Source organism: Vicia villosa, unplaced genomic scaffold (genome assembly GCF_029867415.1).
Source record: "Vicia villosa cultivar HV-30 ecotype Madison, WI unplaced genomic scaffold, Vvil1.0 ctg.001519F_1_1, whole genome shotgun sequence".
NCBI lineage: Eukaryota > Viridiplantae > Streptophyta > Magnoliopsida > Fabales > Fabaceae > Vicia > Vicia villosa.
In genome coordinates this window covers 353134-408155 of record NW_026705649.1, presented here as the reverse complement: position 1 = coordinate 408155, position 55022 = coordinate 353134, and the positions used below count along the sequence as shown (strand labels likewise).

At 34.2% G+C, this 55022-nt stretch overlaps 5 protein-coding genes across 6 annotated transcripts; 3 read left to right on the top strand and 2 right to left on the bottom strand.

Moving 5' to 3' along the window:
* The first annotated feature begins 12955 nt into the window (after nt 1–12955).
* Nucleotides 12956–19564, top strand: LOC131635622 (probable ion channel SYM8). 2 transcript variants are annotated; one of them, XM_058906260.1, is made up of 12 exons: nt 12957–13655; nt 13741–13809; nt 14629–15267; nt 15508–15690; nt 15793–15852; nt 15955–16158; nt 16322–16570; nt 16791–16889; nt 17535–17729; nt 18193–18285; nt 18417–18683; nt 18896–19564. In XM_058906260.1, exons 1-12 carry the CDS (start codon nt 13257–13259, stop codon nt 19112–19114), a joined length of 2676 nt encoding a protein of 891 aa, XP_058762243.1. In that variant the 5' UTR covers nt 12957–13256; the 3' UTR covers nt 19115–19564. The 2 variants fall into 2 exon arrangements, with proteins under 2 accessions (XP_058762244.1, XP_058762243.1); XM_058906261.1 differs by lacking the exon at nt 18896–19564 and having other exon boundaries at nt 12956–13655; nt 18209–18285; nt 18417–18554.
* Nucleotides 19565–27617: 8053 nt separating this feature from the next.
* LOC131635619 (glyoxylase I 4-like) lies at nt 27618–28520 on the top strand. The gene is made up of 2 exons (XM_058906254.1): nt 27618–27967; nt 28051–28520. The coding sequence occupies exons 1-2, from the start codon at nt 27627–27629 to the stop codon at nt 28454–28456; spliced, it is 747 nt and encodes a 248-aa protein (XP_058762237.1). The 5' UTR covers nt 27618–27626; the 3' UTR covers nt 28457–28520.
* Nucleotides 28521–31275: 2755 nt separating this feature from the next.
* LOC131635636 (glyoxylase I 4-like) lies at nt 31276–32475 on the top strand. The gene is made up of 3 exons (XM_058906270.1): nt 31276–31555; nt 31638–31942; nt 32155–32475. Exons 1-3 carry the CDS (start codon nt 31419–31421, stop codon nt 32238–32240), a joined length of 528 nt encoding a protein of 175 aa, XP_058762253.1. The 5' UTR covers nt 31276–31418; the 3' UTR covers nt 32241–32475.
* Nucleotides 32476–32837: 362 nt separating this feature from the next.
* LOC131635635 (uncharacterized protein At5g49945-like) lies at nt 32838–35739 on the bottom strand. Its single transcript, XM_058906269.1, has 3 exons — nt 34684–35739; nt 33407–33610; nt 32838–33298 (listed from the first exon to the last, which is right to left on the bottom strand). The coding sequence occupies exons 1-3, from the start codon at nt 35644–35646 to the stop codon at nt 33068–33070; spliced, it is 1398 nt and encodes a 465-aa protein (XP_058762252.1). The 5' UTR covers nt 35647–35739; the 3' UTR covers nt 32838–33067.
* Nucleotides 35740–44004: 8265 nt separating this feature from the next.
* On the bottom strand, nt 44005–46170 carry LOC131635611 (F-box/FBD/LRR-repeat protein At4g00160-like). The gene is made up of 4 exons (XM_058906245.1): nt 45268–46170; nt 45061–45183; nt 44698–44976; nt 44005–44377 (listed from the first exon to the last, which is right to left on the bottom strand). Exons 1-3 carry the CDS (start codon nt 46102–46104, stop codon nt 44701–44703), a joined length of 1236 nt encoding a protein of 411 aa, XP_058762228.1. The 5' UTR covers nt 46105–46170; the 3' UTR covers nt 44005–44377; nt 44698–44700.
* Nucleotides 46171–55022: the final 8852 nt, after the last annotated feature.

The following is a 55022-nucleotide window of genomic DNA, read 5'->3' as shown; positions in this document are numbered from 1 at the left end:
TGGAATCTGTGCTGGCAGGGCCGTATCTTGGATGATGTTGGATCGGTCATGGGTTATTCCCATATGATAATGTTGGTACCACATGCATAGTGTCAGTTCATACATATGCATAATTTATAACATGATTGGATGTATTCCAGTGTTGTAAATGTTGATGATGTGTTGATTGTTGTTTGACTTGTTTGATTGTCTGTTTATGAAACAATTGGGTGAATGATGCAACTGTGATGTGTTATTGCTTTATAACCTTATAACATTTGTTAATTATGATGAGACTCACCCTTACATGTTGTCATTTTCAGATTGAGGATAACGGCTGTTCGACTCGGTGAGGATTAGCTCATGAGTCAGTGTTTTAGTAGCGTCAGGTGTCATGCTCTGATAGTTGTAACACTGGGGATGCGATTGTTTAGAGTTTATGATTATGACTCTAGTTATGTTTTGATGTTTTGAAGGATAAGTTTTAAAGATGTTAAACTTAGTCCGTTTTTGATAAATTTCCGCTGTGTTAACATGAAGCGTTTTAATTTATGATGATTACCTCGGTGAATGCATGACCTGACTGAATGATGTTTATTTATTATGAATTGTGGCACCCTTATTTCATGTACTCTGAATAATTGTTTTAAATTGCTGCGGGGTTAGTAAGGGGTGTTACACATCCGTCCAGCATTTTTCTCGTGACACCTCCAGAGATAATCTTTCAAGCTTTCATTTGCCCTTGGATTTCCAAAGTTTCCTTTTTCTCTTTCTTTCACCAGAAACTTCTCTAGCTCCTCGATTTCAGATAAAGGTTGCCCAAAATTCACCATATTGACTCCTGCTGGGGGAACTTCAGAAATCCTTATCTGTTGGAGCTTCACCCTGAGGTCTTCAGTGGCCTCACTAGTTTTCTCCCTAAGACCCTCAGTGGCCTTTGACTCGAATGCCTCTTCAACATCAATATTGAAGATTACATTGTTGCTTAGGCCCTCAGTAGCCTGCGATGTCAACTTCAGACATATCCACCATGTTGGTGTCGACTAGTTCAGCGTAGTTGGTGTCAGCGACATTGAGGGGATCAGCATCGACCTTCATGTTGTTCTTTCCTTTGTCAGCGAACTTTAAACGACCATCCTTGATAGCATTTTGAATTAGATCCCTGAAAAGAAAGCATTGTGAGGTTTTATGGCCTAAAAATCCATGATATTTACAAAAACCTCGTTTCTTCCGTTGTTCCAACGGAGGAACTTTGGAATTGGGAGGCACTATCATCTGGCCATCTTTTACTAATAAATAAAAAATTTCATCAAATTTAGTGATGTCAAAAGTGTATGTTTTGTTTGGGAATTTGTCGTTCTTGTCATTTTCGACATGATTTTTCCCATTAGTGGGGATGAGTAGTTTACAAGAGTATGGAGGTGCTTCTTTTAATTCAGCCAAGTCTATTTCGACCTCTTCGAAATTATATGAATCCTCGAAGGTTTCACCTTCAGCATCTTCAGCCTCAATATATGATACTCTCTCCTTTTTATAATTCTTATTCGATATGGCCTTCTCAGCTTTCAATCGTTCGACTTGTCGATCTCTATCTGCCAACTGGGCCATATCTCTCAAATAGTGAGTATCCAATTTCTTTCTAATTGAATAGTCTAACCCGCTTGCAGCCATTTCGATTAATTCATGTTCCGGAACAACTGTGAAGCATCTTGATTTCAGTAAACGGAACCTATTAAAGTAGTCATCTATAGGCTCTGTGAATTTCCTCTTAATGCTAGCCAACTCTTTCAGACTAATCTTGGTTTGTCCCATGTAGAATTGTTCATGGAACGTCCTTTCTAAGTGTGCCCAAGTGTCTATAGAATTTGGAGGTAAGGTGGTGAACCACGTGAAAGCATTTTTTGTTAGTGACCTAGGGAAATATTTAATTCTCAAATTCTCGTTCCCCGCTAAATCACCAGCCTCTGTCAAATATCAGGCTATGTGTTCCACAGTCGATTCACTAGTATCCCCTGAAAATTTTGTAAATTTGGGTACTTTGGTACCCCTTGGTAGTTCAGTCTGCAGAATATATTCCGCTATAGGGGAAGTGTAATTTGAACGTCAAAGTCCAGTATTAAGGCCATTATTGGCCATAATTCTTTCTATCAGGGTGGTTAGGTTATTTTCTGTCGCCATATTGTCTCTCCTAACCCTGTGTAGTACTTCATCTGGATGTTGGTCCCTATTAACTACGACTAACCTAGGTTGTTCTTCGAGAACTTCCTGTTGACCAGTATTGGTCCTTCGGTTCTGATTTTCTAAATCTATCACTTGATTTCTTTCACCGGGTCTTTGCCTTGGTGGTTGAACTAAATCTTGAACAGGAGTCAAGATTGGTTCGTCTTCTCGAATGGTAGCCTGATTATTCCCTCGTCTAGTAAACGTTTGAGGGGCTCCAAAAAAATCTGCCATATGTCCTATTTGTGAAGATATCTTTTGGTATGTTTCTACATTATCCTGGTTAGTCCTGGCAACGTTTGTTATTAAGGGAGAAAAAATCGAACCCATTTCTCGAGCAAGGACACCCACCATATCGTGATTGCTTGCATCCATCTCATGCCTAAATGCTGCTTGATTATTTGTAGTTAAGGTAGGCATTTGGCCTGAAGGTCCTGGGTTTTGCACACTTCGACCTACTGAACCGGCGTTAGGCAAAAATGTCACCGTACCAGGTTGAGTGTAGGTAGGTCCTCCACCTTGTAATTCTGCCATATATGATGGCAGCATTTGTAACACCCCTCTAAATAACCCGCAGCAATTAAACGAATCAATAAATCAGAGTAACATGTAGAGAGGTATCACAATTCAAAAATAACAAAATACACGTCACATAAGTCATGCCTCATTGGAACACCTGAAATTCATAACTCATTATCCAAACCATGTTCTACGCAGCGGAAAAATACCACATCAAGTCTACATTATTACTAAATGTATCAGACTTCAACCAAAACAGATAAATATAGAGTTACAATCAAAACCACAAACAAACGTTCCCAGTGTTACAACTACCAGAGCATGACACCTGACGCTAACTAAAAACACTGACTCATGTGCTAATCCTCACCGAGTCGAACAGCTGCTATCTTCAGTCTGAAAATGACAACATGTAAGGGTGAGTCTCGTCATAATTAACAAATGTTATAAGGTTATAAAGCAATAACACGTCACAGTTGCATCATTCACCCAATTGTTTCATAAACAGACAATCAAAACAAAACAAATAACAACCAACACATCATCAGCATTTACAATACTGGAATACCTTCAATCATGTCGTAAATCATGCATATGAATGAACTGACACTATGCATGTGGTACCAACGTCATCCAATGGGTATAACCCATGACCGATCTATCATCATCCAGATACGGCCCTGCCAGCACAGATTCCACACAATGGGAATCATGCCCTTCACTGATCCAACACATCCCTTATGGATACAGTATCAACAATGCACATGAATGAATGCAACATATATAACATACTTACATCATCATCAACATCATCCTCAATAATCATCATCATCATTCAAGTATGTTCATATATATTAACATCATTCAACCACAATTCTATCATCATCATGTCGAAAACATGCACATATTTGCTACAATCATCATTATCATCAAGAAATAACAACATATATTATCATCATTCTAAAACCAGTCAAATCATCATCACATAGATCGTTTAATAAAGTTCATTTAGCCCAAAACGGCGCATCAATTGAACCAACGGTTAGAAAGTTATGCCTCTTTGAACTTTCTTAAAAATATCACAAAACATCAACAGCACGCGGCGCCATCACGCATTCGCGGCGCGGAACGAATCGAAACAACGCCTTCGCGGCGCGTACACATGTTCGCGGCGCGGAACGATTTGGAACAACGCCTTCGCGGCGCGGTCACCTGTTCGCGGCGCGTACTGAACTCAACAAGTCTTCCTGGCCTTACGCCTTCAGGTTCGCGGCGCATCCCCTATGTACGCGGCGCGAACCGCGATTCTAAAAACCCCAATCTGCAGAGAAGACAGCATTCCATGTATCCCAAACATCCCAACACATACCAGTTCGAACATAGAGAATTAGAATGCACAAACAACACCAATTACGTCTCATAATACACCAAATATTCATCAATTGAGATTATAACAACACATACATCATAGATTCAAAACACAGGGGTCAAATATAATACAATTGACACAATCCCTAAACCTATCATATGACTCAATTGATCCGAATTCTACATCTATTCAGCATTATCAACCCCTAACCCGATAATAGATGATAATCAAGACAAGTCCCCCCTTACCTTAGATAATTCTGGATTCTTGGTCTCTCCCTCTATCGTTCTCCTTCGCGTTCTTCGTTCCTCGGACTTCTTTCTTTCACGCTCTTTCTTTGTTCCCAAATCCAATGTTTATGAAATAATAAAATTAGAAAAAGGTTTTACAGGATCACCCCTCCTTCTTCCTCTATTTCCACATATGGCCCAAAGCCAAAACCCCATTTATTTATTAATTCCACAATTTCTTTAATAATTCTAATTATTAATTCAATAATAAAATTAAATTAATATTAAAATTATACGGGCGTTACAACTCTCCCCCACTAAAAGAGTTTTCGTCCTCGAAAACATACCTCAAGCAAAGAGCTCCGGATAGGAATCTTTCATCTGGCTCTCTAGCTCCCAGGTAACATTCCCTTCAGCTGGTCCTCCCCAAGCTACTCTGACTAAAGCTATTTCCTTGCCACGCAATTGCTTCAGTCTTCTATCTTCAATCCTCACAGGCAATGTTTCAACCGTTAAGTTGTCTTTTACCTGTACATCGTCTACTTGGATCACATGGGACGGATCTGAAATGTACTTCCTCAATTGAGACACGTGAAACACGTCGTGCAAGTTTGCAAGCATCGGCGGCAAAGCGACACGATATGCCAAATCTCCCACCTTTTCAGAGATTTGGAACGGTCCAATAAAACGCGGAGTCAACTTCCTTGACTTCAATGCCCGACCAATTCCTGTCATAGGAGTAACTCTCATAAACACATGATCTCCCTCTTGAAACTCAAGTGGCTTCCTTCTTTTATCATAGTAACTCTTCTGACGACTCTGAGAAGCTCTCATCTTCTCCTGAATCATCTTAATCTTCTCCGTAGTCTGTTGTACAATTTCTGGCCCAATCACAGCACTCTCACCAGATTCATACCAACACAACGGCGTCCTACATCTCCTACCATACAAAGCCTCAAACGGAGCCATACCAATACTCGAATGATAACTATTGTTGTAGGTAAACTCAATCAAAGGCAGATAACTATCCCAAGTACCTCCTTTTTCCAGCACACAAGCACGTAACAAATCTTCTAACGACTGTATTGTCCTCTCCGTCTGTCCATCCGTCTGCGGATGATAAGCAGAACTCAACCTCAGTTTAGTACCTAAAGCCTTCTGCAAACCTTCCCAGAACTTAGACGTAAACCTCGGATCTCTGTCTGACACGATACTTGAAGGAATACCGTGAAGACTAACTATCTTCTCGATATACAACTGGGCTAGCTTCTCCATCGGATAATCCATCCTCACCGGTATAAAATGTGCAGACTTAGTCAACCTGTCTACCACAACCCAGATAGCTTCACAATTTCTGACAGTTCTCGGCAAACCCGAAACAAAATCCATTGATATGCTATCCCACTTCCATTCAGGAATAAACATCGGTTGCATAAACCCAGACGGTTTCTGATGCTCAATCTTTGACTTCTGGCAAGTCAAACAAGAATACACAAATTCAACAATTTCCTTCTTCATTCCCGGCCACCAAAACAACTTTTTCAAATCGTGATACATCTTAGTAGCACCAGGATGAATACTCAATCCACTACGGTGTCCTTCTTCCAAAATACGCTTTCGGAGTTCATCAACATCAGGAACACAAACTCTATCACCAAACCTTAGTATACCATTCTCGTCAACTCTGAATTCACCAGTCTTGCCTTGATTTACCAGAGTCAACTTATCAATTAATCCAACATCAGCTTTCTGACCTTCTCTGATTTCTTCAAGAATACCACTAGTCAGCTTCAGCATGCCCAATTTAACACTAGTAGAAGTACTTTCACACACTAAACTCAAGTCTCTGAATTGTTCAATCAAATCCAATTCCTTCACCATTAACTTAGACATATGCAAAGTCTTCCTACTCAATGCATCAGCCACAACGTTTGCCTTACCCGGATGGTAATTCAAACCAAAATCATAATCCTTCAGAAATTCTAACCACCTTCTCTGTCTCATATTCAGCTCCTTCTGATCAAAGAGGTACTTCAAGCTCTTGTGATCACTGAACACCTCAAATCTCGAACCATACAAATAGTGTCGCCACAACTTCAAAACAAACACCACAGCTGCCAACTCCAAATCATGAGTCGGATAATTCCTTTCATGCACTTTGAGTTGTCTCGACGCATAAGCGACCACTTGTTGATTTTGCATTAACACACCACCTAAACCCATTAGTGATGCGTCACAATAAACCACAAATGATTCTGTCGGACTTGGCAAAATCAGGATAGGAGCACTAGTCAACCTTCTCTTCAGCTCTTGGAATCCTTCTTCACACTTTGCATCCCAAATAAAAGCTTGTCCTTTCCTGGTCAGTTTAGTTAACGGCAATGCTAACTTTGCAAATCCTTCAATAAACTTCCTGTAATAACCTGCAAGGCCAAGAAAACTACGAATTTCTGATACTGACTTCGGAGCTTCCCACTGAGACACGGCTTCTATCTTTGTAGGATCAACAGCAATACCATTCTTAGAAATCACATGCCCAAGAAAACTAACTTCTTCTAACCAGAATTCACACTTCGACAGTTTGGCAAAAAGTTGCTTCTCCTTCAACAGTTCTAACACAGTTCTGAGGTGTTCGGCATGTTCTTCCTCATTCTTAGAATATATCAGAATATCGTCGATAAATACCACCACAAACTTGTCGAGATAAGGATGAAATATTCTGTTCATATACTCCATAAAAACACCAGGTGCATTAGTAACTCCAAACGGCATTACAGAATACTCATAATGTCCATACCTCGTTCTAAAAGCAGTCTTCTGAATGTCATCATCTTTCACACGTATCTGGTGATACCCAGACCTCAAATCAATTTTACTAAATACCCGCGCTCCAACCAACTGATCCATCAAATCATCAATCCTCGGCAATGGATACCGATTCTTGATAGTAACCTTGTTCAATTGTCTGTAATCTACGCACAGCCTCATCGAACCCTCTTTCTTCTTTACTAGTAACACAGGCGCACCCCACGGAGAAACACTAGGACGAATAAATTTCTTCTCCAGCAATTCTTCTAACTGCTTCTTCAGTTCGGCTAGCTCAGACGGCGACATACGGTACGGTGCCATCGACACTGGACTGGTTCCCGGAATCAAATCAATAGAAAACTCCACTTCTCTTTCCGGTGGTAATTCATTTACATCTTCAGGAAAAACTTCTGGAAATTCACACACCACAGGTAAATCGCTACTAGCCACCTTTTCTTTCACATTCATCATTGCGAACAACATAAATACTGTTGCACCATCTCCGATAGCTTCATTCACCTGCCTAGCTGTCATTTCCAGATTATCAGCACAACTCTCTTCAGGAAAAGTTACCGTCTTCTCAAAACAGTTGATATGAACACGGTTGAACTCCAACCAGTTCATTCCCAGGATTACATCAAGTTCTTTCAACGGAAGGCACACTAAGTCCATTCCGAATTCTCTACCAAAAATATCAATCGGACAATTCAAGCATGCAGACGAAGTAGTTACTGAACCCGACGCAGGAGTGTCAATAATCATACTTCCATTGATGTCAGATATCTCAAGATTTAACCTCGTAGCACAGTCCAAAGAAATAAAAGAATGAGTTGCTCCAGTATCAATAATCGCAACTAAAGGTGTGCCATGAATAAAACACGTACCTTTAATCAATCTGTCCTCTGGAGTAGTCTCTGACCCGGTCAAAGCAAAAACTTTTCCTCCCGATTGGTTCTTCTTTGGCTTAGGACAATTGGGACTGATGTGACCCTCTTCACCACAGTTGTAACAAGTCACAACCCTCTTCCTACAATCAGCCGCGACATGACCCACTTCCTCACACTTGAAGCACTTCTTCTGGTTCAGCTTACACTCATTCCTACGATGTCCCACCTCACCACAATTGAAGCATCTGATACGAGCACTGGAATCTCCCCCACTGGGTTTCTTCCAATCAACAGGTTTACCTCTACCATATGGTTTACTTCTGTCCATAGGCTTCTTTCCCTTTCTGTCAACCAACTCGCGAGAGTGAGATGACTTCAGCTTGACGCTATCTTCCTCAAAAATTCTGCTACAATCCACCAGATCAACAAATCTCCGGATCCTCTGGTACCTGATACCCTGTTTGATCTCATCACGAAGGCCATTCTCAAACTTGACACATTTCGAGAATTCACTGGCCTCGTCGTTGTTGTAGTGCACATAGTACTTTGCCAGTTCCACAAACTTGGCAGCATACTCTGGTACAGTCATGTTACCTTGAACCAACTCCAAAAATTCTACTTCTTTTCTGCCCCTGACATCCTCAGGAAAATACCTCCTCAAAAACTCCCTTTTGAATATAGCCCAAGTAACCGCTGTACCGCCGGCATCCAGTTCAGCTTTTGTTGTCAACCACCAGTCATCAGCCTCTTCAGACAACATGTGAGTACCAAACCTCACCTTGAGATTCTCAGCACAATCTATGACTCGGAAAATCCTCTCGATCTCTTTGAGCCATTTCTGAGCACCCTCAGGATCGTGCGTGCCTTTGAACAATGGAGGATTGTTCCTCTGAAAATTCCCCAGTTGCCTATCAGCACCAATCCCTGTTCCTACAGTCCCTCCTCCAAGCACACCAGCAATCATGCCCAGAGCCTCAGCAAGAGCATCATCGTTTCTTCCTCCTCTTCCAGCCATTTGTTCTGCTTAAATACAACAATCCAGTCAGAACAAGTATCGACAATAACTCGTATTAGTCGTATACACAGGAAAACTGACACTGACACTAAGACTCTGGTCACAACGACCGACTATGCTCTGATACCACTATTGTAACACCCCTCTAAATAACCCGCAGCAATTAAACGAATCAATAAATCAGAGTAACATGTAGAGAGGTATCACAATTCAAAAATAACAAAATACACGTCACATAAGTCATGCCTCATTGGAACACCTGAAATTCATAACTCATTATCCAAACCATGTTCTACGCAGCGGAAAAATACCACATCAAGTCTACATTATTACTAAATGTATCAGACTTCAACCAAAACAGATAAATATAGAGTTACAATCAAAACCACAAACAAACGTTCCCAGTGTTACAACTACCAGAGCATGACACCTGACGCTAACTAAAAACACTGACTCATGTGCTAATCCTCACCGAGTCGAACAGCTGCTATCTTCAGTCTGAAAATGACAACATGTAAGGGTGAGTCTCGTCATAATTAACAAATGTTATAAGGTTATAAAGCAATAACACGTCACAGTTGCATCATTCACCCAATTGTTTCATAAACAGACAATCAAAACAAAACAAATAACAACCAACACATCATCAGCATTTACAATACTGGAATACCTTCAATCATGTCGTAAATCATGCATATGAATGAACTGACACTATGCATGTGGTACCAACGTCATCCAATGGGTATAACCCATGACCGATCTATCATCATCCAGATACGGCCCTGCCAGCACAGATTCCACACAATGGGAATCATGCCCTTCACTGATCCAACACATCCCTTATGGATACAGTATCAACAATGCACATGAATGAATGCAACATATATAACATACTTACATCATCATCAACATCATCCTCAATAATCATCATCATCATTCAAGTATGTTCATATATATTAACATCATTCAACCACAATTCTATCATCATCATGTCGAAAACATGCACATATTTGCTACAATCATCATTATCATCAAGAAATAACAACATATATTATCATCATTCTAAAACCAGTCAAATCATCATCACATAGATCGTTTAATAAAGTTCATTTAGCCCAAAACGGCGCATCAATTGAACCAACGGTTAGAAAGTTATGCCTCTTTGAACTTTCTTAAAAATATCACAAAACATCAACAGCACGCGGCGCCATCACGCATTCGCGGCGCGGAACGAATCGAAACAACGCCTTCGCGGCGCGTACACATGTTCGCGGCGCGGAACGATTTGGAACAACGCCTTCGCGGCGCGGTCACCTGTTCGCGGCGCGTACTGAACTCAACAAGTCTTCCTGGCCTTACGCCTTCAGGTTCGCGGCGCATCCCCTATGTACGCGGCGCGAACCGCGATTCTAAAAACCCCAATCTGCAGAGAAGACAGCATTCCATGTATCCCAAACATCCCAACACATACCAGTTCGAACATAGAGAATTAGAATGCACAAACAACACCAATTACGTCTCATAATACACCAAATATTCATCAATTGAGATTATAACAACACATACATCATAGATTCAAAACACAGGGGTCAAATATAATACAATTGACACAATCCCTAAACCTATCATATGACTCAATTGATCCGAATTCTACATCTATTCAGCATTATCAACCCCTAACCCGATAATAGATGATAATCAAGACAAGTCCCCCCTTACCTTAGATAATTCTGGATTCTTGGTCTCTCCCTCTATCGTTCTCCTTCGCGTTCTTCGTTCCTCGGACTTCTTTCTTTCACGCTCTTTCTTTGTTCCCAAATCCAATGTTTATGAAATAATAAAATTAGAAAAAGGTTTTACAGGATCACCCCTCCTTCTTCCTCTATTTCCACATATGGCCCAAAGCCAAAACCCCATTTATTTATTAATTCCACAATTTCTTTAATAATTCTAATTATTAATTCAATAATAAAATTAAATTAATATTAAAATTATACGGGCGTTACAGCATTCCATAAGGGTACCAAGGTCTCCAACTGTCGAATGCTGTTGATGGCCTTGGGGTATGTAATTGACTTGCAGAATTTGTCGAAAAATGTGGTATTTCTGTTGTGCCTGTAAAGGGAGGCACGGTAGTCGAACTAGATACCGGCATTGTCCCTGTTGGCCCTGATGTATTTTCGGGCATGGTCTGAGAACTACTCACGGCCGCAGAGCCTGTCGATGTGGGTATCTCCTGTGCTTCTGGCATAGAAGTCGAAACATTTGTAGTACTTGATGCTACTGTTCTTGACCCTTGTGGGGGATCTTGGTTTCCCCTTACACTGGTCGAATTGACCATTTTCTTGTTGTATCTTCGTTTAGGAATCGGTTGCGCACGGTTGGTTAATTTACCGCTCCTAAGGTTTATACAAGGTCTTGATATATTCTAAACAAAAACAAAAAACAAATTAATGACAAACTGTTTGACAGTGTCCCACTGGGCGTGCCAATTTGTTTACGGTGATTTCCGGTAAACAACCGCTAGTCCTCCAAACTATAAATATACTTTGGTTACTCGCAGGATCGACTAGATTGATTCTAGGACATAGTCAAAGAGTTGTCTTTCAAGATAATTTGGTGCATATTCTTTGGTCTTTTGTTTCGCTTCAAAAATTTGATTATGGTATGAACGTATAAATAACTTGCGAAATAAACTAACAAAGTACACAACTGAAAATAAACTTGTTATAAACGTAAATAGAACTTTAACGAAGATTTAAAAGAATGTAAATTTCAGAAATGTAAAGTGCAAAAATGTAACAACTCGACGAAAGAAATAAAGACACTTGAATCAACAGAAAGACTAGGCGAAAAAGTAAAGGAAATTAAAAGACATTTCGATTCTGAAATAGAAATACAAATACATTTAAAATGTTGGTGTCATACGTACATTTCTCAGCGAACTCTTTCTCTTAGCACTTGATACTTGAGTGATTTGTACAAAATGAACACACTGGATCCTGATACTAAGACCCTTATTTATACTAATTCGACCCTAACGGTCCTACGCTAACGAAATGCCACGTTGCCCACATGCATGTGTTTTGAATCCCTGGGGCGCCATCTGTCCTCGTTGGTTTAATCAGATTATTCGAAATTCAAAACCTCCCGCCTGAATCCTATTTCGATACGTGGCCACGTGAGAATACAGCGAAATACTTCAAGTTTCAGTACTCTTGTATTTCAGAAAACTATTTAAGTCTTGAAGACAGCCTATCTCGATTCAGCTTCGATTTTAGGAATCTTCATCATAAATAACATTTTTGCAAATGGTCATCGAAAGCCATTTTCTTTTCGAACCTTACGTCTTCGAAAAGGCATATTGAACAATCAAAATCTCTAGTTAACAGGTGTACGGTTGCAATATCTTGAGCAAGCATGCTTTGCTTGTAGTGACTTCCTCGATTACGTGAAAAACATTTGATTGATCCCACATAGGCAAAGATTTGTAGGGGCATGGATTGATCGTGTGCTTCATTTTGGTAACACCACGACTAATCGGTATGTCATAATTCTTAGTTTTTTTTAGTACGTATTAATTTTTAAAGTGTTGTTTTTTAAACTTAATTTTTTTTTAGAATTGAGTCTGCACATTAGAAGTTAAAGCAGATGATAGAAAACGGTCTTTATGACATGGTCAAAATTTAGGAAGCTATGAATTCTAACATAAAATCGGTTTGATTTGTGAAATATATATTTTTAAAATTAGTTAAATGGAAGCTCAAAACAATACCAAAGAACAACTAAAAAAACAAATAAAAAATTACTAACTTAAAAGACAATTAGAGGATTCGATGATGCAAATCCACATCATACACATAATAGTAACTATATTATTACATCATAGTAACAACTAAGATAAAAGTAGAAACAACCGTAAAGTAAACCAAAATTGAAAGAAAGTTGAATTTATTCACAACAAAGTACTACACAACACAACAGCATAGAAAAAGCTCAGCATATGAAAAGAAAAGAGATCCATATCAAGATGAAAAAGTCCCCACAGAAAAGTGAATAAAATACTCACAAAAGGATGAGAGAGAAACAAACAAACAATTCCATTTTCATTTCAACAAAATCACGACCCAGCAAGCAGTACAAAAAAAGAATCAATCTCTCAACTGCGTGCAAACTCGCTCACTCACTCGCTCGCTCACTCACTCGTTCACTAACTCACTAACTCGTGAATGGCGAAGAGCAATGAAGAACCACCAAATTCGAATCTGAGCATCAACAAACCACCGTTGAAGAAGACGAAAACACTCTCCTCTCTCAATCTCAGAGTCTCCGTCGCCGCCGATAATGGAATCGGAAATTCATCTTCTTCATCTTCAACCAAAACCGATTTCGAACAACAGCAATGGAACTATCCTTCCTTTCTCGGCATTGGCTCCACCTCCAGAAAAAGACGACCGCCTCCTCCTCCCAAACCTTCCAACCTAAAACCTCCCGCCTCCGCCTCCGACTTCCAAACCAAACCTCACTCCGAACCTAAAACCTCTTCCTCTTCCTCTTCGCCATCTTCTATCGCCGTCACCAAACAACAACAACAACAACACTCTATCTCTTCTCCAGTCTTCTATCTGGTTAGTTACTTTTCCTCTTTCACCTTCTATTTATACAATTGCATGATTCATTTTAATTTTTTATTTTTCTTTACTATTTTTGCAGTTCATTATCACATGTGTTATTTTTGTGCCATATTCAGCTTATCTACAATACAAGCTTGCCAAACTCAAGGTATTGCATGATTTTTGAGCTTATAGCTTATAAATTCATAAGTCTAAAAGTACATGTTTGGTTACAACCTTTTAGCTTATTTTGATAAGCTAATAATTCAAGTAGCTTATAGCTTAAAACATAAGCTAATAGTTCAAGCAACTTATAGCTTAAAACTTATAGTAACTAATTGAATTTTCTCTCAATTTTGTCCGTGTAATCTTAATTAAAAAAAATTAAATAAATAAATTCTATTTATATGTCATTTCAAATTTATAAATAAGTTAGTTGATCAACTAAGGGTCTGATTGGATAAACGGCTTATTTGCAACTTATATTATCGAAATAAGTGTTTATGAATAAGTCTGCATAAGCTATTTTTAGAACAAAAGATAAACTTAATTTAAATTGTTTTTATATCTATATGTTATAAGTTGTTTCCCGAAGTTATATTGGAGAACTTATAAAAATACACTCAAAATATCTTATTTTGATAAGCTAATTGAAGTAACTTGTAGTTTAGAGCTTATAACAATTAAATTTTCTCTCAATTTTACCCGTGTAATCTTGATTTTAAAAATTAATAATTGAATAAAGATGTTCTATTTATGTCATTTCAAATTTATAAGCTAGTTCAACAATTGCTAATTTTATCGGACACTACAAATTCAATCAGCTAGATTATCCACTATCAACTAGCTTATAAGCTCATCTGCTGTAAGATAGCTTATCAACCATCATCCACTTTTTATCAAATGGAATTTTAATTGACTTCTTATTTATGTTGGATTGGATCCATTATTTATTTACTTATTTATGAAGTCAATTTATTGGTTTCAGGATATGAAACTTCAACTTTGTTGTCAAATTGATTTTTGTTCTGGGAATGGAAAAACATCTTTACAAAAAGATGTTGTTGATGATGTTGATGATGGTTCCTTTTCTTATAACATTCTGAATGCAGATAGTAGAACAATTTCTTTGTATATTGTGCTTTTCACCCTTGTTTTGCCTTTTGTATTGTACAAATATATTGATTATCTTCCTCAAATGATTAATTTCTTGAGGAGAACCAATGGTAATAAGGAGGATGTACCATTAAAGAAGAGAGTTGCTTATAATGTAGATGTGTTTTTCTCCATATATCCTTATGCAAAGCTGCTTGCACTTCTTTTTGCAACTCTCTTTCTTATAGCATTTGGTGGTTTAGCGTTGTATGCGGTTACTGGCGGTAGCATGGCTGAAGCACTCTGGCATTCATGGACTTATGTAGCTGACGCAGGAAATCATGCTGAAACGGAAGGAATGGGCCAGAGAATCGTCTCTGTCTCAGTTAGCGCAGGTGGCATGCTTATATTTGCCATGATGCTTGGGCTTGTTTCGGATGCTATATCTGAGAAGGTCGATTCACTTAGAAAAGGGAAGAGTGAAGTGATTGAAAGAAACCATGTACTCATCCTTGGGTGGAGTGACAAACTGGTAATCATTTAATTGGTTTTCCTGGAAAAATGCTTGAGTTTTTGAATTAGAATTAGAATTTGATGTTTAGGAATTCATTTTATCCGATGGTTATGGACCCCTAGGAAAATTGGGATTCCTTGCATACACATACGTTATGAAGTTTTTTCCCTCTGTATGAGTGTTATGCATCTGAGTGCATTAGTTACTTTTCTTGATAAATATGACAAATGAAGGTTGATAAGTTATATTTTATCGTAGGGCTCACTCTTGAAGCAGCTAGCAATAGCAAATAAGAGTGTTGGTGGTGGTGTTATTGTGGTCCTTGCTGAAAAGGAAAAGGAGGAAATGGAAATGGATATAGCCAAGCTAGAATTTGATTTCATGGGGACGTCTGTAATATGTAGAAGCGGCAGTCCACTTATACTGGCTGACTTAAAGAAGGTATTACCATCGTATTTTGTTCTTCGTTAATGGAAAATAGGGTAACTTGAGTCTTAGCATAGTCTCTGTGATCATTTTTTATTCTTTATTATGTATTTGTAGGTTTCAGTTTCAAAGGCACGTGCAATCATTGTTTTAGCTTCAGACGAAAATGCAGATCAGGTCATTTACCTTACTTGCTAATAGTTATTGTTGTTTTGCTGGCGATTAACTTTTGCATTGGAACTTCTTAGTCAATCTTTTTTTGCAAATTTATGTCTCCAGAGTGATGCACGTGCTTTAAGAGTTGTTCTTAGCTTAACTGGTGTAAAGGAGGGCTTAAGGGGGCATGTTGTTGTGGAGATGAGTGACCTTGACAATGAACCCCTAGTGAAACTTGTTGGTGGGGAACTCATTGAAACAGTTGTTGCACATGATGTAATTGGACGTTTGATGATTCAATGTGCTCTGCAGCCTGGCCTTGCACAGGTCATTATTCAAATTACTCAATCCCTCTATTAAGCATTGCTGGAATTTGTAGTGGCTAAAATGTTATGGACTTGATGACATTTCTGGTGCATTTGGTTTCCAATTACTTAAACTTGGTGTCATTTTGTGTTTGTTTGTTCATTTGTTTTCTTCCCTTGGCCAGATATGGGAGGACATTCTGGGATTTGAGAATGCTGAATTTTACATAAAAAGATGGCTTGAATTGGATGGTCTTGTTTTCAAAGACATACTAATTTCATTTCCGGATGCAATACCCTGTGGGGTTAAGGTTGCTGCAGATGGAGGGAAAATTGTCATAAATCCAGATGATAATTATGTTTTGAGAGACGGTGATGAGGTCCTTGTCATAGCTGAGGATGACGACACCTATGCTCCAGGCTCTCTGCCAGAGGTAATCTTTATGTTCTAGCTGGCCTTTCAGCATTGGATCCATTTAGTATGTCCGCCTTATTGGAAAATATGCCAATTAGGTATTAAAATGTAGTATATCTTGCACATTTTCTTGGATTCATTAAGTCAATGATCATAGGTGACTTAGACAATACATTTTTGTAGTCAGAGACCAACATTACATATTACATGTTTGTTTTAATACTTTCTAATTTGTATAGGTACGCAAGGGCTATTTCCCCAGGTTACGGGACCCCCCTAAGTATCCAGAAAAAATATTATTTTGTGGCTGGCGCCGTGACATTGATGATATGATCATGGTAATCCCCTAAATTTTGTTAATTCCATATTACTGCAAATATACTTATATTTAAAGACAAGCTACATGGCTGTTGTGCACTATTATATTAATGTGTAAGAATGAATTATTTACCGTTTGAGGAAACATAAAATAGGTCAAATCAAGCTACATTTAAAAGATCTTGATTACTATGGAATTACTAAACAAAATTGAATTTTGACCCTGTCAAAGGTTGTATATGAAAATACAGTATTAGCCAAATAACCATCTGGTGATTTAATATTTAGCCAAATAACCATCTGGTGATTTAATATTTAGCCAAATAACCATCCTACAGACCAAAAATATAATATTAAGCATTTTGTATGGGATATCTCTTGGTATGAGATCTGCAAAAAGGTTCAACACCCTAGTTTAATTAATTAAGGTTCAATGTCTCGACTTGTAATAGTTTATTTAAGCATCAGAGCAATACTTGTATGACAATCCTACGGAAATTAAGATATTATTCAGTAAGAAACTGCACTGTGTATACAGTATACTGTGGTAATGGCAAGTAGTCACATGACTGTAATTATTAACAGATCCATCTACAATATGAAAAAAAAATCCGAACTTAGCTTCATAATCTTCTAACTTATCTTTCATCATTTTTGTTTTGCAGGTTTTAGAAGCATTCTTGGCCCCTGGTTCAGAACTCTGGATGTTCAACGAGGTTCCTGAAAAGGAAAGAGAGAGGAAACTTGCTGCTGGTGAACTTGACGTTTTTGGGCTAGAGAACATAAAGCTTGTCCACAGAGAGGGAAATGCTGTCATTAGGCGGCACCTGGAGAGTCTTCCATTGGAGACTTTTGATTCTGTATGTTTCAAATCTTTTTCTCTTCATATTTATAGCTTGCTTGAGATGCGTTAAGTGACAAGTGTGCACTGAGGAAGGAATCAATTTGCATTTACGCAATATGTTCATGTGAATGTTTAGAGTTTGATGTCACGGTGAATAACCAAAATGTATAGCTGGACATACATAGATGATCATATTTTATGCTAACAGTAATTAATTCTGGAAAATTGATTGAGAATCCTTCTAGCATTTACAATTATTAGTAATATCCTACTTTCTTTTAAAAAGTGACATGATTAGAATGATTGCCTCCACGTAACTGGTGGAAGTGATAAAACAAAAATTATGTGAGCATATATTTAGGAGAAAAAGGGCCTGTCGAAGTAGGAATTCAAGTATCATAGAATATCCTCAGATTTAGGACAGTCTAGCAAAGTAATGGAAACTATTCTTCAACTGTATACTAACTCTAAGAAGACAGATCCTTATTCTTGCAGATGAGTCAGTGGAGGATTCTGTCGCTCATTCCGACTCAAGATCCCTAGCTACCCTTCTGCTCATTCGTGATATACAGGTATCCACTACTAGGGTTATGATGTTCATATAATACTACTGCCGCTTTTAAAAATACAATACTACTGTCGAACTGTTTCGTGAACTTATTTGAAATGAAAACCATCCCCATCCCCTGCCTTTTTTTTGTAGTCGAGACGTCTACCATACAGAGACACAAAGTCAACTTCTTTGAGGTTATCCGGGTTCTCTCACAACTCATGGATCCGTGAAATGCAGCATGCTTCAGATAAATCAATTATAATTAGTGAAATTTTGGATTCTAGGACTAGAAATCTAGTTTCTGTGTCCAGAATCAGTGATTATGTATTATCTAATGAGCTGGTTAGCATGGCACTAGCTATGGTGGCTGAAGACAAGCAAATCAACCGTGTTCTTGAGGAATTATTTGCAGAGGAGGTAACTTTCAATTGAACTGATTTGTGCTTTTTCACGCCTAGTTGATGGATTTTAGCTGAATTTCGATGTGTCTTTGGTCACAATCCTTTCTCTAAATGTGAAATTGAAACTTCCAGTTTAGGATTTTTTTAGGTTTTTGTTTATTTTGTATGGTTTTGGATTCCAATTTCAAAATGACATATAATGTTGGAATTGTGGTGTACTTATGACAGGGGAACGAGATGTGTATTAAACCTGCAGAGTTCTATTTATTTGATCAGGAGGAGCTATGTTTTTATGATATAATGATTAGAGGTCGTACCAGGAAGGAAATCGTTATAGGATATCGCCTGGCCAGCCAAGAGCGTGCTATCATCAACCCTTCAGAAAAGTCAGTGACAAGAAAATGGTCACTTGATGATGTTTTTGTTGTTATTGCCTCAGGAGAATGACAGAATGAAAGGAATAGTATCATTCTTGTTCGTTATGTATGTTCCGTCTTCATCAGATTCATGCATGCATATGACATTATGACCCTTCCTTTGTCTCCCCATTTAACTTGCCAAAATGTACTGACAGTGGCAGCTAGTTAACTGTTGATAGCAGTTGGGAATTTGAAGACTCCTTAAACTTAGAAGGAACTAGGGTTTTACCGGTTCGAAAATTCCTCAAGATAATGGTTTATTCTGTAACTTAATGTGGATTATTGTATCTGTAACATTACTGTAACTTGTAAAATAAGCTTTCAGAAGTAGATGTAGGTGACTAGGCAGGTCTAGGACAAGTTCAAGTTGCGGAGGATAAAACATGTTTAGAAACTTTGAACTCAATGAGAGTGAGAAAGATGTTGTAGTTGTACTGATTCAAAGAGGTCTATATATATATGATTCACTTTCAAACAATTTTTTTTTTTTTTTTTTTTTTTTTTTTTATATTAAGTCAGTAGTAGCTTGAGAAAAAAAGTTAAGTTTGATGCTTTTTTTTGAAATGGAAGTGAATTTCCATGTTAGTTCAAAAACATGCTTAAGCTTAATTAAGTGCTTACAAAGTGTTTGTAATTTTAATTATATGAACTATTTTTATAGTAAAAAAAAATCAAATAAAGGCAAACTACTTTATACAAACTGGACTTAATTAAATATTTAGTCCTTTAACTTAATTTATAATTTTAATTTGATATTTTGTTAAATAAACGTTATTTTTTAAATCCTTTAAAAATATTTCTGTTAATCAACTTGGTCTCTTATGTTAAATTTTAATCAAAAATATTAATTTATGTTTATATGACAATTCAATTGGTCTTATTCTAATTTCAATGACTTTATGTTATTTTAACTTATGATTATGATTATGGAGTAAAATATTGATTTATCTCTCTATACACAAAATTCTTAACCATAATTCATAAACGTTGACGAACTCTAAATTTTCAGAAGAAGATTTGTTTGCTGTGATAAATTGAGCAAAACTACAACACAAACTTAATCTTTTTTGTCATTATTTTTCACCTTCTCCTTTTATGTATTTAGAGTGAAGACCCATTTTGGTCTCTCACAAATATTACACGAGTTAAATTAGTCCCTCACAAAAAATTTGACTCAACTTAATCCCTTACAAAATTTAACCGGATCATATTAGTCCTTCTGCTAATATTTTTCTCAAATCGTTTTTTTTCTAGTTTTAACCCGTGACTGGACTGCCACGTTGGATTTTATTTATTTTTCATTTTTTAAATACTAAATTGATTTTTATTTTTAATTTTATTTTTAGACAATTATAAATTAATAATATAAAAAAGTCAAAATTGTTTCTTATAAGGAGTTGAACTCAGGCCCACGTGGTTAATCTTAAACAATTCTAAATTTAAAATACAAAAATACAAAATTTGTATCAATATGGTCTCGAACCTAAGTCTCTTCAGATTAAATGACAGTCAATTTAATACAATAGAAATTGATTTGTCTATTTGTAAATGATAGTCACTTTACTAACAATAGAAATTGATTTGTCTAGTTGTTATTGATAGTCACTTTACTAACCGTAGAAATTGATTTGTCTAGTTGTAAATGATAATCACTTTATTAACAATAGAAATTGATTTATCTAGTTGTAAATGATAATCACTTTACTAACAATAGAAATTGATTTGTCTTGTTGTAAATAATTGCTTTACTAACAATAGAAATTGATTTTTCTAGTTGTAAATGATAGTCACTTTATTAACGATAGAAATTGATTTGTCTAGTTGTAAAGTGAAAATCATTTAACTTGAAGGGACTTGGATTTGAGACCTCATAGGTAAAAATTTATGTATAGAATTTGTTGATATTAGTAGAAATCATGGAAATTACTTGTTTAAAAATTACTTTATAAGAAATAATTTTGGCTTTTTTGATACTCCCTCCGTCCCACAATGAGTGACACAGTCCACTATTTCACACATATTAAGAAAAGTGTAGAAAAGTAAGAAAGAGAATAATATTTTTACCATAGCACCCCTAAGCATGTATTGAAAATTGTGAAAGTTTAATTAGTTAGAGGGTAGAATAGGAAAAAATTTATTGAAAATTGAAATGAGTCATTCATTTTGGGACACTAAACTATTCCAAATGCGTCACTCATTATGGGACGGAGGGAGTATTCTTCATTGATAACTGTTTAAAAATAAAATTAAAATTAAAAATTAATTTAGTATTTAAAAAAAATCTAACGTGTCAGTCCAATCACGGTTTAGAAGTATAAAAATAACCGGTTTAGAAGTAGAAAAAACCGATTTGAGAAAAATATTAGTAGAAGGACTAATATGATCCGGTTAAATTTTGTAAGGGATTAAGTTGTGTCAATTTTTTTGTGAGGGACTAATTTGACTCGTGTAATATTTGTGAGGGACCAAAATGGGTCTTCACACGTGTATTTATTTAATTTAAATTTATTTTGACAACTTTTTTAAGAAAATTAAAATAAAAAATTTAAAATATTCTTCTTAGGTTGAATCCTATTTTCTTTCATAGCACCGTTTTTTATCTAATGTTTGAGACTATAATTTTAGATGATGCAACATAAAAATAGATTTTGTAAAATTTGATTTCGTCTTTAAATTAGAATTTGAAATTTTGCCTTTACACACAAGTTTATTCCTAATCACTTTTACTATAATTGATTTTTTAAGTAAAATTGATTTTAATTTATCTATTTGGGTGATTTTGATAAATTAACGCAAGACTGTTCTCAAATATTTGTAATATTAACATTATTTAGGTATATGCATATATAGCGTGCTGTTGTCGCTACCGCGAAAATTAACAGAGTCGTCACTAACATATTTATTCTGAAAAAGAAGGGAATGTCAGCAAACCACGAAATAAAACAACGGTCTCACGACCAGAGAAGAGGGTAAGAGAGTCAGTTACGCGAGGGGAAGGTATAAACACCCCTCGCGCCCATCGTACTCGATGGTATCCACACTTGTGTCTAAAACTATGGGTGTGTAAGCAAATTACGCTAATCTGGACTAAAATGCATGCAAAATGTAGGGAAAAGAAAAAGTTATACTCGCACGGGCCCTACCCCGCTGCCTACGTAAATCCAACCATCACCCTTTCTCAAGGCCTTGCTTGCGGGCCGCGTCCTCCAGGCCTTGTTTGAGGGACTGGTATTATGGGTATCTGATTGACAGGAGAGTACAATTTCTCAACTTAATCACAATGCCTTCCAAACGTCGTGTTAGAGGAACTGTGAATTATAATTTTTTATCTTAATTATATCGACCCTTCATGCCTCTTGTAATAATTTTTAAAATATAATGAATTACCAAGTTACTCTCCTATAATATCAATTTGATTGAATTGAACAAATAAATTTTATATATCCATATTTTATTCCTTTTCTCTTCCTTGTGAATTTATTGACATTCTTTCTTTCGTATGTACGTTAACTGTGCTTGATACTATTTATTTTTAGGCTGATGCTAACATGTGCCCTAAGGGCACATGTTAAAGATACTATAATTAAAAAAAGTTAAATATAATTAAATGCAATAAAGTCATATTTAAAGTTTCGATACGTTGAATGCATAAGTTCTAAGAAAAAATTTCTATAAATATCTCATTAACTTGTGCCCTTGGGGCACATGTTAGCTTTTCCCTTATTTTTATTGTTATCATCCTTCATCACCCAATTACATTTAAAAAAATAAAATAATGATATATCATAAAATTTCACAACAATTAGTGAGACACTACTTGTTCACACTGTACAATATAATTTTAATTGTGCATTTAGATAAAATCAATATATTTTGTAAAGAAAAGTAGCATTATTGTTTCTTCTCTTACATAAAACGTGATCAACATTGGACACAAGTTTAGCTTGTCAAAAAAGCTTGTATTTAATGTCAAGTTATCCACATACAATGTTCACAATTAACTCCTTCTTTTTTGCTTTACCTACCCTACCCCATATCTAATCATATTACTTTTTCCTTCATTTCACTTATTGTTGTAGTTGGTTCCCATTCACATGCAGTTTTAATTCCAGCTTACTTGGGCTGAATGCGACCTAACTTTGTTCATGTTTAAATGGTGCATTGAATGAGACTATGAGAAACACTTCTCTTTCCCACCTTTTCTTATAAATATGTGCATGAAAAAAAAGGTTTTTGTATAAAAAAATCTAGAAATTTAAAAATGATTTTAAAATATAATTTGCAAATGAATGTTGTGAGCTGGTTTGTTTATATTATTTTGATACTTATGGATAAGTTTATCATCTCATGAGTGAAAATAAACAGAATCGTATACTTTTATTTCAAAGAACATCATCTATCACATAACAAAATCACAGACAATATTTTAAGTAACAATATTTTTTTATAAGATAATAAGTAACATGAAATTTGTATTTGATCTGGCGGAGATTGGAGTTTCTCTTACGAGTGAAAAATAGTCAATTTTGATATGATTTTTGAGGATTTGTTGGTAAACTTTAAATTTGATTCGACGTTATGTAAATACTCTGACACTCAACTTAAAAATTATTTGTTCAAACGGTTGATAGGTCTTGGGATTGTTCGTTTCGATTCTTTGCTCCATTTGCCAATGTATATCTTTTGGAATCATTGGGTTTGAGTAGTTATAAATATGCATATTTATCATTTTTGTCTTAACAACCTTCAAAATTAAAGATATAGATAAAAGTTGGGAATCCTAGGATAAACTTAGAGAGACAATGATGAAAATTCACATGATTGTGTTCTTGGAAGTGTGGAAACCTTTGGAGATATCTACGGTGATTAGAGAAAACTTATAAATAACTTAGACTTGTGTGATTTGTAACTCTTTTGTAATCTCTTGTAACAATTTTTATAAGTATATTAAATTGAAGAGTTTCCCTCTCCCTTAGAATATATCAATTTGATCGAACTGGGTAAGCAAGTTTCTTTTTGTTCTTCTCTTTTATCTTCCTCTTGCTTAATGTGGATTTCTTACACTGTTTAACATGTTTTTCTGATTGCTTGAGGTCATTTATTTTGGTTGCCATTATTCTTTATCTCACACATTTTTACTCATAACAAAGTTAATATTAAGATTAAATTTCAAAAATATGTTGGTGTGTTTGAACCTATCAACAAATTCACTATTATTGTTAGAGTTTTCACAACAAGAGATTTCCACCATGGTGGAAAGGGGATTTTGTTTAAAAGTGAGCACTGTGGGTAATAATGAGATATCAAGAAGTTTTTTTGGAGACATCAATGCATGTGCGCCTAACACAAGCATAAAAGGCTGAGATATGGTATAAGACTTGAAGTGTCATTAACTTATGCCTCAGAGATAAAGTTTTAAGGGAAGTCAAGAAGGAGAAGAATGATTTGATATGTGGAAAGCTTGAATCATTGTATATGATCAAGTCTTTGACTTAGAGGTTGGTAGGGAAAAAATTCATAATGGAGATGTTAATAGAATTTCACAAGATCATTGATGTTATAGAGAAAATTTAGGTGAATATTAATGATGAAGACACTTCTTTACTCTTGTTAATCTCATTATCGAGATTCTTTGAGCACTTCAAGCATAAAAGACTGAGATATGGTATAAGACTAGAAGTGTCATTAACTTATGCCTCAGAGATAAAGTTTTAAGGGAAGTCAAGAAGGAGAAGAATGATTTGATATGTGGAAAGCTTGAATCATTGTATATGATCAAGTCTTTGACTTAGAGGTTGGTAGGGAAAAAAATTCATAATGGAGATATTAATAGAATTTCACAAGATCATTGATGATATAGAAAAAATTTAGGTGAATATTAATGATGAGGACACTTCTTTACTCTTGTTAATCTCATTATCCAGATTCTTTGAGCACTTCAAGAATGTCCATCTTTATGGTAAAAAAGATAATATTTCTTTGAATGAAGTCTATATGAGTCTGAGATCCAAGGAGTTTTCAAAGATGAAACATTTGAAGATCAACAATATTGTTTAAGGTTTGACTCTCTCAAGAGAAGGAAGTGAGCGTAGAGAGATGTACAAATCTAAGAGGTTTGATAAGTCAAGGTTAAAATGCTTTATTTTTCAGAAACCCGGTCACTTCATGAAAGATCGTCCCAAAGAAGGAAGACAATGAAGGTTTTGTTCATATATTTGTTTCCTCAAATGAGGATAATTATGATAGTGTTTATGCATTAGTGGTGTCCAATTTGGATATTGAAGATATTTAAGTTTTGGTTTTAAGGTGCTCTTTTCACATGTGTCCAAGGAAGAATACTTTGAGACTTTGAAGTTAGAGGAAGATGGAGTAGTCTCATTGGTGACAATAAGACTTTCAAGGTTTACACTATTGGTACGATCAAATTCAAAACATTTAATGATTGTCAGTTCCTTCTACACAGTGTGAGGTGTGTCTCATAGCTTAGGATACATTTATTATCCATACGAATATTTAAAAATATAGGCTATTACATCAGTGTTGAACATGAAGTGTTAAGATTTATCATGGTGGGTGATCATGGTTAAATGATCTAAAAAAGTGTATTATATATTTTAGAAGGTTTTAATGCAATTTTTCATTCATCATTAACTAATGAAGACTTTTATGACAAGAATAAAGTATTAAATTTGAGGTCAAATCATGATAAATTCTTGAAGGTTGTTTCAAAGTACTTTAATGAGTTTTGCACAAGACAAGGGATAAACACATTTGATTACAGTGTTATCAATGAGTTTTTAAGGGTTAGGCTGATGCCAAACAACTTACCCGATCAACAGATATCCATTCACAAGAATACATTTATGGACACTTATGGAGGCTTGTAGTAGGAAAATTGTATATTACTCAATTTCCAAGTTGCAAAAGCTTTGTCTATTGATCAAATCAGATGATAAAGTTATGGATTATGTCTTTAATGAATATCCAAGAGGTGGTACAGATTATGAGTTATGAAAAATGGAACTTGGAGGATCAAATTTTATTATTCGTAGATGTATCATTTTTAGTGAGTCTTGTAAGGGGAACAAAATTAAAAAGATATGGAGATGAATATTTAGAAACTATGGCAAATAAGACAAGGTTTAAGGCGTAGGTCCATGCTATGGATACTAGTAATAATGAGGGAACGATTACAGAATCATATGATTATTATTTGACTTGTGATAAGGCAAATAAAGAGATTGTGCCACCTCAAGGATAGATTTATGATGGCCTTGGTAGTTATATTTTAAATGGGGATAAAGTGTTGTAAAACTTAGAAACATAGGCATTCAAAGAGACATTCACAAAAAAACAATGAGTCAAAGAAGGTCAAAGAACCATACTCGTGAGTTTGTTTAATTATCTAAGTAGGGAAAAAGTGGTTAGAAACAAGTGAATGCAAGTGACAAGAACAAGGTCCAAGCTTGTTGAATGCTTATTCAAATCAGAGAGAGCAATAATGCGGTCGATAGATAAATTGATATTGATGTATTTTCAAGTAAAGATGGTGAGTTATAGAAGTATATCTTAAAATATTAAGTAATTTATTTCAAGGGTGTTATTAGAAAACAAAGTTGTTGAAAGCCAATAAAACAACAGAAAAGTCATAAAAGAACATCAGAGCAGGGAATAAGCGGTCCGACTGAGCGATCAGCGGTAAAGTCGTGGCGCGACAACATCATCTGATCGAAGCTCAGTCGGTAGTGGTGCATGATGGTGTGGGTGGCGGAGGCCCCTGAACACCAGGTCTAGTTCAGTCGGTTCATGGTATTTTGTTTGATCGTTTTAGTTCACGAACAAGTTTGTTAATAAGTTGTTAGTTGGGACTGTCATGAATCTGTTGGATTTCATCAATTATGAATATGTATCTTTATCATTCTTGTCTTAACAATTTATAGAGATAATAGTTGAGAATCTTAAGAGAAAGTTAGAGAGATAACTTTAGAAATTTCTCTAAAGACGTTCTTGAAATTTCGAGAAACCTTTAGAGATATCTAAAAGATAGAAAAATATTCTAAATACTTTAGATTTGCGTGATTCATATATATGGAGAGAGATTCAAAAACACTTATGTAGAAAATAGGGGTTATTCTTAAAAACTCAAGTGACTACTTCTTTATAACTCTTTTATAATCTCTTGTAACAACTCTGGAAAGTATAATGAATTCGAAAACTATTCTGTGTTCTTGTATTTTATATATTTCTTGTTGTGGATTTACTTACACTGTTTAACATATTATTTTGATTGCTTGAGACCGTTTATTTTAGTTGTCATTTTTTTTTCTTAGACATGTTGAAATTTTATTTTAAAATAAAATTTCAACAAGAATTTGATGTATTTGAGCCTATCAACAAATTGACTATCATCATTAGAGTGTACGATATATATACTCCCACGTTTTTGTTTAAGAAAACATGTAGGCCCATTAATGAACAATAAAATACAAAAGTTGTTGGTAGAAAAATTGATGATCTGTAAAGTGTAAAAAAAACAGCATATGTTGAATACCCTAGATCATAGCATGTGCCTTTATATAACGCATTGCTTCTTCAGCAGCATAATAATCATTCACACACACAGTAGTAGTATAATATTTTCCTTTGGCATTAATTTTGAGTGTAGAGTGAGAGAGAATAACAGAAAGATGGGCAATATAGGAAAGATAGCGAATAATGTAGATGCAGAATCATCAAAAGTAGTAATGCCTTTACCTCTACTTTCAATGAACCATGTCTCTTTTGTATGTAGGAATGTACAAGAATCTGTGAAATTCTATGTAAATATACTCGGATTTGTCCTTATTAAGAGACCATCTTCTTTCAAATTTCAAGGAGCTTGGTAACTTTTTTTAACTAGTCTTTTATATGTATATTTTGATATTTTTGGGTTAATAATTTTAATAGTATGAATATATTGAATAGGTTATTCAACTATGGCATTGGCATTCACCTGCTAGAGTCAGATAAAGTTGCAGTGAGAAGAGGAGAGATCAACCCGAAAGAAAATCATATTTCGTTTCAGTGCTCAGACATGAAGATTATAATGGACAAGCTTGATGGAATGAAGATTGAATATGTGAGAGCAGTTGTGGAAGAAGGTGGAATTGAAGTTGATCAAGTGTTCTTTCATGATCCAGATGGTTATATGATTGAAATATGCAACTGCCAAAATCTACCTGTACTTCCTATTTCAGCTTGTCCTCTAAACCAACCCAATAATAGAAAAATTCAAGCACCAGTACCCTTTGAAGGAAAGAAATGTTCTGCACAGGAGTCTTTGTTGATGATGGAGAAATTGATGATAGATTTGTTTTGGATTTCAATATGAGCATTTTCTTGGGATTTACATAATTTCCCTAATCATTTTGTACAAAATTTTGTGTGAAAGCATTTTGGAGTCAATGTTATAACAGTAGTATTAGTATATCATCATTTTCTACAAGATCAAAGCATGTTTTTTTAAAACATGACATGACAACAACATCAATGTTTGAGCAACCACGTGATAACAACAGCTATTTTGTGCATGACAGCTGCTATATTTTGACAGACTTGAAAGAATTTGATTCAAATCTACTTCTGAGTGTATTTTGTTTACTTTTTTAAAGCTCTTTTCTTAACATAAAGTTTCAGATTCATCATATCTATTTATTTTATAGCTTTTGCAATCAATTTCAGCAATAGAGAGAGGCTACCTCCTCTACTGAGTAGTAATCTTAGGCCTAACGATGCAAGTGTTCATATCATTAAGATCAAATACGGCATAGTCCATAATACTCCTTGCCTTGTCATAGGAAATACCAATGCCATCTTAGTTTGACATGCCTCTTTTTTTTCTCCTGATCTTCTAGTTCTTCTTCAATTTGCTCTACTTCAAGAACAAGGGGTTCTGGATACAAATAGTGCCCACGTTGAAATCTTCTAAAGTTGAAATGTGTTGTGGAAAAAATATGTGCAAGTACACACAGCCAAATCATTAACAAGTGATAAGAAAGATATTGATCCCATGAAAATTGTGTTTAAACATTTCATAAATCATTCGAAGCAGTAAAGTAATTAATGAGTTAAAAAAGAATAATATTGGGTATCATGCAAAAAGTATATAATAGTATAAAGTAATAGTGAGTTTGAATCAAAATTTGTAAAGATGTTAGAACAATGATCGACTTCATGATTTCATCTAATGTTTATGATATCGTGCTATTATGTCATGTATGGTCGGGGTTAAGCTTTTTGGTGTTTGTCAAGTAAAATGCAATAGCTTACTAATATTATCTTATGTATAACTCATCACTAACACCATTACACTTCAAATAAAACTTGTCATGTTTATCATTATATGACCCTAGTCCCTATTTAATCCAAGTCAGCCACCTCGAATAGGGTCCGTCCTAGAACGCAACCCCTCGTAAGGGAGGTGCCCAGATGCTGAAGAATATTTTGGGTGTTCATAGTCTTGGTCTTCTCGACGTCTTTAGTAACATGAAGGTTGTCGTATAAGTAGCCTAGGCCATCCAAGATCTCGACGTCTTCAGTAACATGAAGGTTGTCGTATAAGTAGCCTAGGCCATCCAAGATCTGATCCTAAAACTTAAACTCCTCGCCACCTTTGGGAGGGACACCTGTTTTCCCCTTATTTCCTCCTAGAAGTCCACTAGCCTCCGTATTAATATGGATCGAAGTCGAGTTACCAATAATATATTTTCCAGCCTCTCCCTTGTATCTCTTTGCAGGGGGGTGATTTAGAGGTCCCAACAACGGTTTGGTTGGTAAAAAGGACAAACCTTCATCATGACACCTTCCACATTCTTTCTCTTTTTGACCACCCGGGTCCGAACCCTAGCAGGGTCACTATGATGCACATGTTGAATTTCTCTGCAGCGGGCTTTAGCTTCGCCAGGAGGGGCTTTCTTCTCTACCAATTTTATGTTAGTCATTTTATTTGCACAAACAAAAGGGAAAGGAAATTTGGAGCCAGATATAGCCAAATTTAACGGTAAAGATCGCATAGAAGTCCAAAAAAATTGACCAAGTTTTCTAGGTCGCCTTCATACTTGAACAAGACACGATTTAGAGGTCCCAACAACGGTTTGGTTGGTAAAAAGGACAAACCTTCATCATGACACCTTCCGCATTCTTTCTCTTTTTGACCACCCGGGTCCGAACCCTAGCAGGGTCACTATAATGCACATGCTGAATTTCTCTGCAGCGGGCTTTAGCTTCAGCCAGGAGGGGCTTTCTTCTCGACCAATTTTATGTTAGTCATTTTATTTGCACAAACAAAAGGGAAAGGAAATTTGGAGCCAGATATAGCCAAATTTAACGGTAAAGATCGCATAGAAGTCCAAAAAAATTGACCAAGTTTTCTAGGTCGCCTTCATACTTGAACAAGACACGCACCCATATAGTCTGGAATTGTTCCAAAAATTCAATTGCTTCCCTTTTAGTGGCACTTAATTTATGTAGATCATATCCCATGATCATAGTGGGATCACTAGTCCGATAAATAGGAAATTGATATGTCCCATCTTCCTCATATATGACCTCCGGGCATTGAGCATTGTCCCCTACCTAGAAGAATGTATCCTTCTCGTCTTTATAGTTCGACGTATAGTGAAAAAGGATGGTCCACCCGTGCATACCATTCACTAAAACACAACCTCCTTTATATGCCCCTCTAGACTCATAAAAAGAAAAAATATGTCAGTGATAGACGCGATAATAACGCCTCACATATCATGTCAAATACCCATGCCAAAATCTTCAATAACACTCGTGATAGAAGTAGAAGTACTCGTTGGATATTCCAGAAGGTCGCTGCATACAAGCCTTTGAAATTTGAGTCTTTTTGTAAAATAAAGGAGAAATTTGGCATATATTATTTTCCTAGTTTAGATTGATTTTCTTGTTTGTTGTAAGATTGAGTTAATTCGATAACACATAATAAATTTTGCATTTAAAAAAAAACTAGAAAAGATTATATTCGATTATACCACTTATTTTCATGATATAAAACGTACCCCACGTTTTTTATAAAAGAAGCATGTAGGTCATGATACAACCAACAAAGAGTGAAAGTTGTTGGGTAATAAAACTGATAATTATCATGTGTGTATATCAAGTATCAACATATTATCCTATTTTTCTTCTTCTACATTTATCTGTAAAGAGCAACATATCTTGAACAGTCTAAACCATAACTTGTTTCTTTCTATAACCTCACTTTGGTATTGCTTCTTCAGCTGCATGATTACACACTCAAACACATTGTAGCAGTATAATATTTTCCAATGCCTCTTCCTCTGCTTTCAATGAACCATGTCTCTTTTGTTTGTAGGAGTGTGCAAGAATCTGTGAAATTCTATGAAAATGTCCTCGGATTTGTCCTTATTAAGAGACCATCTTCTTTCAAATTTCAAGGAGCTTGGTACTAACTTTTAACTACTCTTTATAAATATGTATATTTTGATAGTTTTTTGGTTGATAAATAATATGAATATATTGAATAGGTTATTCAATTATGGCATTGGAATTCACCTACTAGAGTCGGATAAAGTTGCAGTGAAAAGAGGAGAGATCAACCCGAAAGAAAATCATATTTCGTTTCAGTGCTCAGACATGAAGATTATAATGAACAAGCTTGATGGAATGAAGATTGAATATGTGAAAGCAGTTGTGGAAGAAGGTGGAATTGAAGTTGATCAAGTGTTCTTTCATGATCCAGATGGTTATATGATTGAAATATGCAATTGCCAAAATCTACCTGTAATTCCTATTTCCACTAATAGAACTAATCAAGCTCCATCCTTTTATAGTATGTTTTCTTCTCACCTCTTCCAATTCTTTCAACAAAAAAACTATATAGATACATGAGTATTAATTGTATTGTTTTGGCCAATCTTGACACGACACGTGGATTTCTTTTTTAACAAAACAATTGTGAAAAGAGTTTGTCCACACAAGTTGTTTGTGAATTGTGATTAGTGAAAGTGACTGTTCTGTATTTGGATGATTTTGGTTTTGCAGGAGAAGGAAAACACTGTTCTTCTGCAGAAGATGCTTTGTTGATGATGGAGAAATTGATGATAGATTTGTTAAGGATTTCAATATAAGGATTTTCTTGGGATTGACATAACTTTACTAACTCACATATGGTACAAAATTTGTGTGCAAGTATTTTTATTAGAGTCAATGCTATCACAATAGTATATCATTTTCTACAAGATCCAAGCATGTTTTTTAAAACATGACATGACAACAACATCAATGCTTGTTGAGCATGTTATTGTTCAAAACCACATGACAATAACAGCTATTTTGTGCATGTGACAGCTGCTATATTGTAATTTGGGGATAGTCCAAACTGAAATGGACTACTTATTTAAATGTTTAATCAAAGAAAGAAAAGCAAAAAACTTAAAAAATTTGGTTCAAATTTACTTTTTTTTTCAGTTTATATTGTTTACTTTTTTAAAATTCTTCTATCCCTAACAAAAGATTCAGATTCTTGCAAGCTATTTATTATATAATTTCTGCAATCAGCAATTATGTTATGCTTTAACTTAACTTTACAAAAATGCCCCACTTAACAGAGCTTGCTAAGGCAAATAGCAAGTGACTTTCTTTAATTAAAAGTTCATTAGGCATTTGTCACTCCATGCACTTTCAGCATGTTGACAGAGAAAAAGGGAAACAAAACAACACTCAACTAGAAACTAAAGATAAGTAAATTAAAGTTATCAGGCGCTTATGAATGTTTCTAAGATCCAGATTTTGGTACATTCAAATCCACCAAAATGTGGTCACATCTATCTAGCTAACTTGAGAGGAAATGAAAACTAACAAAGTACATTGCCATGATTCTACAAAAGACAAGGACCCAACGACAACGTACGCTGGGAGGGGATGGCCTTCAATTCTACTCACGAATCATCAAGAATTAGGCACCACGGGACATTTTCATCCTTGGCATTGACTTTTTCATTTGGCGAGCACGTTCTTTTGCTTCTTTCTTTCGAATGGCCTCTGCACCGAGCTTTGCTTCAGCCTCCTCCAACATCTTTTTCCTCTCTGCCTTTCTTCTTTGCATGGCCTCTTGTTGGATGTTTCGAAGTTCTTTCTGTACCTCCTGAGCAACCTTTTGTCGTGCAGTTTCTGTCTTAGACCGAGCCTGGATTTTATATTATGCACACGCGTTAGTAAACGACCAAACAAAAGATGTTCATAAATTACTTAAGCCAAGCATACATTGGTAATAGGATAGATCAATATAACCCACCTGAGAACTCAATTTATATCTTCCAATCAGGTCAATATAATATGGAACAAGAGCCACCAGTCGAGTCATATCAGCCATATTTTTAGCAGCGGGAAGAACAAACTTGAACAGCAGCGCTTTCTTGTGGATACCAGGGTGATTGTCAGAGAAATGCACTGAAATTAATCCTTTTCCAAATTTTTCAAAAGCCTTGTCACCAAAAACCTGCAGCATATAGAAAACAGCTGATTTTAATCCAAGAACAAACTTTAATTCTGATAAAATAAAGAACTATGCCAATCATCCAAGACACTTTCCATAACAAACTTGTAACTTCACATAACCTTGAATATGAGCGAGTGTGCTAAATGACGCCAATAACAATGAAATAGTTATTGACAAATTGAAACATTTGTGCATATCTAGTTCACATATCTAACATAGAGAGAATATGTAACAAACAAACACTACCAGAGGAATAAAAAATTAGAACAATGAAGTAGGATACCGAAGTTATATAAAAGAAACAACCACATAAGGGGGTGTCAAGAGGAGCTTATATGAACTTGTCTTGTGACATAACCACTATTTTAAGTGTTTGGGAGAATCAACGATAGTGTATGATCTATCCACAATAGGGTCCCTCCTCGTGATTCCCTTACCCCTCTTCAATTTCCATCCACCCCAAATTCTATTTTTACAACAAAAAGAGATGTTTGAGAGTCAAGAAGGATAGTGTATGATCTATCCACAATAGGCTCCCTCCTTCTGATAGCATATAGAACCAGTTCCTCTAGAACTTACCCTTACCCCGCTTCAATTTCCATCCACCCTAAACAGCTTCTCAGTGTGCAAATTCAACTTATAATTCAAGTGCTTATGCCATGATCTAACCATATTTTGCTTATAATTAGGAAGCTCTTATATAAATTAGAGCTTATTAAATAAGTTCTTAACTAAAATACCATAATATACATCTTTAAACCGTTGGATGCATGACAATCATTGTTATTGGTACTACTAAGTATGACAAAGTAGTGTCTTAACAATATCATCCAAACAACTAACACAAGTGACCAAAATAGATAACTACTAGATAATGATACAACCTTAAAAGCTAAAACTCAGAGCTTCTTCTCGGCCTATAAGATATCAACATTCAACCGTCAGCAAACACATAGATCCATCAATTTCATCCTCTTATTTCACTCTCTCCCTCTCTTTTGGCATTAATCATAGCGTAATTAAAACACAACAAACGATGAATATAAAAGCAAATACTAGAATCGAAACCTAACCTGATCAATGAGAGCATCAGTGATCAAATCAGAAGCAACTTCCCTGGACTCAGAAATAACTGCAAGATCATCGGTAACCCACTTCCTGGAAGTAGGAGGAGTCATAATAGTAGCAAACCTCTGCAAATCCCTGAAATCCTTATGCATAGCTTTGGCAGCCTTCTTCCTAGCCATAGCAAAAACCACATGATCCATAGCATCATCATTCATATAAACCTCGAAAGTAATCTCATCCTTAGCAGGAACCACCAGATTATAAATCCTCGCAATGAGATCGTGCCGACTCTTCAACTCCAACGTCGCCAACAGCCCTTGACAGTATCTTCTCCCACTAGCATAAAACTTGAAAGTCGTCTGCCCTTCTTTCAACAACAAAGGAGTGTCGTCACCGCCATCACCGATCCCTAAAAGACTGAAATTCTTCTCGAAAATCGAGTCTTTAGCAGCGAACTGTGAAGCCCATGAAAGTGCTATGTTCTCGTTCTCCTTCTTCCCGGTGAAGTAATTGATCGCGAACGTAATCAGAAAGCTTCCACAGATGATTTCAACAGTGAAGGAACGTGGAGGAGGCTTGACGTTGTCGTTAGAGGAAGTGGTGTTGGTGTTCCCATCGGTGGATTTGGGATCGGCGATTGGAGTATGTAGGTCAGGATGTGGTTCAGTGGGGAGACCTTCGAATTCATCGTCGTCCCAGAAATCGAAGGTTGTAGCTGAGGGAGGTGTTGATTTGGGAAGATCGGACGGTGGAGAAGGATTAGGGTTAGGGTTAGGGTTGGGATTGGGATCGGTGGAAAGAGATTGAGAGGGAGGTGATCGGAGAGAAGCTGGATCGATGGAAGATTCTTCGAATTCGGCTTCGTCGTCTTCAGCTTCAAAGCCTTCGAAGTGGGAATCGGAGAGAACGAAGGTGGAGATGCATAGTGAGAAGAAGAAGAAGAAGAATAAGAGTTTTGGATTTGCCATTGAAATTTCCAATTGAGATTGGAAAGGTTTGTGGTGTTGTGTGAACTCTTAGCTCTATGAAAGAGAGAAGATAGTACAAAAACAAAACTACCAAGTTAACATATTTAACCTAACAAAATAAATCCAATTTAAATTTAAATCTACTATCACACCTCAAAATTAATTATGAATTTTAGTTATAGCATTTTTTTTACAATTTTTTTTAAATAAGTTTGAAATGTATTTAAAAATTTTAAAAAGTATGAAGGAATACAAACCTAATTTAAAAAATAAAAACACTTTAAAATTGTTTTAGCTTATCATTCATAGAAGTTTAAGAAGTTTAAGCTGCTTTTGTTCTTGGGCAGCACATCCAGGACCATATATTCCTTGCATATGAACTTGTCACGGGTTATTCAAGAAAGGGTGACACTCCAAGGGCTATGTTGCAGATACATATACAGAAAGCCTACAACACGGTGGACTGGAGGGCTTTGGAGAATATTCTAAGGGAGATTGGGTTCTACAAAAAATGTATAGATTGGGTGATGCTTGCAGTAACAACAGTCTCATATAGGTTCAATATAAATGATGTTCATCCTAAGATTTTAAAGGCAGAGAGAGGGCTTAGACAAGGAAACCCTCTCTCACCTTTACTCTTTGTCAAAGTTATGGAGTATCTAAATAGAATTTTGCAGAGGTTGAATGGAAAATCTGACTTTAACTATCACTCAAAATGTGAGAGAATCCAACTGATAAATTTGTGTTTTGTACATGATTTATTGTTGTTCTCAAGAGGAGATAAGAAATCAGTTCAAATGGTAATGGACATTTTTGCTAAATTCTCAAAGTCAACAGGGCTCAAAGTTAATCCTTCCAAATGCAAAATCTATTTTGGTGGTGTGGATAGTTGTACTAGGGATGAGATTAATCAGATCACAAGGTTTGATGAGGGCACTTTCCTCTTTAGGTACTTAAGTGTACCACACACCAGCAAAAAACTTTAAATGCAGCACTGTATGGTTCTGATGGATCGGATCATGATGAGAATCAGGCACTAGAGTGCTAAACTCCATAGTTTTGAAGGGAAAGTGCAACTCATATTAGCAACCATAAATTTTTGGATGTAAAGTCTCCCTTTTCCTAAAAAAGTGATACATAAAGTTGAGTCATTATGCAGGACATTCCTTTGGGCAGATGGTGGTTCTAACTCCAAGAAGGCCCCAATTGTTTGGCACCAAGTTTGTGCTGCAAAGAAGAATAAAGGCCTGAACATCATTTCTTTATATGACTGGAATAGAGCTAACAAGGTAAAATTGTTGTGGAACTTGAGTAGGAAGAAGGATAATATGTGGATCAGATGGACTCACAATTACTACATCAAATATGACAATCTCATTACTGTCCCCATCAGGAAGAGTTGCTCGTGGATACTGAAGGCAATTTTGAAACAAAGGGACCTAGTTCACAATGAACAGATGGAATGATGATAGATTCAAGGTCAGGTATAGCTACCAAGCCAAAAGGCAGATGAAACCTACCACCCAGCAGAGCATACCTTTGAGCAAACTGTTCTTTAACAACCTAGCAAGACCTAGAGAAATTGTGAGCACTTGGTTAGCATGCCATGACATATTGGCTACTAGAGAAAAATTGAATAGATTTGGGATTATCAATGTGAACACTTGTTGCTTTTGTCCAAAGATTGAAACTCGAAACCATCTTATGTTTGAATGTCCTAAACTGAAGCAAATATGAAAAACGGTGTTGGATTGGTTACACATACATATATATCATAGCCTTAGAAATTGGAATGAAGAGATTATTAGGGTCATAAAGAATTGTAAAGGGAAGGGTTGGAGGGCTTCAATCCTGAAAACTGCTTTCATAGAGACATTTTATGAGATATGGAAGTATATGATTAACATTTGTTTTACACAGTGAAAAAAATACACATATAGGAGATAAAATTATAGATATCTCTGTTTATAAAGTTTGGATGAAACCCAGGTTTAGAAAGCGCATATCTAGATTGATAATGTTGTGTTAGGACTTGGCATCCATCCTTTAGTTTTTCAGATAGCTGGAACTTTGATAGCTTGTTTGTAAATTAAGTTTTTGAATTAATGAAAGTTAATCTTCGATTAAGAAAAGTGTTATAACTAGGGCAGTATAAACAAATCGATCCTGGCGGGCTTCGAATTTTTTAAGGTCATACCAAAAATATCTTATTATAATATAGACTCAAAATATATTATTATATGAACCTAATCATAGACAGGTTATGGGCTACCTAACCCTAAACATATTATTTATTATTTATTTTTTTAAAAGATAAAATAAATTTTTATAATATTTATTTTATAAAGCATATTATTTTAAATATAATACATTTTTATGTATAATATTAATTTTAAAAAAATAATTTAGTATGTTTTTTAAATACAATACAAGTTTAGAATTATTTAATATAATACACAAATATTCAACCTAAAATAAATTAATAGAATAAAAAATTTTAAAGTGAAACGTTAAATAATTAAATATGAATCTCATTATATTAATGTATAATATTGAAGATGAAAAAATTGAATATAATATAAGAGATAAATTTAGTGAAATGTGGCCATTCAATGTGTAATTTTTGAATAAAACAACATAAATATTAACATAACTTTTTTTAAAAAAAATTGGTTATCGGGTCAAGTGGGCAATCTGTGGCTCATACGAGCTAGCCCTAAAGAATAGCTGACTTTTTAGGGTCGGGCAAAAAAATCTCGTGCAAAATTCGAGCTCTAATTTTATGGTCCAAGGCCTATGTTTTATCGAACTTTTTGGGTCGCTTCATATGGACTAGTCCATTTTGACGGCTCTAGTTATATAGATCTAACTCACTAACATACATGTGAACCTTCATTCCTACGCATCATACAAGAGTACGATATCGATGTTCACCCTAATCGTTGATCTACACCGTAACACCATACTCCATGTTCAAAAAACTAAGAATTCTTTTAATTGTCTCCTTTATATAAGTGTGATCTTGAGTCACGCCTAAATATTCTTTTTACACACTTGCAAAGTTTTTCTAGAATGTTAACTTTTATCGTATACCTTTTTTTGTTCACTATAAAACTATAACCATTGCATCAGAAGCTTCACTTTGGTGGTCATCTTTCACTTTTCATTTATTTCTGAATCCTGTACGAAATAATGGTGTCATATGTGAGAAGAGTCTTTTAATTCTCACGAATTCTCCATTGAATTTCTCTAATTCTCTTCATTGCGCTAAAGCAAACTTTTATGTGAAAAATTTTGTGGTGTTGTGTGTTGTGTTAGCTCTTACCTCTATGAAAGAGAGGATATAGTATAAAACTCTCAAGTTAAAAAAATTAACCAAAAAAAACAAATAAAATTTAAATCTATTATGATACTTCAAATTTTTTTCATGAATTTTAATTAAATAGCATTTTTTACAATTTATTTTTTAATAAGTTTGAAATATATTAAAAAATTAAAACTAAAGTGTAAAGGAACACAAACCTAATTAAATAATAATAATAATAATAATAATAAAAATAATAACGAAAGAAAAGAATAAAAAAACATTTATAAAGTGTTATAAGCATTACACAGGAGTATGATCACTTTTTTCATCTTAATTGTTGATCTACATCTAATAGTAAGTCACATTTTAAGTCGAGCAAATCGAGAACGCTTGTAATTGTCTTCTCTATATAAGTGTGATATTGAGTCATGCCAAAATATTTTTTCATGCACTTGCAAAGTTCCCTTAGAATGCTAACCTTTTTCAAATACCTTCTCGTTCACTAAAAAACCATGATCACTGCATCAGAAGCTTCACTCTAGTGCAATAGATGACTTATCATATTCCATTATCCCATAAATGACTAGATGATTTATCATATGATGTTAGCATCATGTTGGTGGACTTTGATTTTCCACCTAGCTTCCTCATCAGTGAGAGCGACATCAAACAGATACTTGCCCCTAAGTTACATGACACTCCTAGAATTTATAGTTGACATATGAGACAAGGAATGTTAAAAATTTCTTTGGATGATAGCATTATATCATTGTGACCAAGGTTGTCAAAATCAAGTTTTTATCTTGACTCATTTTGCTTAGATAAAATCGAAGCGTAAAATTGAAACGCAAAATCATAGAGTTTATCTCATATTAAAATAATATTAAATTTATATACACGACATATATATACTTATGTAATATCTCATCTTTTATTTTTCTTGGGATTATTCATTGTATTCTCTTCATAATTGTTGGTAGATATAACTTCCAATTGTTTGGATATTTGACGACTTGTGTTTCTAAATTCATGATTGATACTTCATTATTCTTGTTAGAAGTTTCTTGCACCAACTTAATGTTTTTGAGGTTGTCTTGTGTTGCATGCATGAGATGTCTCAAGGCATCCTCTATTTGGGAAGATTCCATGGGTTGATGATGTTGTTGAGGCTGACCTTGGTGTTGTTTTTGTTGAGGCTCATTATTATATCTCTGTTTAGGCCTTTGTCGAGGCTCATTCTTGTTTCGCTAAGAAGGTTGTTACTTTTTTTTATATGATTATTGCACATTTTAATATGATTGTTGTTGAGTTTTATATGGTTGTTACGACTGCCTTTCATATTGATTCTGATATCGGGGTTGCTATTTTTGGTCTTTATTTAAACCTTGTCATGGATCGTCACTCCATGTGAAATTTCGGTGGTTTATCCACGCATGAGTGTATGTGATCGAAAAAGGATTATTTCTTTGAAAATTTCTCATGAAATTAGCTTTGAAATAATTTTCATTTGCATTTGCCACTTTCATGACCTCGACCATAATAATCACATATTAGAGCTTGTTGTACTTACTTAATGAAAACACGTCTGAAAATTTGCTAGTTGTTTGGTTAGAGCGTCCAGTTGCACTTTCATTTGTTTGTGGCTTATTAGCAATGCACTCTAAATATCAATTGGTTTTCTTCCTCTTCTTGTAACACTTCTATCAGATATTGCTCGATACTCACTCTGGGCTATATTCTCTATTAACTCCTTCAACTTTGTATCCATTTTTTTAGCACCATAGCTTTAGTTGGGGCTTCTTACAATTGTTGTGTTTCTTCTCTAAGTCCTTTTGTGAAAAATTGTTCCTATGCCAAATCATCAAGATTATGATAAGGACAACGCTTAATTAGTAATTTATACCTTTCTCATGCATCGTAGAGTGATTAGTTTTCTCCTTGCTCAAATTCAGTGATGTATGTCATCTTCTTCATCAATTTATTGATTAGATATAATCTATTTAGAAATAGCTTTTCGGGTTTCATTCATGTACTTATAGTTCCACTTGGTAGTGTTTTTATCCAATCTTTAGCTCTTCCTATAAGCATATATGCAAGCAATCAAAGCCTCTTTTTGGTTTTAAATGAATCTGTCTCTTTGAATCTTGCCAAGTACTCGTAGGGATCTATCAGAACATTTTTATCAAATAAAATGTGCCTCTAATATGAAGGTACATAATTTTTTATGTCAAAGAAACATGGGTTCTTTGCTTGAAATTCGTAAGTTATCTTTTTTGTCATCCAAAACAGTCTCCCATAGTTAAGGGGAATTGGTTACTCTTTCGAAAGGTTTCTAAACCCTAGACCCAAAACACCTACACACACACACACACACTTCCCCCTAATGGGAGAAAGGATAAATCATAACTTACGCATAATACCTAAGCATGACGCTGATATATAAAGTCTTTCACCTCACATGAGTAGGTCTTTTAAAACCACAGAAAAACCACCATACAGGGCCTCGCGCCACCGCGGGCAAGCCTTAACCTCCATAAATTCTTATAAATTCAAAAAGACCTCTGAGTATCCCCTACCCTTGTAAGGATACCATGCATACCTATATTTTTGACCAATACAGTGACATCCACCACGGGGCCTGGTAAAACTAACCTAGGCTACATCTGCTTCGTCATAATCATTATACTCACTATTACCATCCACTTCTATACCTAGCCTTCCTCAGCCATGGTTAACATGAGAGCTCATCCCCTACATCAGAGGATACTAATGGTAGTTATGATGTCAACGCCCTAGTGAAGATGCTCACCATCATGGACGAACTACGCTACCAAAATCCGACACTGGAGGACAATGTCCATAACATCAGACAACGCCAAAAAGTGTCAAATCCCCTATAGAAGATGGAAGTGGTGGATCTCCAACCATCCACATATGAGTTATGGGAAGCGCTTGTACCTAAAGGACTCAAACCTCCCTATCAGACCAAGTTTGATGGACGTAGTGAATCTATGAACACGTCACCTCCGTCAACATACAGATGACCATCATTGGAGCGCCTAACTCCGTGAAATGAAAATTGTTGTATGACACCTTCAAGGATGTCACTATACGTATATGGGTTTACATTGAGCCTCCGTTTCCAACTATCATATGCTAATAAAGAAACTTGTGCATCAGTTCGCTCGACTGTCATAGAAAGATGACCACCACCATCCTGTTCAACATACGACACGGTCCATCAGAGTCGTTGAGGGAGTATCTCGCCAAATTTAATGAAGCCACCATCAGATTCGTCCCTCTAAACTAAGAAATGTTTGTGGGGGATTTCCAAAAGGACTTAAGGCGAGACACTTAAATGAGACTCTCGCCCAAAAGCAACACTGTTGTTGGCAGAAATGGTCACTAGGGCAGAATGTTTCATAAAAGGCGAGGAAAGCAACACTGAGAAGAAGGCACAAGACATCATAAGGCGTGTTCCCAATGCCAAAGGTTCACACCACTGGAGGAAGAATAATTATACCTCCTCATCAAAGATAAGACTGCGTTCAAGAGAGTAGACAAGATGACAGAGAACTTTACGCCTCTGAACACTCGCAGTGAACAAATTTGGCGTGAGGTTCTTCACCTACCCAACATCCTTACGCTTATAGCTCTAAAGAAAAATGTAATGGATCCTAAATAAGGTATATCGTGCAAGTTCCATAGGGTTAAAGAACATCACACTGAGGATTGTTACCAACTCAAGAAAGATATCGAGAGACTGAACTAGGATGATTACTTCAAAATGCATGTCAAGGACGATTCTTCCTTTGGACCAGACAAATCAAGCTCTCACGGACTTGACAACGTAATGAGCCCCGGGCCAACAAGGCAAAAGAGACATCCCAATAATTTTGTAAAATTTATTTTTAAAAATACAAAAGAATCTATTTTTTAAAGTTAAAACCAACATATTCCTAGACACATCTTTTTAATAGATTAAAATTTTCTTGAAATTTTTACTCGAAATATACTAAGAGAAAGTGTTAATTTAAACAAATAAAACTTGCTTTTGTAAGCGCCGCAAAGTAGGGCTGACAATGAATCAAACCAACTCGAAAATAGTTTGGAATTCAATATGACAATTAAATCGTTTAACTAGGTTCATGAGTCAAATGAACTAAATATGAGTTAAAAACTAAGTTCGTTAATTAAATGAGTTGAATTTGAACTATACATAGTTCGACTCGTTAGATTCATGAGTCAACTCGATTATATATGAGATGAATTATATTTTTTTAAGAGGTTTACAAATTTGCTCCAAATCTTAGTCCTATATTTTCTTTTAATCCAACGGTTTTAATTGATAATTTATATTCTCAAGAAGCAAAATATTTTTAAAAATAATTATACAAATAAAATTAATTTCGTATAAATTTCAATCTTAAAACTTTTATTTTATTTTTATATTTTTTACTTTAAAAAATATTAATTTAAAATGTCAAATATATAAAAAGAATAAAATATATAAAAAGAATAGACTTTAAAAAATAAGTTTTAAATCCGTGAAATAAACAACTTGAACCTAACGAATTAAACCGAATTGTTCGTGATGAACTCAACCGACTCATTTTCAACACTAGCCGCTAGTGTATACTCCCTATTATGAAAAAAAAAAACTTTAATTTAAATTTAAATTATTTTGATTAAATAAGTGAAAAAAAAAACAATACCAAAAAAAAAAGTGGAAAAAAATTCTCCTCGTGTTAGTCACACTGAAAGTTTGAAACCCTAACACTGCGTCCGTCTCTATTCACCGTCATCCGCCTTACAACCACCGCTTCCGATGGCTCTGCGAGGGGTTTGGCAACTTAAGAAACTCGTTGTTAGCTATAGCGACTGGGGCGGAAGTAGCAAAGGTATTAGGTATATATACACAACAATCCCCTTACATTCTTTCATTTTCAATCTCAAATCCATCGACAAAGAGGTAATACTCGCATATAAAAATGAAACAATCAAACATTAACAAAAAAAAAAAAAACTAGCAGTTATTTTGACGTCTTCAGGGGATATGCCTCCTGAATCTTTAGTCTTTAGCCTTCACTATTTCTTCGATAATAGTTAATAGGTTGGGTGCGACTATAACGAGTAAAGATATAGAAATAAGATTTGTCAGCTCTTTACAATTGAAAATTTTACGTAAATTTCGATGACTTGTGTAATTTTTTTCAAAGAGGTATTTAAATTTAGTCTCTTTATTTTGAAAAAAAGCCAATAACATTAATTTATAAAAGAAAGAGCACGAACAGTGCTATAATTACATCAAAGACAATAGGACAGGGCTATCAGTTAAACTCAAGGTGGGCATAACATACACCAGAGCTGCCAAAGATTTAGCTCCAAGAAAAGCTCAAATGTTTTCAGGGTCTCATCCCAAATCTGCAAACAAAATAAAAGAGTGTCATCTCTTAATTGAACTGCATAATTTCAACAACTTATAAACCAATCTCCTCATATAAAGTTGGCATCCAACACAATAATACTAGTTTCTCTAACTTTACAAGTTGTTATGTGATTACAGTACCGATACTTGTTCTTAATTTTAACCGCTGAAACATATTGCCTTAAATGTCACATTTCCAAAAAACAACTTGAGCAACAAGACAAAGTCACACTTTCATAATAGCTTATAGTTCAAAAATACAAACCCAGCAGTTGAATGCATGATAGAATATGAAAAACCAAAAACTACTACTTACATATTATCCATAAACTATGAGTTCACATGTTGGAGAGGCCTTTGGGCATAGAGACATTCTTCTTTGTTTTATTTTGCACGGGATTTCGATTTTCATGGATTGTAAAATTCTTGCATTCTTCAAAATATATGTTGGTAACATAAGGAATAGAATGCTCTCAATAGTGCAACTTCTAAGTTGCGATAAAAGGCATTGTGGCACACACTCCGGATCCACCCAACTTTCTGGATAATCTTCAAGAAATTCTCTCTTCATTCCTTCCCTTATCCCATGACAGTCCTGTTAATAGGACACTAAAACAAAATAAACCAAGACATACTTAAGAGAAATGATAAACCAAATAAGATTATTAAATTTAACCACCTCGTAAAGTTTGAGATTTTGAAGCTTGGGGCACTGGTGGAGCACTTTTCCAACCAATTCCCAACTATTGTGGAGCTCGAGGGAGGTCAAATTATGAAAGATAGGGCCCTGGGGTTGATTCACCTATATTATCCAGAAAAGAAAAACTTGAGAGGAAATAAATCTATTTTTGCTACTCACACCTATAAAATTAGTTAAGTGACTGACCTTGTATGCTTGGTGAGACAGTAAATAGCCTAAGCACAAAGACTTGGAACTAGTGAGTGCTTCCAGCGGTATGCATGACCACGGACTATAACTGATAGTTGCTGTAGTCAATTTGGGTAACCTTAAACTTCTAAATTCCTGGAAGATGACGGACTCCTCCTCCTCCATACAACCCAACAATACATAACATACCTCTAAATCCTCGAGAATTGGACTTGCAGACAGAAGCAGCAAAAATTCTCTAGCTCCTTGGGGCTCAGGAAAAATAATCCCTCTCAAATGAAGGATTTTGAGCGAGGGAAATCCAACCGAAGAAAAAGCAAAACCCTCTAGGCAAAACCACCAGAGTTCGAGCCTTACAAGAGTTTTGCTAGCGAAAATACTAGAGGGCAATTTTGGTCGCAAATGATAACCAATTTCATCCAAATCTATATGAATAAGAAGGTTTTGGATTTTGCATTGAACAAGAAAATTGATCCATTTGAATAGATTGTGCACGTGGAGACAAGTGGGAGTACAGTCCAGGGAGAAATCTTTGATGAAACGAGAGCCAACAGCGTCTGGCGAATCCAAAACGGAGTTGACTGAATCTTCGAAGCTATCAGCTTCGATGCCGATGAAATCAATACTATCACACAATTTCCATAGATTAATCCACCTCTTGCTCAGTATGCCTGTGGAAACCGCCTTTTTGGTGGTAAGAAAAGAGAGAATGCGACCTAGAACTTCTTCCGGTAAATCGCTGATCTTATCTGGTTTGGAAATCTCTTCGCGACATAGAACTTTTTCTGGCCAACCGCAGATCTTATCTGCTTCGGAAATTACACGTCGATGCATTTTTATAATTGTAAACAAGATGAATTTTTCTTACGATTAGGGTTTGCTGGGTTTGTTTGGTTTTATTATTTTGAGATGTGTTATTAAACACTATCGGAAATTATGCTACACATTTTTAAATGAAATATAATTTCTACATATATTTCAAATTTATTTATTTATTTTATATCTAAAAATATATGTAAATTTTCATTTGAATCCCTTTTAAATATAAATCAAAATATGATAAAATATTTTTAAATAATATCAACTTGAAAAAGAAAAAGAAAAACAATTTTTACTATTTTTAATTTCAAAAAAAAAATCAATCAAAATCTTTATTTGATAAATCACATTTAGATATAAAGCATAAACAACATGATATTCTTTAGAGAAATGCTAACGAGTGCTTCGGAGATACTCGTTAAGAATTTAAAAATATATGTTTTATCTATTAAATACTCATATTTGATATAAAAAATTGAAATAATTGACTTTTCTAAAAAATTAAAGATATGTTTTATTTGTCAAAAAAAATATATATTTTTATTAAAAATATTTATATTCAATATATTGTAAATTAAAACAATTGATTTATTTTAAAAAACAATTTTTATATTTGAAATTCTTAAACATTGTCTATATTCTTTATTATTTTTCTAATTAACCTAATGTTCTTTAGATAAGATGCTTCAAAATTGTTAATATGATTGAGATATTATTAGATTTTACAACAAGACCCTTAACACATGTCTTAAATTTTAAGGGTCTTATAATTGTAATAATATCAAAGTATAAATTCAAGAATGTTTATATTTTTTTGATTGTAATTCTTTTTTTTTCAATAACCAACATTTTCAATTAAAATTTCTCAATTACCATGTTTTTCAAGAAATCATTCAAATAATCAGCTTTGACTTTTGATTTAACGGTGACATCATCACATATGACACATGCACTCAAAATGTAACATAGGTGTCATATGAGATGACTACTTCAATTAGGGGTGACAAAATTGGCCGCCCGCCTCGCCCCTTTTTATGCCTGCCGAAAAAAGAGTGGGCGCGGGCTCGCCAAGTAGAAATGAGTCTGAAAATCAAGCCTGCCCCGCCAAAGTGGTGGATTGGCGGGCGGCAGACTTTTCCGCCTATTTTTTTATTAATTTATTTTTACATTTTTGACTAGATTAATAGAATTTTGTTACCTTTCAATTAAATTTTTCACTTATTTTTTAAAATATTTTTTTATAAAACATCTTTTTAACAAATTTTACTTAAAAATGTTACATATATTTACAAATAAATGTATAAATTAAACCATCAAGAATTAAAATTATTAGAATTAACTAAAAAAATGGCAGACTTAAAGCGGGATAGGCTGAACGAATAGGCGAAGCGGACTTTGACGGACGGTGTGTTTTGACGGGGAGAGCATTGACGGGCGTTGGGTTTTGGCGGGGCGGTGTTTACCCAGAAAAATGGTATACAATCGCTAGTTTCATTTTTAAAGGTTACTTCTGCGGAATCAACTAAAATATTACAGGACTAATTGCTTTTCTTTGTTATTTGTATGAATTCAACTTGTATTAAATGCAGTAATAAAACTAACGTAAATGAACACACTGAAATTAAAGCTTCAGAAATAAATAAAGATTATAAATTGCAGTAAATGTGCACTGAAAGTAATGCATAAAAGAAATGATTGCATAAACTTAAATTGGTACGCATACATACATCCCAAAGTTGCACTCGTTACTCATTTTGCACAGAGATTGAGTTTACTTGTGTTCTGTAAAAATGCGGACCTTAAACTATTCATCTGAACTTGCTTAAATAGCAAAATAAAATAACTACTACTAAAGGTCGACTAATTACTAGCCAACACGTGTCCACGACATGCAACATCTTCATCCGTGAGAGTTCCACGCGTCCTTTAGAAACTGCTGAAAACCGTCTGAAAACTGTCATCTTCAACTTCTGGGTGTCTTCCGACTTCAACTCTAAACTTGGCAGAAACGCCTAAGTTTTTACACATTTTAGTCGAATGACCATGGCAACTATAGCCTTTTTTTAGTCGAACTGTCTCGACTGAAAGAGCTTCTTAGTCGAACTGTCTCGACTTAGAATGTTTAATATTCTTATACATTTTTTAGAGATCACTTGTCATTATTAGCAAGTCGAAATCTTAGGGTAACAGGCGGGCGTTGGGTTTTAGTGGGCGGCGGGTCCGAAATTGCAATCCAACCTGCCATTTTATGACGGGGGAGCGGGCCGGCCTGACGGGCCACGACCCATTTTGCCACCCTAACTCGAATACTAAGGTGTTGTATGAGATGGTGTGTATATGTAATTTTTGTGAATAAGAGTCATCTCATATAGCACGTGAGTGTATTTACATTTTTTTATTAATAACACCTGATTCCTCCACCATTCTTCACACCTCTTTTCACTTTCTCTCTAATTTTTTCTTCATGTCATCTAACATGATTTTTAAAAAAAAAGGGTATGTTTGTTTCTCGGCTATCAAATCATCGATTAAAATAAAATTTGTCTTGTATTTTGTTTAACAAATTATTACGGTCAGCTTAAATGTTATATATATATTTTATATTTTTATAATTATATTCATGCATTAACATTCTCTCTTGATGAATCCAATGGTTGATATTTATTCTTCTCATCTCTCATTTTAAAATGCTCTCACTTGATATGCTCCATATATATATATATATATATATATATATATATATATATATATATATATATATATATATATATATATATATATATAGGGGACGACTCAAGTGAGAACACTTGGTTATTATGAGAAATGAGAACAATGAATCACGACCATTAAATTTGATTTTAATGGACTGGATTGATTTCTCTTTCTAAGATCTTTAATATTTAATGGACTGGATCTTAGAAAGAGAAACCAATCTAGTCCATTAAAATCAAATTTAATGGTCGTGATTTATTGTTCTCATTTCTCATAATAACCAAGTGTTCTCACTTGAGTCGTCCCCTATATATATATATATATATATATATATATATATATATATATATATATATATATATATATATATATATATATATATATATATATATATATATATATATATATATATATAGGAGCATATCAAGTGAGAGCATTTTTAAATGAGAGATGAGAGGAAGAAATATCAACCATTTGATTCATCAAGAGAGAGAAATTAATAGTCTCATTAATGTGTTAACATTCTCTCTCTTGATGAATCAAATGGTTGATATTTCTTCCTTTCATCTCTCATTTAAAAATGCTCTCACTTGATATGCTCATATATATATATATATATATATATATATATATATATATATATATATATATATATATATATATATATATATATATATATATATATATATATAAAAATGTATTTCAACTACATATAGATACTGAGTTTTCAATGAATTTAAAAAAACATTTTCCTATATTAAGGATTAGAAATAGTAATTGTCAAAAAAATATTTATTTTTTAATGCTTATATAAATGTTAATGTAGAGTTATACAAAATCTCGACCGTTAAAAGAATTGATCAAACGGTTATATTAAATGAATTAAAAAAATATTTCGCCTATTCTTTCTTCTTAAAAATAGGTTATTTATAAGACCGTTTCATCGAATGCTAAAAACGGTTAAAATTTGATATAAATTTATTATCTTATATATAAATAATGTCCATTGGTTTATTCAATATAAATAGATAGAAAAAAAGTGTCTCATAATTTATTAATATACAAAAAATTTAGTTTTTGTGGTGTCCTTTAAGTCTTTATTTGTCCGGTATTTCTTCTATTTATAAAATCAAACATAGAACAATTTATGTTGAGTTCGAGTCCTGATCTCTTAGAGATTCTGTACAAATAATAAAAAGTAATTTTTATTAATATATTATATTTTATACTAAATTAATTATTTAATATATTTTTTAAATATAAATTAAATATAATTTATTTTTAGAAGCCCTGAACAAATAATAAAAATTGATTCATAATAGTATATAATATTTTATAATAAAAATTTAATGACAAGTAAAGTTATTATATGATGTGTTTTTTAAATATAAATTAAATAGAATTTCTATATATTATTCAAAATTTATTTTTCAAATTTAAAATAGTCCGTGAAATACATTTATAATTTTTTTAATTATATGAATACAGGATGTCTTAGTAAAATAAATAAAAAATAGAAAATTGTGAAAACCGCCTTATAATATTATAATATGACTACAAGGCTTTGACTGATATGCATAAGGATTTTTCTTATGCACCATGCATAAGCCTACATAAGTCATTTGATCATGTTTTTAATTCAGTATTTAGTATTGAGTGGTGAGTATTGAGTATTGAGTAATAACAATTGATGTCTAGAATTTGATCCAATGATCCAAGGGTCCATAATAATCTATGCACAGTAACTGCACCCTAAATACAAGTTGCCTTAGTAAAATAAAAGTAGGAAATTTCAAAAACGGCCTATGCCAAGACTCAAATTCGGCAACAACATGATTGCCTAACTTCACATAAAACCGCCATTTTTAGCAAACATTGTATTTATTACATATTACTAGTATTTATTAAAATATCTTAACCTTTTTTCTGAGGTCGATTTTTCGAGGTTCTGGGCCATGAGTCTGGTTGACCTGGCTCAAGGCCGACCCTACTCTTGTTGTCTAGGCTTTCTAATTTTTTGTTTAAACAAAAATCAAATCAAATTAATAAAACTCAATGTTAATTGAAAATATTTATTTGGACAATAGATTTCTAAAACTCAATTTGCGAGCATCTCTATACGAACTAATCATAATTAATTCATATTTATATAATCATTATCATATAAATTAATACAAGTTATTCAACTTCAACAAAAAAAAATCATGTTATATTCACAACGTATATGAAGAAACTAATAAGTTAAAGATTTTATATATGAAAAATGATGGAGAAACTAAAAAATTAAAGATTTTACATTATTATAAAAAATTAGTTGATGTGAATTAGATATTTTCCATCCGTTGCTTTTCTGGATGTCTCCGATGTTTTTCCAGAGTTTAAATTCCTTTTCAATCTAATGTTTTTATGAATGTTTTTAATGTATTTTCCAGAGTCACATTCAGTATTTTTCTAAATGTCTTTGATGTATCTTCAGATTGATTTCTTGTTCATCTGATGTTTTTCTGAATGTTAATGATGTATTTTCAGAGTTCATTCAATGATTTCCTAAATGTCTCTGATGTATCATCATATCGATTTCTTGTTCATCCAATGTTTTTATGGATGTTTCAGATGTATTTTTCATAATTCATTCAACAGTCTCCTGAATGTATCAGATGTATCTTTAGATTGATTTCTTGTTCATCCAATTCTTTTCTAAATGTTTCTGATGTGTTTTCCACTGTTGTTACATTCAATGGGTTTTTGAATGTATCTGATGTACCCTTAAATTATTTTCTTTCCATCTAATACTTTTATAAAAGTGTTTGATATTTTTCAGAATTACATTCAATGCTTTCCTAAATGTCTCTGATGTATGTTTATATGATGTTTGTCAGATTTACATTCAATGTTTTCCTGAATGTCTATGTTGATTGTTTCCTTTTCTCCATTAAAGTTGTCATTGCTTTTCTGGATGTTCTTGATGAAATCCCCAGTGAAGTTATATTCAATGCTTTCTCGAATGATGTATTCCCTAGTGAAGTTATATTCAATGCTTTCCCGAATATCTCTGACGTATCTTCAGATTCGGTCTCATTCCACATCTAATACTTTTCTAGATGATTTTGATGTATTTTCCAGAACATAGTTCTCTTTTGCATCCAATGCTTTTCTAGATGTCCCTTATATCTTTCTAGAATTTATCACTCTCATTCTAAGTTTTGTTAGATATTTCTTAATTTCTATGATTAATCCTCGAATACAACTTTTTTCCCATCAAGTCTTTTTCACTTCAACCAATCTCTAGTAAAATTTCCTATTGAATTATTTTTTTTATAATTTTCATAGAGTTTATCTCTCATATCATATTCCTAGTAAGAAAAAGGGTCCATTTAACCCTAGGATGTCATTTCATTGCATTAAGGGACAAAAATTAGGTATTTAATATTTATCTATCTCCTACTACGATTATACGAAGAATGACCATCTTCATATACTCTCGTTGAATATATTTAAATAGAAACATCTATCATACCCCGTTTTTTATCCCTGTAGACTGTCATAGTCTATTCCCATATAATGATACCTTGAAATTTTCATATCAATCTTTCTCTTGAACGTCGGGAATCTAACTAAGAGAAATTTAAATATTCAGAAGAAAAAAATAGAAACAACAATCATGTCTTTATTCAATCAAACGCATACACTAAGACTAAAAAAGTTAAAACTTATCTCTGTGTAACTGAGCAGCATTCCATAATGCGAAGCTTTTATCCGTATAAGGCATGTTGAACAGTAGGTTTGGCTCACGTCTTACATGTATCTCACACCCTACATGACATAATATGTCATCTCTGGATATGGAACGAGGTCTTATTGAGGTGGTGGTTGTTATAGCAGGTCACAAGGCTTGTACTTTATTCCCTACATTAATGTCTTCGCCTATGATTATGGCATGTATTCCTACCACTCATGAAACAAACTGAGAAGCGTTAGAGCAAACATCTAGAGTTTGGACGAAGAGGTCGAACCATTGATAGAACTCTATAGTGGTGGTATCAAAACATCATAGAGACTTATAAAAAAACTGTGTATTATGTATTAGTTAATGTTGTTGAGATGAAAGAAGCACATACATGATACATGGTCACAAGAAATCCAACGAAGGAGAGGTGAAATAACATATTATTTCTCACACTTTTAGACTTAGAAAGTAAACCATGCCCGGTGTTATTCTAAACAATCCTTCATAGAATAATATCGACTTCTTTCTTTCTTTGTTGGACAAGCCATTCAAGATCACTTTGTTTTAAAGACAAAATATCTAGAAAATGGGACCCTAAAAAAATTAATGTTTGTCAAACACACCTATGTAACAAATAAATTTTTAATTAAATTGAATTAATGTGCGCGTGCACGTAAATTTAAAATTTGTTTTTGGTGTGTTTTTTCAATTTATCAAAAATACTCAATAATAAAAGAGATAAGAAAATAAAAAGAAAGAAAAAGACATACCATTAATCATATAGACGGGCAATACTATCAAATATGTCATTTAGAATTATGATACATATACAAAATAATATGGTATTTAATTTTATGTTTTTTATTCAAAGAAAATTAAAAATCAATTAAATTAAAATTTTATGGTGCTTACCCGCCACTACTATAAGGGTGTTTTAGTGAAAAAAGTAATTTTGCTAGAAGACCTTTAAAGAACCAGTCTTATACTCTCCCATTAGTCAAATCACATCAAAATTAAATTCTATTTTTTATCAAATACTTTTGAAAATGATATTTAAACTATTATGGAAGTCAGTATTAAGTTTATGAAATATGATTTAGTTAGTACTTGTTAATGACTTCAATTAATTTAATGACTATCATATTCTTTGGGGACAATTGTATGTTAAATTTAGATTTGATTTATAATCACAGGATAAGAGACATGTATATAAATTAAATAAGTTATTTTTCCCCACAAAATAGTCATTGTCGCCTCTTGATTATAATGTTTTGACTATCTCATTAAAAACACTAAGATTATGCTCAAACACCTTTATAGTTCCATGTTTTGAACTCTTAGCTAAACATTTATTTCTTCATGCCAACCAAATTCATATTTTTAAGGTACTAAACATTTCTATTTGCTGTTATTTTATGGTATTACCTAATGTTAATGTCTATACTGTTCTCACTCTCAATGATTAATAATCATTTACTTCTATAATTAGGACCACTTATAAGATATACTATCAAAAAATGAATGAGAAGTGTATATTAGTGGCTACCCTACTTAAAAGAATGTTGTTTGATAGAATATGAAGATTTTAAAGAACAAATTTTTCTATCTTTGACAAGATTTTAATTTATAAAAAATCATTTTAAAAAAATATTTTTATTAATTAACATAATTGGAATGAAAAGAAGGTACTAATTTTACCTCTATAGTAGGTAGAAATCCAATGAGGATGGGGAGATAGAAACACCATGTTCTTTCTTGCACTTTTCAATATAACTCTTTTAAGTAGAAAATATAAGGTTAAAAAATGATATTGTTTCCTTGAGGAGTGCTAGGAACACTCTCTTTTCAACACTCTCTCCAACACTCACTTTCTTATTGGTTGAAATATGTGTGGGTCCCTCACTTTGGAAATGGATCCCACATAAAGTGGTAAGACCCACACATGTTTCTACCAATAAGAAAGCGAGTGTTAGAGAGAGTGTTTCTAGCATTTCTCTTGTTTCCTTTCCACATGGCATCACCAATTTAGTATACGTTTGAATTGTAAAAAAAATCATATTAGTTATAATATCAATTAGATATATGCAAGAAAGAATATTAAAAGTATTAATATATTTAAACATTATATACAACAAAAAATAACAAATGAATTGAGAAAATTACTTTAAATTAAGTTTGGTTACTTCAATAAAATATATGCTACAACTAAGGGAGGAGTTCCTAGATGTATGCTACAGCTAGACCTACAAAAGGCCTATGATATGGTAGATTGGGGTGCTCTAGAGATGATAATGAAGGAGCTAGGCCTGCCAAATCAGTTTATACACTGGATCATGCTCACTGTAAAATCTGTCTCATACAGGTTTAATGTAAATGGTGTCTATACAAGTCACATACAAGCCAAACGTGGGATAAGACAAGGGGACCCCCTATCCCCTTTGCTCTTTGTCTTTATGATGGAGTAATTACACAGACTCCTCCATAAAATGCAAAG

What these genes read in the sequence shown, in the direction of transcription:
- LOC131635636 (XM_058906270.1), top strand. Translation starts at nt 31,419, where the DNA reads ATGCCTCTTCCTCTGCTTTCAATGAACCATGTCTCTTTTGTTTGTAGG. An exon ending in TTCAAATTTCAAGGAGCTTG is followed by an intron (nt 31,556 to 31,637) that starts GTACTAACTTTT and finishes TATATTGAATAG; the next exon opens with GTTATTCAATTATGGCATTG. An exon ending in TCAAGCTCCATCCTTTTATA is followed by an intron (nt 31,943 to 32,154) that starts GTATGTTTTCTT and finishes TTGGTTTTGCAG; the next exon opens with GAGAAGGAAAACACTGTTCT.
- LOC131635611 (XM_058906245.1), bottom strand. Translation starts at nt 46,104, where the DNA reads ATGCATCGACGTGTAATTTCCGAAGCAGATAAGATCTGCGGTTGGCCA. An exon ending in TGTCTCACCAAGCATACAAG is followed by an intron (nt 45,184 to 45,267) that starts GTCAGTCACTTA and finishes TGGATAATATAG; the next exon opens with GTGAATCAACCCCAGGGCCC. An exon ending in AAAATCTCAAACTTTACGAG is followed by an intron (nt 44,977 to 45,060) that starts GTGGTTAAATTT and finishes TCCTATTAACAG; the next exon opens with GACTGTCATGGGATAAGGGA.
- LOC131635619 (XM_058906254.1), top strand. Translation starts at nt 27,627, where the DNA reads ATGTTGAATACCCTAGATCATAGCATGTGCCTTTATATAACGCATTGC. An exon ending in TTCAAATTTCAAGGAGCTTG is followed by an intron (nt 27,968 to 28,050) that starts GTAACTTTTTTT and finishes TATATTGAATAG; the next exon opens with GTTATTCAACTATGGCATTG.
- LOC131635635 (XM_058906269.1), bottom strand. Translation starts at nt 35,646, where the DNA reads ATGGCAAATCCAAAACTCTTATTCTTCTTCTTCTTCTTCTCACTATGC. An exon ending in CTGATGCTCTCATTGATCAG is followed by an intron (nt 33,611 to 34,683) that starts GTTAGGTTTCGA and finishes TATATGCTGCAG; the next exon opens with GTTTTTGGTGACAAGGCTTT. An exon ending in GATATAAATTGAGTTCTCAG is followed by an intron (nt 33,299 to 33,406) that starts GTGGGTTATATT and finishes TATAAAATCCAG; the next exon opens with GCTCGGTCTAAGACAGAAAC.
- LOC131635622 (XM_058906260.1), top strand. Translation starts at nt 13,257, where the DNA reads ATGGCGAAGAGCAATGAAGAACCACCAAATTCGAATCTGAGCATCAAC. An exon ending in CAGACGAAAATGCAGATCAG is followed by an intron (nt 15,853 to 15,954) that starts GTCATTTACCTT and finishes TTATGTCTCCAG; the next exon opens with AGTGATGCACGTGCTTTAAG. An exon ending in TGCTCATTCGTGATATACAG is followed by an intron (nt 18,286 to 18,416) that starts GTATCCACTACT and finishes TTTTTTTTGTAG; the next exon opens with TCGAGACGTCTACCATACAG.